Source organism: Phymastichus coffea, unplaced genomic scaffold (genome assembly GCF_024137745.1).
Source record: "Phymastichus coffea isolate CEN01 unplaced genomic scaffold, Cenicafe_Pcof_1.1 PCOF00050, whole genome shotgun sequence".
In the NCBI taxonomy this organism is placed as follows: Eukaryota; Metazoa; Arthropoda; class Insecta; order Hymenoptera; family Eulophidae; genus Phymastichus; species Phymastichus coffea.
In genome coordinates, this window is record NW_026706861.1 from 300,868 (window position 1) to 372,956 (window position 72,089).

Here is a 72,089-nt window from a genome sequence, read left to right on the forward strand (position 1 = left end):
TTCTGCATCCGGTGCCGATATGCGCGGCGCCCACCTTTGTAATTAGAATATAGTCGATATATGTACGACAGCTACAAAACTACGGGGAGGTTCGGCTTTTGTTTGGTGAAGTAAGAAATTCGGCGGGTAAGTATAAGATTAAGTCATTTATCATACTACTATACCAGACTTTGTATAATGTTCCTCGCGACTAGAGTTGTGTTACTCGTACGTGAGATATTATATCTATTTGTAAATTAATTAGTTAGATGTTTTCAACTTGAATGAGATTAGATAAATAAATACAAACATTCTTATAAAAAATTATTAAAGTATGTTACATGATTCAGCCGGAGTAGAAATATCATTAAAGAAATAAGAAATTTAGACAAATTACTGACTCTATATCATCCTGAAAATTATTTAACCCGACGTGCGTCAATGAAAAATGTCAGCACGTGCACGTGTAAATTATTAACATGTGGCAATTTTCCTGCACAATGTCGTAACCTACAAAATCCTCCGCTGTAATTGAATAATTTTGAAGTGCACACAGCACAGCAAAAAGTACAAGTTACGATAGCTCGAGAAAGAAAACAACACAAGCAAATAAATATAGTCTAATCGTGCATGCCGTCATATCTTTTTCTTATATGCTGCGGTTCCCACACGTGCTGGCGCAAAACCCGGCAGCACAAAACTCAAGTGATCATTGGTCAAATAAATCGAACTGACCAATTGCATGCGCACTAAACTTTTCGTCTTCGCTCCGTACGCGCGCGCATAAAAACGCCTCCGTATACCCGTGGAATGAACGGTTACGCGCGTAAATACTCGAAAATTATGAGCTCGCGGTATAAGAGGCGGGAGTAATTACGCGCAAAAGGAAAAAAAACGACGGACAACCAACAATGTTGTTCAACTATTAAAAACCGAAAGAACGTTCATTAGACAGAGAGAAAGTTAACGATTGATGTTTTCTGTATGAGTTTATTTACATAGTCGGTCTCGGGAAAAATTAATTTTTATCTTTTAACTTGTGCTTTCCTCGATGATATTATTAGTCGAATATTATTGCATAACAGATTGATATTTGGTAGAAACTTAAAAGAAAATAGAAAACCAATTAAATTTGCGTATAGAGCAAAGCTACATGATTTCGAAAATTTTGCGACGTCTTAACATGTATTAATGAGCTCTGTTGGAAGTGCACGGTGCGGGCGCGCGCACGCACATTAATAGGAACACGCTTGAGAAACGCGCGCTCGTAATAGGTAATTTCCCTTTCGTGTTTTTGAATTACAGCGTAATTACACATCTGCCACCGGGTCGCGCTCTCTCTCTCTCTCTCTCTCTCTCTCTCTCTCTCTCTCTCGCTCACACCGGGTCTTACTGTTAGGAGACGGAAGCGATAGTTGGTAAAAAAATGGCAGAAATATTTTTGCATCAAATGATTAGCGTGAAATGAATGTATTTTTAATCAATTATTTATACAATTTTTGTTAGTTATGAAAACATATCTCTGGTGGAAGTTAAAACGACCGTTGATGCTTTAGGAACATATATTTTCTTCATTTGTACAACTTGACCACTTTCCAAGTCAGAGTTCATACTCGCCACGTAAACTAACATTTTCTTGGAATGATTACCTATAGATAATGTTCCATCTATTTCCAAATCTTCATCGGTGAAATTGATCAAGATGACAATGGGATCATAATTTGATAATCTGCGAACCACAACTAATACCTTATCGAGCACATTATACACTCGAGTATCTCCTTTTATCAAAACTGGAGATTTTCTCTTCAAATCTGATAAGGCCTTTACGATCTTATAATGTGACACTTGTAACTTTTTCTGCTGAGCCAAATTCAATGTTTTATAATTGTCATTGACCGGGAGCCAGGTTTTCGAATTTGTAGAAAAACCTGCACTAACCGAATCATCCCATTGATATGGAGTTCTTTGAGGATCTCTTGATTTCAGTTGATATCTGTCAGGTCCAGCATTACAACCAGCTGGATCGATTGTCTCCTCGTAAGTAAAGACACTATTGATCATGCCTATTTCGTCTCCATTGTACAAAACTGTCATCCCAGGTAAAATAGCAGATAGCATTGAAAATTGATCAGGTCTATTGCCATTAGAACCAAACCTTGATGCAACTCTCGCAACATCATGGTTACCTACGATCCAGTTAGCGATTTTATTCAAAGGCATTGAGCTCATCCATCTGTCGATGATCTTTTTAAAATCGGCAACTGTTGAATCGTTTTTCAAATCTGTAATAAACGCAAAATTCATAGGGTCAACTCCAACTGAGTAGAATTTCATAGTTTTAGAAAAATCGTTTCCGCCGACTTCCATAAATCCAAGCTTTTCAATCCTGTCATGATACTTCGAGTACTCGTCCATTAATTCTTTCCATGTGTTTACAATGCTATAAGTTTCATCCAAATCTCTGGTATGGTTATGAACAAGATATAGGTAATCATCAGGTGGTACAGATTCTTTAGATCTTGGTTCATCTTTCAGTAAAGGATCTTCGTAGAGGTGAGAAACCGCATCAACACGAAATCCATCAACTCCCCTTTTTAGCCAAAAGTTTATGACTTTTTCCATTTCTATTTGAAGCTTGGGATTGTTGTAGTTCAAATCTGGTTGAGATTTCAAAAATTGGTGGTAATAGTACTGACCTCGCTCCTCGTTCCATTCCCACGCTGAACCACCAAACATCGATAACCAGTTGTTGGGTGGTACTCTAGTACCATTAGGTAATTTTTTACCATCTTGCCATACGTAATATTTGGTGTAAGGGTTAATACGTTTAATACTCTTTTTAAACCACTCGTGTTGATCAGAACTATGATTTGGTACAAAGTCAAGTAAAACTTTCAAATCCAATGATTTGGCTTTCAACACAAGCTCATCGAAATCTTTCAAAGTACCATACTCATAATGTACATCCATGAAATCGGATATGTCGTAACCAAAATCGTTCTGAGGACTTGGATATATCGGGGAAAGCCAAATTGCATCGGCAAATTCTTTGATATACTGGAGTTTGCTGGTTATACCATTTAAGTCACCGATTCCATCACCATTGCTGTCTTTAAAACTACGCGGGAAAATTTGATAGAGAACGATATTATTCCACCACGATCCGGATTTTTTCGTAGAAATCTTGTACGATGAAGCGAATGCAGTCGTCACGAGGTAGAGTAAAATTACTTTCCACATTTTTGCCGATACTAACTTTGCCGCATCGTGTGCGAGTATTATATACATTGACTTTTTATATAAGATATGAGAGTTAATGGAAAAGTTTCTTATTAATTTGGTAATTGGATCAAGCGAATTGATAATATTTTCTAACGTAAATGTCATCATATATTATGAAACGAGCAAGATACAAGTCGAAAAGTTATCTAACATAAGTATCTCTGATAGGATTGCAACAGTTTATCGGTGGTAACCATGATCGACAAACTTCGCGACTCTGATATATGTTGAATAAATATACGGCAATGCGAATAACGTACGTCAACGTCAGTAAACTGACAACTTTGGTCTCTTTTTTTCATCTTTAAGCATGATGCGAGTACACCGACACTTATTAGTCGCGGTAAATTAAAATTTTTACGTATTTTGACAAAAATTTGTGTTAATGATCAACGATGCAACACTTTTATTTTTGCTACGAGTGATTAATAAATTTTGCATAACATTAGTCGACAGCGAATATGCTGTCTAGACGTGTAAGTCGGAATAGACAAGATTAATATTGAACTCGTTCACCTGCTTCTTCCTTCGCTTAATGCCAAATTTGCAAATTTGTGGCCAAATGACACAAAAAAGCTTTTTTTTGTGAAAACAGGCCTCAGCAAGAATTATAAAGATAATGGAAAAGTACTGACGATTTTGACGTATAAGAAACAATAAAAATTTCACGAAATATATCATAACTAATCTTATCATTATCATCGCACATTAACTATCTAACATGTGAATGGAGAATTAATCGCAGGTAAACGTATTAATAAAAATATTTTCACACTCTCAAAAACAAGCTCGTCAAAATAGCAGCAATATCTTCGAATCGCATATTATATACGACAAAACATCGCTACGAGATAAGGTAATTGGCTACTACTGGGGGCCAGCGCACCACTTGTCGAATAACGCTTACAGTAATAGTAGTCACGCGAGTATGGCATATAGGTATATACCCTCGCGTTCTCTGTTTGAATAGCATTAAGGATGATAATACGCAGAACTGCTGTATAGCGGAAAGTGTGCCAATTACGCACTCACTTGGCCCTACCGTCGTGCGCGCGCGAATTACTTGTGGTGTGAAATCAACATCCTCTTTTATTTGTTTTCTAATTTACGATTTTCATTTTGCATGGATTTCATAGTGACACTAGTGTCGTAAGCGTAACAAGACGCCTGATGACTTCGATAAAACGTTCATTTTCTACAATTAAATTTAAAAAAATGATAATTATCAGCGGAAAAAGTGCGATTAGTTAAATTACATAGCGTCGCACTGATTGATTGTCTTTGCACTGTCGCGTGTTCCGCAAGTGTTAAGGAATTTTTTGATAGAAGCATATGATTTCGTAATGCCAACGATTTACAAACGACGCAGTCGCGCGGCCTGATAATTTATAATTTTGCAAATTAGTTAATTAAAAGAACTAGTCGATGAAGTTACACGGCTACGCGATAAAATTTAATTTATGTAATATGCAAAAAAAACGCGATTACTTACTTGGGGACTCGAGTAGTGATTTAAAAAAATTTGTCCTTTCCGGTTTTCAATCTATAACATGCAAAATATGATCGCCTGAAGTTGATAGAGACTAAGAATTTAATAAATTTTTTTGTTGGTCATTTCGTCATAGCGTTACAATATAATGAACTAGCAGTTGTTATCAATTAAAATGGCCACAGGATGGCACTTTCAAAAAATTGTTATTACGACTCTCTCTTGTTTTATATTTTTTCTTTCTAGCCTGAGATTCTTCAACTATTAGAGAATATCAAGCGAGCGAGGAAAAAGCACTCGAGCGCGCAATCACTTAATCGATACTGAACTTCCGATAACGAGATAAATTCCTGCGCGAGTAACTGTATTACCGAGAGAGAATGAGAGGGAGTGAGCAGTTATAGAATAACACCCTCGTTTTCCAACGAAGGCGACGACTTTCTTGTGCCTCCTCCCCTTTTAATCGGCAGTGTGTTTCTTGCATTGCGAGGGCTTTGCATGATCGCGCGCGCATATTTCTATAATTATTGCCGGTGGCTCTTTGATGTGTCCGCGCGCTTCGACTTGTTCCGCCACTGTACGATTGTACCTTTTTTTCGCGCAACTATGCGATACCATACTGATTATCGAACATTTTATTCTTTATTTTTTTTCTTTGCTCTATTAACTTGTCGTTGTATAAATAATCCGTAGTAATCGCATGAAGACGTTAGACACGTTCGAAAAAGAAAGAGAACTCGCGGCGAATCGATAGTTAATGAGAATGTCTTTGGCGTGCATCCGGCATTCCTGATTCTATACGGTAGTGAACTTTCTAGTTTAACGTGCATTTGTCTATAAACGAGGTAGTTTTCAGTTTTTTTTTTTAATATAAATATATTATTTTAACGATAATATAAGATATTAAAGATATCAGATTTTTTTCGGCTTACAAAAAAAAAAATATTCGCTTAGCTCAAGGGCAATGAAATCTTGCCGAACCAAAAGACCCGCTTGAAATCCTTAAATGCAAAGACATTCCAGAATTAAATCTAATAGAGCTTAAATTATTTTTAATATTCGTCTTTATTTACATATTTCACTAAATAGACTTTTTTAGCCACTTATAAATCAGCTTAGATTAGTGTGATAATATGTCGACTCTCGTTTTCAATGATTATCCTCGCAATTCCTCGTTGAGTTAATCTATAAAATTATTGAAATTTCAAATTTAATGCGACAAAATAATAGTCAAATAAGCGAAAATTTGACGGCGAAAGCACTCGAATACAGAAAATCCTCGTGAGTTTCTAAAATTTCATCCAAGTCAAGCGGTGATTTATAATTCTACGATGAGTTCGCGATTAACTGCGCTTCCCCATCAGTAGCCCGAGTAAGTATGTCACGCGAATTATCCGAATCCGGAAAGTCCTAGTGCGTATACCCTCTCGACTGAGAGCAGCTGCCGTTTGGCGACGACGACGGCGACGTCTTAATAGCGAATTCATGCTAATGCATCGCGCGCTCGCGCAAGTTTTAGTCGGTTTTCTAGTCGGCAGCTCAAAGGTTATACTATTCGTTATCGCTAAAGTAAATGAGACATAAATTCCTGAACGAATGCGGTCTTTTTCTTCAAGTGGCAGCGAGCAAACGCGTGTTGCTTCGGGAGATATCGAGAGATATGAAAGTTGATTTGATATCCTTATTAAAGTGTCAATTTGAAAATACTTTTGGAAAAGGATTAATAAATTTGGCTGCACGATATTCCTAGATGTAGTTTGCAACGCAAGACTAAGCCAATCGTGGTTTCTATATCACAGTCGATTGCAACCGGAGTCACTTAAATAGCACCAATACGCAGCGACTATAATGTTTGACCGAAGTGAAACTTCAACTGTTACGCGATAAAAGAATGGTAAATGGTCGGCCGAGTCACATTAACATATAAATTCAGGCAGCGGCAAGATGTCTGCTGAAAAAATAACTTATCGATCGGCGGAAACACATACACGCTCCTTCTCTAACACCCTTTTAATGGCAAAGGCGTCTTATCGACAATCGGTGACGACGCGATTCACAAAAAAACAGTTGCTCACTCCGTATATAAATAAGGAGAGCACACAGGCGCGCGCGCGCCACACAGCCAATTAAGCGAGTATTTTTCGGGCGCTGCACATTATGTATGTATATCTATATACGTACGCGGGCGGAGTTCGGTGGCTTCTTGTCACCTGCCGCCCGCGGCAAACCTCTTCGCGAGCGGGCAGCTGCAGGCGATATGGCCTCGAGAAAAACTTTATGCGCCCGCGAGCTCCGACCTTTATACATATTTCTTGGCTTGATGCGTTTCGTGCTTGCCGATCGTATTTATGCAAACGGTTATTAATTCGCGTCGGTTGTGATCGCGAGCTTCATCGATCAGCGCGTCGATCGGATAAATATTGAAGTCGGGGCTCAATTAAGTTTGTGTACTACGCAATTTTTCTCGAGCGCATCGCCAGTGAAGTTTCGTTTCGCGAGCTGTCGGTACGTAGGCTTGACTCTCGGAGAAAATCCTATGTCGTGCGCCTAAGGAGGCACAGCACAAACAATTCAATAAAAGAAACAAGCTAAGAGGGAAAAAGTAAAACGATGAGTGTATTCAACGTAAAGTTTTTTTATCCACTCTATATAAGAGAGCCTTGGAATTCTAATGCGCGTTACGCGTGGACGCGTGCCAACGGCTCGCGTTATGGATATTTACTGTGCGCGAGCACGTACTCCGACGAGATCGGCGGCTTTATCGGGCGGCTAATGAGCGCTCCGAGTGAATCGAGCAGAGCGAGAGAGAGAGAGAGAGAGAGAGAGAGAGAGAGAGAGAGAGAGAGCGCAGGCAGGCGGCAAGTGCATTGTGATGCCTCGAGGATATAGAAAGAGCTGGAATCATTGCCCACTTTGCACTTATATATACCGTGATGCACGCACTGTTATGAATATATGTGTGCACTCGTTTATGATGGCTTATTCGCTTGTTCTTGGCGCGTCATTTAATTGATATGAACTGTGATACATACTACTGATGTATTATTAAACAGATCTAGATAAATCGCGTTGAAGCTTAGAAATTCAGCGACATTTGTGGTAAAATGCATGCATTATGAAACAGAGCTCTGCTATACATTGTTCTTTAGAAAAATAGTTCTAACATGCAAATGAACACATCAACAATATGAAATAACCAGTTAATTAGATTGATTGTGAGTAATATATAGATTCACCGTGCATTTTATAGTCAAAACGAGTAAAAGCAAACATATCTTACGACTTGCTTAGAGACATTGCGTGTAATCGCAACTTTTAGATTTAATATTTATTCAATGATTGTCATTGATAAGTTTGACCTAGCAGATGACATAAGGTAATGTTATTTATCACTCCATAGCGTACAGAAATGACGTAGCATTTTATACTATTCTAATTGAGAAAGTCACTACCTACTACAATATGACGTAGCTTTCTTTCTCTCTCTCTCTCTCTCTCTCTCTTACTCTGTCTTTATATAAAGTTCAAATTACACATATGTCACGCAGTTTTAGCATTGACAATTTTTATTTCAAACTTTTAGTAATAATAAGACTATAATGTAATTCACTTTGATTTGTACATTGATTTTCTATTACTATAAGGTAATGAATTCGTAGTATCTCTTCTGTTTACATACTATAGTTTATAAATATCATCTGTAACTATTCTTCAAATATCTTGATAACGCTGACTATCAGGATATTACTGACACAACAGTCTTCTCAGCTGAACAACAATGATAAGCGTTTTTTTCTTTAAAAAAGTCAGACAAGCGGTAATTACTAAGAAAAATCCCAAGTCACTGTGACGGGAGGAATTGATATCGATAAAAGGTAAAGCTGATTTCTATTGAACATCAGTTCAGTGTGTGAATCCTTACAGTTTCGACATGTATTTTTCCTCTTTATTAGAAAAATTTGTCGTAGTTTACTGTGTTTATTAGATTTTACAAATTGTATACAATTGTCAACTTTGTATTTGTTCTATAAGGTAAAATACTGCTATTCAAAAATATATTAATTCTATGGGATATTCATTTTCATCAATTATTACATTCCAAATATAAGTTTACTTGTATTAATTAACAATCATTTTCTATTAATACTTATTTATCAATTTAAAAAATTTACAGTTACTTCTTATTTTTCAGTTCACGCGTTAAAACATATAACGAATTAATACAATGGAGCTTGGAATTTTCGAATTATTAATATCAATAGGAATTATCTTTTTGGGTCTCTATTATTATACGTATTCAAAATTTGATTATTGGATAAAAAGAAAAATAGAAGGCCCGAAACCAATACCATTTTTCGGAAATTTTAAAGACGTAATACTTGGAAAAAAACATGATGCTATGCTTATTCAAGAATTTTACGAACAATTTAAAAATGAACCTCTCGTTGGGATTTATTCGCTAAGCAGTCCAAAACTGATTGTAAAAGACCTTGATTTGATAAAGGACGTATTAATAAAAGACTTCAATGTGTTTGCTGATAGAGGAATCAAAATTCATGAAAAGGTGGAACCATTTAGTTTACATATTTTTAATTTAGAATATAAACGTTGGAAACCAGTAAGAGCAAAATTGACACCAATCTTCACTTCTGGCAAACTCAGAGATATGTTTTACTTAATCGCTGATTGTGGTACACATTTTCAAAATTACGTGGAACGTTTGGCTGAAAAAAGTGATGCGGTCGATTGTCGTGAATTGACAGCTAAGTTTACGACTGACTCCATAGGTGTTTGTGCTTTTGGGTTGAATATGAATTCTATTGCCGAAGAAGACAGTGAATTTCGTAAATTTGGTAGGAGTCTATTTGAACCTTCTTTCAGAAATAAAGCAAAACGCTTACTGAGACAGTTTGCGCCTGCAATCTACGATGTAATCGGAAGATACATGCAGCCAGCCGCTGATAAGTTTTTCGAAAAATGTGTCAAAGAAACTATGACCTTTAGAAAAGACAATAATGTAAGAAGGAATGATTTCCTTGATCTACTTATAGATTTGAAAAATAATCCTGAAAAAATTCAAACATTTGGTAAGTGTTGTGATACAGATAAATATTATTTTTAATTGTTAGACTGTTTGATACTCAAATTTGTTCAAATAATTGCAGAATTAACAGACCAGCTACTCATTTCTCAAGCTTTTGTATTTTTTGCTGCTGGGTTTGAAACTTCGTCGACCACAATGGCCAATGCATTACATGAATTGGCCCTTAATCAAGATATACAAGATAAACTACGAAAAGAAATAAATGAAGAACTTGAGAAGTGTAATGGAAAATTGACGTATGATAGCGTAAAAAATATGAGATATTTAGATCAAATTATCAAAGGTAAAGTCTTCTATAAAATATTTTAAGCGTATACTTCGGTTCAATTCAGTGTAGAAACTATATTTACAAAACAATTTGCAGAAACATTGAGAAAATATCCACCCGTTACAATGTTAGTGAGAAAAACATTAACATCTTACACATTTAATGACACGAAATGTACGATACCTAAAAATATGTCAGTTTTTATACCAATATGGTCAATTCATAGAGACCCCGAAATTTATCGCAATCCGGAAGTATACGATCCAGAGAGGTTTAGTGAAGAAAATGAAAAATCAAGGCACCCTATGACTTTTCTACCATTCGGAGATGGTCCGCATAATTGCATAGGTAATTTAATACTGCTCGTGTTATCAATAATGTTTAATATATTTTTATACTTACAAATCTTTCAATTAATTAAGGTTCCCGTTTTGCTAATTATCAATCCAAGGTTGGAATTATTTCCGTTATTCAGAAATATAAAGTTGAAATTTGCGACAAAACTTGTAAAGACTATCGACTGATTCCACAAGCCATTATTGCTATGCCTAAAGGTGGTCTGCACGTCAAGTTAACAAAAGTATGAGTTGAAGCTTTAGTATTTTTCTCTTTCAAGAGTGACTGAAGAGGTTAAAAATTATTATCGTCTTTTATGTGTAAATTGTTTATATTAGATAGAAAGTATGCTTTTATTTATTTTCTGATGCGTATTTTATTTAAAAATGTTATTTTATCATCACTGCCATAAATCAGGTTTCTAATGAAAAATACTTTCTTTCTTGTGAATCACAAAAATATGTTTCATTATTTCCGATTGATTTTTTAGTTATATTTTATATTTATTGAGCAGTCTTTTTGATTTTTTTATTATATATGTAATTGGCTCTTTATGATGTTAAAATCTTGTGATATTTTCAAAATATTTAATAAGGAGATGTAAATAATCATATTGTTTTAATGTTTGAAAGAATAAATTGTAACCATTTACTTTTTTCAAAGTACCACGTGTATGTTTGATTTTGAAACAATTTGTCATAAATTAATCTTTAAATTAGCATTATATCGATAACGACACTTAAATGTTTTGTATAGATTCAGGCAAATAATTTTTTATTTTTCATGTGTAATATTTTATGAGATTTTTTAAATAACTGCATGATACGAATGCTGGAAGTGAAAGTAGTAACAAAATCCTGTGAAATGTAAAATATTTATTTAAGAGATATGATAATGATGTACCATATTTATACTTCAATATGTACATAGAATCAGTTATAATAAGGTATTGTTAAACAATTATTTAATATAGTTATATATAGTTTTTCTATACTCCATATTTTCATGTTTTTGTACTAGCAAAAAAATTAGTTTACAGTTAATTGAATGTGCGTCATTGAGTAAAAATAAATGTGAAATTTTATTTTTAACCGAGTTGCTCTTATGAATCGTGAATAAAAAGTCCAGTGTCAAGTTCCGCGTTAATAAAAATAGTAGCAATTATTATAAAAGACAGAACTGCATTGTAAAAAGAAAAAAATGTATGAACACAGAAGTGTCCAGTACAACATTCGTGTGGTCGACCATGCGTGTATTGTACATTTCAGTAAGTAGTGTAAATAAATAAGCGCACAAACATCCTGGCAGGGGCATAATAACGCACATACGTGATACCTATATTTTTCTTTTAATCATAAATATCACGGAAATTCTTATTATTTATTTAAGAATACGAAAACTTTTAAATTTATTTATTTTTAATATATAAAACGATGTACTATGAAGAATAAAAGGATACTAGTCTTGTCTTTCGGTTATTCGTTTTTTTCTTTGCCTTCTTTACCCCTTTTTGTGTTCTTAAAGATTTTATTTGTTTTTGAAATAAAGAAATTAAAGAAATTTTTTGTTTGATCGATAAGAAATGTTATAATTATAGTCATTTGATTCAATATACAGTAATCGATAGAATACATTATTCCACATTATATTATCAAATATTATAATACAATTTAAAGATTTTATCAAAATACAATTTGCAGTTCCTTTCACGCTCGTATACATTCGACTGAATATCTTTTATAAATAGTTTCCAGAATCTAATTAATTCTTCCTTCGAAATGCCTAACATATAAAATTCGATAATCACTCGCCCCCGCAAAATATCACGCCTAAAGGCACAGAAATTCATTTTTGGGTGCGTTTATAGCAGTTCGCAGCACTCGGCCTCTCGCTGGAAACAAAAAAAATCTTTATATCCAACTTGATCTCTCCCGGATAATTCTGATCTTTTTCTTTTCCTCATCATCCGTGTACTTTGACTTTTATCGATGGTCGATTTCTCAATTGCTGACACGGCCATTGCCGCTGCGCCGACCCGAATTTTATTGCCCTGTACGTCATTGCACATTTCCGATTTATATTTATCGACCTGCAACTTAATTTACCTTTTACTCGTCTTGCTGTCGTTCTGTGATGTATTGCATATTAATTCTAACCGTATACGACGTATTGCTCCAGATAAAAAGAAAATACAAAAAGCTTGTAACGTGAATTACACTTGTTTACGCGACAACCAATCAGATAACAGTATTTTAAGGAAATATACGTATTTACGTTAGAGTTACTATAAAATACTACAGCGAACTCTATTTGTTTTTTGTTTGGAATTTTCGCGGAAACTATGATGAAAAGAAAAAAAAAATAAGAAGAAACGTGAATCATGCATAAGTAGAAATTAATAACAGTATACTAACGGAATGTTATCAAAATCGTATGCACGCCTGGAGATTTATCGAGGTTATTAAAAAGCTGTTCTATAAATATCTCTAGAGAAGTGGTTTTTTGTTTCAGGTTCCATTACTTAACGTATTAAGCAGATACTTAAAACGAGAAAGAGCCTCGAGGCAACGTACAATCCGTTTTGCCCAACGAACTAATTTGCTCCGGCTGGCGGCGAGAGAATTTCGGATATCCAATGGCGAGGGAAAAACAGTTGCTCGGAGAATTTTTTGTTTATAATCATTGTACGGGTATTTACGCAACGTTGTTGCAAAAGACTCGAGCTATCGCCAGGGAGGAATGCGGCTTTTCGGAAATTTTTTTTTTTTCGAGAGTTGGGAAATCGAATATTCACTATACGAGTTTTAAAGCCGCCCACGCAACTGCTATTATGTTACCCATCGAGTTTGCCCTCGATTATTAAGAGCATTAAGGCACGATATTGAATTCCATTAGCTTCGCTAACGCCGCATCGCCCTTTCTTTTTACGAAATTCCATTTCACGGGACGAGAGAACGAACCGCGATGATGATTAAGCGCTCTGCTATACACACGCACGTGAGATTTTTTAATCGACTGCGCGCTGACCTTTACTTATTGTTTTTTTTTCGCAAGAACAATTTTCCTCTCGGCCGATGCTATCGCGTCGATGGATGATTGATTCTTTTGTCATATTACGTATTCGAATTGAATTGTACGTTGAGGCTTCCATTTCCACTGATGCATCTGACTTTCAGAAAAAAATTTCGCCAAGAAACAGCATTTTAATTTCGGCCAAGACTCGAAGCGCATCATCTCCAACTGATTTTACAAGCATCACACGCATAGACAGCCAATAAGACGATTTCTGATTATAAAGTTCGACAATCGTGTCAGGTGTTGGGCTTGAAGCTCGAAGAGCATGAAAATTATCGAGGGCACAGCGCAGGCCCCGCGGCATAGCTTCGCGTGATGCTCGCTCGCGAATCCCGAATTCTTTTTGTTTCTTTTTTTCTTCTTCCCGCAGGCACGTGGGCGTGCGCGTGCGGCGTTGCATATTTCTCTCTTTTTCATTTTCCTCTCGAAAGCGTCAAGAGCGTACTTTGAACTTGCGGCTTTTGACACGGCTTCAGGCGTTGTTGTTATTCTGCGCTTCAACTTTCTATGTATACAGGTCATTGATGCATTTCATGGCAGTATCGGGAAAAATCGACAATTTACTCAAGTAATTTTTCACGTAAGTGGCTTAGTTCTTTGAGAGATCGTCATTATTTTTTATTATTATTAGCACACATTCCAATCTATTTGCTAATCAGTGACAAATACATCTTTATTGATTCCCCATTTAATATATGCAGCTCAGAAAACCATAAACAGCTCATCAAGTTCAAGTATTCAAACCATAACAGTATCATGATTAAAACTGTGAAATTGTTCGCTCAATCGAAACCTATTTACATTACTAACAAGGTCAGTGAAGATTACACATCGAAAAAAAAACACTGGTCCCTTCAACGCATTTATGCGAAGCCGACTTCACATCTCACAGACTTCATCTTCATTCCCCGCATGACTTCAGTAAAAACGGAATTCATCCAAGCAAGAAAACGTCATTAAGAAAGAAAAAAGAAAACTGTCTCATTCACACTTTTATTCAGATTGCAAGATGAGTGGTAGTTGAAAGAAGAATCCTTTCTTGACGAGCGTGGACTCGTAAAAGCAATTAAAAGCAGGTCGTGCGAGTGTGTATGATGTCTCAATCGTGACTGCCCGCTGTTTTATCGTTATATTCGTTTGCATCGATCGAGAGAGAGAGAGAGAGAGAGAGAGAGAGAGAGAGAGAGAGAGAGAGAGAGAGAGAGAGAGAGAGAGAGAGAGAATTAAGCGGGTGGATCCGTTAATGACACGCCGCGTAAAGGGGGCCCCCCGGCTGTGAAACCACCAATAAATTCACTAATTCCATCACGCGCGTGTGCACGTGACTGCATATACTTCCTTTTTACACCCACACGATTTCTTCGCATCTTTCCACTCGTTTTATGGTGTTCTTAGCGAGAGGGTTTCGTGTAGTTTTGTTGTATCCGGATGGTCCGCTTTTTTAACGTTGGAGGAGCAATCGAGTGAGGTATGGGAATTTCGGTTGTATGATTTGTACTTGTGGGATAATTGTGAGGTGTTGTAAAATGTTGACGGTACTTTTTATCAATTTATTGACTCGATTATTGTACGTTTAATCGAAATAATACGCACGTCGTCGTTAAAACTTTTTCTTTTACATATTTTTTTTTTAAATTCTTAATTTACAAAATCAGACTCCCATAAATATAATTATACAATAAATCCTACAAATACTTTCACCAACTACTCGATTCGATCACACCTAAAAATATCATCATTCTCATTTAGTATATTATAATCCCGGAAACTGGCGCGAATTGGTCAGAGAAGACTCCCTGCCGAGATTTTTTATTTGATATAGCTCTCTCTCTCTCTCTCTCTCTGTCGCGTTTTTATTCCGCACGTCAGGCGTCCTCATTTTTTTTTCATCTTCCTTCGACTTTCGTATACGCGCGTCTCTTTAATGTTGACCGCGCTCGCGCGCGAGATATTGCTTTTACGCCTGATAAATGATGAAGATATATTGCTCGGTACAACTTCATTGTTCCGTGACTGTTAATATATAATTGATGCGCTTGATGTATTGATTCATCGAGAGCGCCATGTAGATTTTTAATTAGTACCTCATTATGTGGCATTTTCTTTTTGGCGGTTCATTGTTGATGAGAATCGGAACGATTGCATTGTGTGTATGTACCTTATCTTGATTTTTGATACGAATCTTTTGCAACATGACTGATGCGAAAAAATTTAAATCTCTACATGGAGGTTTCATTAATAAATAATTGTTTTTTCAATAATTCGTGTCTGACCAATCGCGACTATTACTTAATATTACTGATAAATTTATTTGCATTCAAAGTAAAGATATTCGATTTATTTCTTCATCCAATCATAAATCAATGTGCTACGTATACAAAAGTTAGTAACGGGCGCCACAGATATAGCCGCATCAAATAGCCTCTTTACTCGGATAATTCGATATGTATGTACGTATTTATTTAGTCTCAAGACAAGTATGATAATAAATTATTTATAACAATCATTTTGAGAACCTGCCATTTCGAATTCATAATTAGTATGTCATAAAAGAACTTTTTTAGATGAAAAAAGCGCATTGCAAGAAAAAAAGCAGGAGCTGAAAACGAAGGGCGTATATATTTTGCATCGAGCATGTGCCCAAGGCGACGCACCGCACGTCGATTCCATTACTAGTCAAGCACGAATGTTCGATGATTAGCTTCCAACTGAAGTGTGCGTATGCCTCGCAGGGTCGCGATTTGTTTTGCCGTGTTATATGCACCTGGATAATGAGATCTTTAAGCTAATTTGTTTTCGCACGTGCGCGTGTGCGATTTTCATTTATCGTTTAAAATGTGCATTCCTTTTCTTCCTCTCGAAGCAGAAGACGAAGAACACGCGACTCGGTAAATCCTTCTCAAAGAGGGGTCCATTATTCTGCGCGAGGGGGCACAAAGAAACCATCAATATCCTCTCTCGCAGCGAAATGTGCTCTGGGTCGTTCATCAAACGGCAGCGACGATAATTCGCGCGTTCGCAACGCTGATACAACTTCATTCTGTGTGCACCAGGTGGTCGGCCTCTCTTACATATTTATACATATATATACATATATATGTGTGTGTGTGTACTTTTTTTGTTCGTTGAGAGCTTTAGTCTCCTTCTCAATCGACGTATGTACGTACCAGTGGATAATCAATTTAATCGTGAAACTCGTCTTCGATTTATGACTCGGTAGCGGTCCGTGAGCTCGCGCACGACGACCGATGAAAGGTTACTAAAGTGATTTCTGAATCGCGGGATGAGTCTGCGCGAAAAGGGTTGCGTATTGTTGTACGTTTGTAGGGATCGTCATATTGAAATCGTTCGATGTATATGCATTAACTGGAGTGTCATTATACGGATTTTAATGATTGCGGTTATTGTCCGATTGACGTGAGAGATCTGATAATTTGTCAGAATTTTGCGTTAGTAGTAAAGTTGACAATTTATTAACGCGTGCACTACTATTTCCTGTCCCAGATTCTTGAAAAATTTTGAAATCCGCTAATCAAATCTATCATTCGTATTTTTTAATGATAATCCTTAGCTGCCGAAAATACAAAGTCATATTTTCTAATTACGAATGATGAACCAGCGAAACAAAATTGAACAGCCCATAAATATCACCTTTAATTAAAAATTGCAGGAAATCCAATTACTTTCTCTGAAATAAAACAACAAAATCAAGCTTCTACGCAATATTCGCAAAAATAATCATTGTACTGGCATCAAAATATAGATGATCCCCCATCAGCACCGCACAAAACTTTTCAATAAAGCAGCAGGTGCACACAACCAGGGTAATCCCGTATGTCTTCAAAAAAGAAGACGAAGAAGAAGAAGAAGAAGTAGAAGAAGAAGAAGAAAAGAAAGTTCTCGGCAACGTCACCTGCATGCACCGCGTTCCGTATACGAGCAGCACGTTTGGCATATATCGCGTGCAGATAGCGTAATTAACGTGCACGAGCATCTCGCTAATCCGTCACTGCTGCTGTTGCGTCCCCTCTTGGGATTATTCAAATGAAGGGGCGACACGGGCGTCTAATGAGAGATGCACGATCGGCCAAAAAAGCGAAAAACGAAAAAAAAAAGAAACCACGCGGTAAGAAGTTTCGTAACGAGCCTAAGATTTTCGAGAACCAAAAGCGATTGGCGTTTTTGCTGCGTGCGAGGACGGTGTCAACGCACACTTGCACTTGATTCTCGGACAGAGTTGTACAGCCAATGGGAATTTTTGCGGGTATACGCCATCTCGCGCGTGTACCATGGGCAGACCACCCTTGCGCCTTCACCGGCGAGTGTTGCAATGCTGCGCTGGAAAATAATTGCGAGACGAGGCGGCAAAAATACGAGTACAACTCATTTCGCGTGCCCGAAGCGCACCTGAGGCCGATTAATAACGACGCGCATAACTTTTCGCTTCTCTTTACCATTTGCGGCCGATAGAGCATTGAATTTCGCAGGCGCTTTCTCTAATTGAATCTAATGCTTTGTTTCGGCGCTGTATATCGCGTTTCCTTTTCGTTATGCAACGCTCACATCGGCGATGCTCACGACGTTCTCCAGTGTCGGGCTCTGCTACTTTGCGACATCCGTGTAATGGGAAATTCAAGCCGCGCGATGCGTAAACAATCGCGTGCAAGCTCGTATCTGGCGTGAGACGGAAGCGATTTCGGATGGATCGCGTAAGCTTTTGAATTGCAAACGCGTAGCTCGACAAAGAAAGGCGAAAATTCCCGGCGCGGCTCCGCTCAGCCGCGACAAACGCCAGATATACGCGCAGAACAGGAAAGAGTCAGCTGGACTAACTGCGTGCCTCGGGATGATGCATCGCGTCGGCTTGTGGCCCGACGTGCAAGTTGAGGTGCGCATTAGTTCGGCATTGCCTGCGCTGCCCGCTGCGCGCAAATTGGAGCCGCGCAATCACGAGAAAGAGGTGGACGACTCGAACTCGCGAAACCTTGCGCACCCCCGCTTTCGCCTACAGCCCACCGCGGGAGGCCGCGCCGCAACGTAGCGCGGCTTAAGCCTTGTGGTAATAATTATAGCGACGTGGGTGATTTCAGCTGAAGTTGGCGCGAGGCGATTGTTGGCATTTTTTAATTGCGATTGAATCATCTTTTCAAAGGAGTGCAAATTATTATTGCAGTAGAGCACGTTGCCGCGCTATTAGATTAATTGCGACTTGGACTTTTTTACGTTTAACTGACATACATGAGTATGTGTCATTTTTCAGACATAGAGAATAGTTTGAATATTCTCCAGCTAAAAATTGCACTCTGGCATAGGCAGTTGTCATTGCGGATTTCTCGCATTTATCGTTTCGTAGAAAACGCATATAGCTTTGACACGGTAAAGCCAGTCAGTCACTTGAGTATAGGGCAATTTTGCGTTTACGACGAAGGCGCGAGGCCAAAGAGGCTCGCGGGCGCGCGCGAACCTTAAATACAGTCGTGAAGTTGGCTCCAGTCGTCGGGCACCCGCGGCTACTCATCGCCACCCTTCCCTTCTCTCTCTCTCTCTCGCTCTTTCGGTGGATTTATAAAAACGACGACTGAGTAAATGCGAAAGAGCGAAAAGTGAAAGGAAAGATGATGAGGGGGCTCTCGAGGTGGTTTATAAGCGATGTGTGTTTAGATGGAAGCTTCTATCTTGCGCGCTTACTGCCGCGATGAAAGTGCTTATATTTTTGCTTAATTTCGAATGAAATAAAACTTTGATTTTCCATCGAAGGCAATCTTTATATTAATAGCGACGAACATGGAGTACTAAATAGTGTCACTGAAAAATTGTCGAAGTGATATCTCTTGAAAATACGGGAGCATCGGTATCTTAAAAATTATGCGTCCATTAAATCTGAGCGATATTGGTCATTAGTCGAGAACGAGAAAAAGGAGCGTTTATAGCGTGCCAGATTATTTGGAAAGAAAAATAAATCACGAATGATCGTGTTCGAGCCACAGCCTCCCTCGTGCAACATCTGAAAGCGAGCGGTATTAGTAGTACAGTAGAAGCGTATAAACGCGAGTTTTGAAATTGCAGCTCGAAAAAGTTGAACGAGCAACGAAAAAAAGAAAGAAAACAGAGGTCGAAAAAAATACGGCTCGAGGCTGCAGCGGGCACAAGCATTGGTCTCTCGCGTCTAGGTTGCGCGCGTGCGCCCTTTTTGAATTCGGCTGACTCCTTCTCCGGAGAAAAGACGCCTGCACCTGACCGTCAGCAGCAGCAACTCCGAGGGCCCTTCTCTCTCTCTCTCTCTGCAATCAAGCGCACGCGAGCCCTCGAGTGCATTGTCGATGGCCTTCAATTCTGCAGCAGCAGCAGCAACGAATAATACTTCCGATGAGCGAGCGCGCGCGCGTCGGCGTTGTCGATTATGGTGATGATGATGGCCTCGAACCGTCTGTAGGCGCGCGCGCACACATGCGCGCCTGCACGAGTTCGTTGCGCTCCCTCGAGGAAAGGGCAACAACGAAGAAAGGCTTACATTCGATCCGGCTGTTACCCTTTTCCCTTTTTACCCTACCGATCAATGCCTGCGCACCGTTTTACTAATCATATGAGGTTAAACTTTGGCTGCTGCACTACTTGTTTGCGGTGTGTTATTCTGGCCTGTGCCTCCGAAGCCAACACTTTTTTCGGTGATGCTGGTTTTCTGCATACGTGAATTGATCGATTCGACTATGCCTCGCGGTGCCAGCTTGTGCGCGCTATATTTTTTCAATAGTTTCAAGTAAGTGATAATCGTCCGTGCATCCCAATGCTCTTGGCTACACTTGAGATAGAGTATGCAGAATAACGCCAATTTTCTCGCGCTAATTATCCCTGAAATTTTGTAAATTATTCGACGATTCGGAATCAACGTTCGATTTGAAAATTGATTCTAAACAAGGGCTCATCGCCATTATAACAATTCCAAAAGACACGTGCAAAATCCATCTAATTCGCCTAATCTACATATGATCTATATGCGCCCGATGACGAAGAAGAAAGAAGCACATATAAGGCAGAGCGAGCGAGCGAGCGAGGGGTGGCCTGGCGTTTCGTGACCGCCCGGAGTTGCGAAAAAGGCACTTATCGGTGAAACGGCCCATGCAGCTTGCAGATGATAGCCGGCATATGGTTGTGCACTTTCTTTTTGACGCGCGCGCGAGCCTCTTTCTTTTTCTCGGCGCCTCCCTTTTCAAATCTAAAAATTGTTTGCCATTAACTTTGGAAGCGTGTCGATTTCTGCGCGCGCGCGCGCACGAGTGTGTTTCGCCTACGGTCTGTTACACTTACCTTTGTTCTCGCTCTTTCTTCTGCGCGTTGTTCAGGCGGTTTTTTTCGTCGCGAGTTATAGACGCGCGCATAATGCCGTGAGGGAGAAAGACACTTGCTTCTAATTGGATAATTGAGTTAATTAAGTCAATCAAGGCGAAGCGCTCTTTCGTTGACGATGGAAATGCGACGTCTATACGCAGCGCGCATTGCATAAAAATAAATTCGCTTGCATACGAAAACTTGAAGATCTTCATGACATTGGATCGAGTGTGCATGGCGCGTCTTTTAAAGTGCGTCACGAGCGATGCGCAGTTGGAGATGACGCGCACCTGTAATACAAGCCTGCGAGCTCGAGCCGAGCTAATTAATACGTGAAAGTCACATGATCATGAAAGCTACGATGCCGCACGAGACCGATTGAGATTTCGTATCATCGTTAAACGTACTGACTAACTTGAGAGAGTGAGGGATTTCGACGATTTAGCGCTCGGAATTTATGAGGATTTTCTATCTCTTATCGTGGATTCGATCGGATAGTGTTTCTATGAAAATGGCGGAATGATATATTGTAAGGTAAACGCCAAGTGGAAATTATTGTGAAACTGGCTTTTGATTACGACTGTTATGAATTTTAGCTTTTAACATTGCATTTATTGACGCGAACTTCCGTAGCATTTGATCAACATTTATTATTTTCCAACGAAAATAATAAAACCCCTTCGATGTAAAAACTCAAACCATGTTTACTTATTTTGAATATTATAATGTATAATTATATTATATTACATTATAATGTAATATCACGAGCTACTAATTAGAAAATCGCGTAAATTAAAAACCCCAATTGACAAAAGCAGCACCCAAATAAAAAATCCAGCTAAATTTTCCATCGCGCACGGGCACTCTCCTCCAATCTCGTCAACGATTAACCACGAAAGACACGAGCGTTTTTCCCGAGATATCTTCAAAAAGTAGGCGGAATATTAATGTGACGCCAGCGTTAAGCAGCCAATGCTCAGCCGCTCGCCGAGAGTAGTAGTAGTAGAGATGTTTATCTGAATGACGCAGTGCGGGCGCACCTGATATCCATGCTGCCGCTCGTTTTAGACGGCGACGACGATGAAAGAGCCGCTCGTTGATTTTTATGCGCACGTGCTCCATGAAATGCCACGGCGACTTATCGCTTGGAATTATTAACGGTCGACACGGACTTTACCGCCTCACCTGGATGTGACTTATTTATCATTGCGGATTGTTTACTCCGGTCGGCTCTTTTTTTACACTTTGGCGAAGGATTCGAGGAGCTGCTCGGAGTGCGCTCACGTTTATATCGCTGCCTTTAAAATTCAATGGCGTTATCGTTTTAACATCGTCGTATCCAAACTTTTTCTGAACGGACGCATTTGTGCAAGCGCTCATAGCATTCGAACAACTTAACGCAAATTGTTTTATTTTAATAGTTACATACTCCGTAACGTTGCCAGATGAATCTTAAATTCACGTTCGTTACGCGTATTTTATATGGCTATAATATTCGTATAAATAGGCCTTTATCGACGTATTAAATTTAACGTTCATTCTACGATAGCGCTGATGTTCTAATGACGGTATCGAAAGTTCTCGGGATATTCATCCGAAAATATCCCTTTATAGCCTCAACGTGTTCACTCCAATCACGTAAAAATTAACGTACCAACCGCGTCAAAGTTTCAATTGGAAAGAGCGTACATTGAAGTCGTGTGGTGTATTATCAGTTCCTCGGCATCCCGAAAGTTAACTGTTTACCGTCCACGCCACGACATCCGCAAGTTTTCTTTTCCACGAAGCTCGAAAGTATAATGAAATTCTCGCGCGTTTAAGTATACACGCAGTGCGACGCCGATCGTTATTACTCGTCATCCCCTTCCCCTCCTTCGTAAATAAAAAAAAAAAACACCACAGCAATTTTTCAAGGCGCGCATGCATCTGAAACAATCAATAACACACACATACGAGCTGCGCGAATTATATGAACCCATAACCCTTAATTTATGTATATACGGTAAAAAAGGAAAACAGGTGACCGTGAAGACGAAGAAGACGAAGCAGAAGAAGGAGAAGAAGAAGAAGCCGCACGCGCGTACGTTCGCAATTATATCTCCTTACCTTTGCGGTTTTAAACGTTTGCTGCTGCTGCTGCTGCTGCTGTTGCTGCTGCTACTCGATCGCAACGCCCAGATAAGCTAATGCTTATCGTGGGCAGTTGCGTGCCAAGAGCGCGCGGCGGCGAAAGACAGGTCTGCGCGGACGAATTGCACTTCGCCTCGTTGTCGCTGTACGGGTGTCTGCGCGCGCGTGTTTACGGGCTATTACAGGGGTGACTTTGACTTCTGTACACGTGCCCCGTGGGTTGCGCGCGTGCACCGTGATAATTGATCGTTTCCCTTAATTGCTTCTTCGCTCCGCGGTCGGAAGTGCGTTTCACGTGATACGAGACTGTCTGGCCAGTTTTGGACCTGGTCGTTTCGAAGCCGAGTCGCCGCTAATGAGATGCAGAGGCGCGCTCAAGTTAGCGATCTGCAGTCGATCTGTTTCGCAGTCCGATTCTATCTGAATATCGGTATTAGGATTTGCAATCTTCAAAGTGAGCGCTGCAGCTGGCGCTTTCTCAAAGTAGCTCTAACTTGGCGAACCGAGTCTTCTTTTATTTTCGTCAGTTCGATCGCGTTAATACACCTATATACGCCCGTCAATTTAGACGGCTGAGTGAGACAGTACGATTTTTCGCAACGTAACGTAATAGCCGCACGCATAAAAAGAGAAAACATTAATTAGCAAAAGACGATTGATCGACTTATGGCCGTAGCGGCTCCTAATTGCCAAAGCCCCGACAGACCGCACGCGCGCGTACAATGCACTAATTATCAATCGACCAGAGAGAGAAAGGGAGAGAGAGAGAGACGGAGAGAAAAGATGGGCCGATCTCGATAATACATCGTGCGATTTCTTCGGAGCGATAAAACTGCTGGCCTGGCAATCGTTCATTTTCGCGCGGCCTGATGTGTTCCACAAGCAAGCAAGCCTTTAATAATCCGAGAGCGTATGTCGATATTCTTTTTTTCTTTTCTTTCACTCTCGGCTTGTTCTGCACTGCCGGTACTATAACGTATCGATTGAGTTCTGTAATATTGACCTGATTGGTTTTCGGCATTGGTCAAATTCATGAAATCGACTTTCGATTTATTGAAAGTTGTTCTGATTATAATAGTACTATTGAAATTTTGATTCTCGATGAATCTATCGCTTTGGTCGAGTACGAGAATAACGAACAAATTATCGTCAAAAATTGACGGCGCGGTACTCACGAAATAGAAAGTACGTCAATGCGACACATTAGATAAATGCATGACAAATCACACGCTAATGTTCAGCACAGAAAGGCATAAACCAGCACTCGTTCATTACAGCGTGTGCAGTCATCCACCATAACTCACCGAGCAAACTTCTTCCAAATAAATCACACATCGTTGCAATACGCGTAAAAACGACAAATGAATTCACACGAGCGACGCATATTAGCACTGGTATCCTCGGTCAATATCGCCTACACTGTGTTTGAAAAAGTGAATACGTACAACGTCCAAGGTGGAAAGTATACTCGAGGCATCGTCTACGCAGACAGATGTTGCGCACGTACACGCGTCGTGTATGTGCTTTGGCTCGCTCTCGGTTGGTGGTAAATTCCTTAGGTTGAGGGAGCTGCTCGCACTCCACGGCAATACCTCCCACATGGCGCAAAAGTGCGCGAGCGCCGGTGATGGATAACCAAGGTCGAGCACTGTTTGCTCCTCGTGTATCCTACACTTGTACCGCTGCTCCTCGCGCTCGCGCCGGTTAGGCCCGAGTTGAAATTCGGGCGCGCGAACGTGACAACGGCGGCCCGGCAGCGAGAGCGCAAAGCCTCGCGACACTCGCGCGCATCGTGCGGCGAGTGGTGCAGCGGGAATACCGTCCTCTTCCGACCTTGCTCGTTCCTCTCTCATGGCCGCGCGCGCGCACCGCGTGTCTTATGGAAATATAACGATTAACTCGCGCTTGTTCGCTTTTATTACATGCGCACCGTGTAACTATTATATACAAAGACAACGCGCCAAAGGTAGATTGTGTAACCGATAAAACGCTCGCGTCGAGCGATCACAGTATATCATATTATCATATATCGCAATTCGTTTTAATCGTCGTTATAATGCTCGCGGGGTAGCTCGCTTGTATGATGAGTTTATAGAATGTTTTGTCTGCATCGCCAGTGAGTTATCAGCTGTTGCTTCGTTGTTGCTCAACGGATGCGATTGCGTTCATTTTTCTTCGCCCGGTGGCCCGGAAGTATAGCATTTCCCGACTGCCGCTCGGTCGGTAACATTCTTTTTTCGGCCTCGTTAGTACACGGCCCATGGCCGCGATATTAGCAAGCCCGTGGCGCACGTTTGTCAATTTACACGCGCTATGGACTTGCCAATACTTTCGCAGCCTTGGCTTGTAATCTACTATTTTGCTTTCCGTACGATTTATTGTGTTAGTACAAGGTAAAGATTTACCTAACGTCAAGCCATATCATTACTTTTCACTGTTTACACTTTTCTAGATAAGACTTTGAAATTTTTATGTTTTACTTTTCAAGTAAACGCACGTGTTCACATTAGCGGCTCATCGAGTGCAACGCATTGTCCATTAAGTGCGTTAAGTTAATCCACCAAAACGCTTATTTACGATAACTTTACAAGTATATCGGCGATACTTACGATTCGATAGGAAGTCACGTACCCAAATGAAAGATTTGTAGGATTAAAAGCTTGAAAACAATCATAACAAAGTCCGTACAACCTACTTGGATAAAAAGAAACGTTAAGGTTTTTCTCCTCAGCGGCATAGTTTTAATTGAGTTTTATACGGTATTCCTCGTCGACGGACATAAATTGAAAATCAGCGTCCCTGTGATAACAATTCAAACAGGCGCGGAATTAGCGCTATCAGCAAACCCGATCAGCTGCGGGCAAACGAGCTTCGGAAAAAAAGGAAAAAAAAAGGAACGCTGTTAATTTTTGTCCGATTCCAAGCACAACTCTCATCGTAGATATCAATCGTTCGGTCTGCGCGATAGTGCGCCTATGTTGTTCACGCAGACAGACACACATCGGCCTAACGGTTCCCGATCGATTTATCGTCGCGTACCGTGGCAAATTGAAAGAGCTCGCTCGCCCGATATTAATAATGCATGCGCTTGGCGTTTGATCCTCCCACTATCATTCGTATCTATTATTTCGAGTCACGACGAGAGCCAATTAAAGCGCAGTGATTGTGCGTTCGGGAATTCTCGCTTCGGCCGTCTGGCCATCGATGGGATTCGACGTCGCCATACGTTCGAGCGAATGCTCACTTGGCCGCGTGAGCAATTGCCCAGCAGGCGCTCAACCGCATTAGGTGCGATTCGATGCGACCAATTAATCGAGCACGGCTCTGGCTACCTGCACTCGCGCAGCCTCTTTCATCAAAGATTCCTCAGAAAAGTAAGGAAAAAATTACATTGCCAACTGAAAAACCATGCGTGCCGTTTCCTAATCAACGCGCAAATAGCCGCGCACGCGTCAAAAGGTCGGAATGGGTCCGGCCACGCGATCGCAATTATCCGGCCGTCGATTCGCGGTCATCGGACAGGCAATTCCCCTTGTAAGCTCGTATCGTCGATATATATAAAAAGTTTGCATGCCGCTGCTGCTGGAAGGTAAGTACAGCTCTCGCTCTTTCTCTCCCGACTGGCTTTTGGTTTTGTAGTTTTGTATGTGTGTGCGTGCGTGTGTGTGTATGCCGGTAGCCTTTTCGTATTACTTGATATAGCCTTGTACCTGCGCGGCTGACTAGAAAATTACGTGAAATAATGTTTTTATACTTATGCTGTAAAGTTTACAGGAATAAACAACGACTTGGGTGGTGCAGCTGCGATGGATTTTATTACGAACTACGAACTACACTTCAGGTTTATAGGAGAGAAGCTGGAATGGACAGGGAGCGACATGGAGATTTGTGTACGCGCGTAGATTGCTGCGATAATAATTCGGTCAGCAATTAAAGCCAATTATGAACTATGTCAGGCAATTTGCCTGGCGCGCGATCTCTGGCTTCTGAAATTTCGAAGCGTTTCAACGTTTACTAATAATCACAGTTTAGCATCTTGAATAAGTTAATTATTTACATGTAATTTATACGAATTTAATGAGCACTTGGTGCACGCAACGTAACTTCAATGAACAGCTAGGCCCTAAATTTCTATGCAACAATAACGCATAAGAATATCACACGGAATCATAAGGCTTGTTTCTTACGTCAGCTCGCAATCGACATGCGTCGCGCGGTCAAACAGCAACGAGCAATTTTCACTTTAAACTTTCGCAACGCATACACACGACATTACCCGCACCGCGAACGCGGCGGCGCTCGCGGATAAATCGCGGTGATTGACGTGGCGCGCACGCGCCACGTGAAACGCGAGCGATCTCTCTCCGCGTGCACGCAAACGCTGCTTTCTCTCTCTCTCTCTCTCTCTCTCGCTTCAAACACTTTGCGCAACTTATAACACCCACGCAACAAACAGTCGTGACACTTGCGTTTAATTGCCAAAGGATTTACAGCTCGTAAAGAGCCGACGTATACACATACAACTCGAAAGCCTAACGTTTCTGTCGTGGCGCGCAACAGGTTGGACGCTTTTCGTGATTTGTTGCGGCGCCGCGAGACTGCTTGATGGGTTATCTTATTTTCCAGGGCTTTTCAAAGAAACGTATTTTCGAGGATTAGGCGCGTTATTAATGCTTTTGTTACGTTGCTGAATTTCATTGGCAATAAACGCGCTCGCACGAGCGATGGAGTGCGGCGTGTCTAACGACAACAAATATCTGACGCAATGGTGAAATGACATTGATTGTAGTAGAAGAGACAAAGAATGCTCGAGCTATCTTGCACGAGTTTTAGTTAAATTGCTCTGTCCTTCGATACAGTATCTGCGGGCTCCTGACGCTTGGAAACATACGCAAAATATACTTTGAGCAAACGTTAACATTAATTACTGAGATTCATTGACCGTTGTCATTTGAAAGACAACCTTACAAGTAAATCTATCTTACGAAAGTAATACGCCGTTATTCTAGGTTATCTCTGAAAATTTCTTTAATCATAAATTACTAAAATTACGTCCTCTGCATCGCTGCGCTATGATTCGGCACTGGTTTTGCACGATAATTTTCTTTTCGTATGATCCATGATTTCTTTCACTTCCTTTTTTGCTTCCGGGCCGATAACTACAGAAACATTTTATGACGAATATGGTATATTTTAGCTTCACTTTAATTAAATTAAACTTACAGCAGTAAGGCTGCGTCTTTCCAGTAATCGTCAAAAATGTACCATTGAAAATGTAATTCTCAGCGTTTATTCCCATCTCGACACATTTTTTGTCCTTACAATCAACTTCAAAAAGTACATCATATCTTTCGTAATTTAAGTCCCACTCTTGAGCCCAAAATCTACAACTACGTCTAACTTCTGACATGATCGAGTCGATAAAATACATGTAAGATCTGCCATGACTACAGATTGTTTTTGCAATTTCTGTAAGAGTAAAAAAATTATACTACAAAAGCCAACATTATTTTATCATGTTAATAGTTAAATAACAATCATCTTACTTTCAATTGGTAATGGTAGATAAGTCCATATAGAGGTAGCCGACAAACCACAACCAGGTTGGACTTTTCCACCATTTGGGTAAAAGTCAACATCGCCTATAACACAAGACAAGGAAAAATTAAATAATGTTCTCCACTGTTGTCGAGAGAAATAAAAAAAGGTATCCGTACCTAAAGGATGTGGCATACCAAGCCCAAGTTTAGCCAATACACGTCCATTAGTATGAATGATATCAACGAACGGCGCGTCATCCTGATTCAAACGCAACGACGGATCGGAATTGATAAAGCACGGCTGAGCTGGATCAAGTCCAGTGATTCGCTGGACGAGCCATTTATTCTGTCGCTTCTTCATTTCTTTAGCAGCATAGCCACAAATATGAGCGCCCAAACTGTGACCAATGAGATGCAACGAGCCAAACGTATCAGAAATTGTGTTTACTTCGTTATACTCGATGACTGAATCGACAAGTTGTCCGAAAAATCTGTGGATATCGAAAGAAGATTATAGATCTTGTTTGTTTTGATGGATTTTGACAGTGTGCCACTTATACTTACGTAGCGATTTGATCTCCGACCGTGCGAGTATTTACCGCTGCTTTGTAGTAATTCCACGTGTTACTGCCATCACTCCAGTCGACAACAAAAATATTCACATCGTCCTAAAAAAATGAATTCATTATTTTTTTAATCATAAGTATTCAATTAAAATTATTTTAGAAAAACAAAAGAAAACGTACGAATAACTTTTATAACAAAATAATGTTTCAAAACGTACCCATTTCAGAAAAGCCTTCTTCATATCTTCAATCCATTTTTCATCTCCGTTGGCGAGAAATCCATGGACAATCATTATGGTCCTTCGTGTGATATTAAAATCAACACCAGTCAAATCGAATGCTGTCAAATGCGACATGGCCACCCTTTCTGGCATATTTCTCGAAGACGCATAAAATTTGACTTTCTGCGTAAACATTGAAGTTCCATTAGCATTGTTCTTCAAAAAGAAATCCAAAGCTCTAGCAAAATGTCTTCCAAGTCCAAAACAATCTAATGCCTTTTTTGATAGCGATCTTCTTCCTTTATATATATTTTGATCGAGTTTAAATAAATCCTCCCGGCAAGTTGCATTGTTTTCCACATCTCTAACTTGAATGTTTTCGCGACCAGCTTTGGATTCTTGTAACAGTAAGAGAGTCAAACAGCAGAAAACTGCCGAGGAAGCCAGGAAACGTGGTTTCATTTTTGACGCAGCGTCCACGACGATAAGATTTCAACTAAATCCGAAGAAACTGGAACTAGCGATATGTACGTGTGCACGCGCACGTGTGTGTGTATAATATATATAAATATATATAACAGTATGAATGTACACACGGTTGACATACAATACTGTCAGAAGACGCTTTAATTGGAAATTGGAATTTCATGTATTAATATGTACGCGACACTGGCATGAAATCTAATACAAGACGATTCTGGCTCATGACTCGTATTGTAGACTTTGTTTTATTGAAATTTTCCGATATTCTCCAAACCGCGAATAATATTTAACTTACAATTGGATTTTCACTTGTCACTATACTATTTACTATACGCTACATACAACATGAAATTTGATTTTCTTAATATCATAAATATAACACTTAAAACTCGCAACAACACGAGCCTTTGTTTGCACTTAATTACTCATTTGATCCCGCATACTTATATATATATGATACTAGACTTATTAAGAATATAACATAACATATTGAATTCTATTCACGTTGACATTCTTAGTAAACATGAAGAAGCTATGTCATTCCTTTAAACGGCAGGGTTCATTTCACATCGGGTGTAAACTAATTTTTTCATTTTATTTATTTGATATAATGCTTTTTTATTGTATACAAAAAATAAAAAACTATTTTCTTAAAAAATGATATATTATCTGATATTATTTATTTCTATGGAAAAATTAATAAAAGATTAATTGGCATATAATATTGCGTAAGATATAGTCACATATTTTATCATTTTTTAATAATAAGCAAAATCTTAAACTTATGTTTCTCTCAAATATCTAATTATTACTTCAATAAAATTTTATGTGAAATACTTTACCATTTTTTTAATAAATACTATTTTATATTTCTTGTTCAATTAAAAAAAATTAAAGTATGTTAGTAGTTACGTTAAATAAACAAAGATAAAAAATTCGTGTAGAATCAAATCCTCGAGAATCGTTATCTATACGAAACGAACACGGTTGTTTAAACTATCAAATATTGATAACATTCAATGTCACATTGTTTCAATGTCATGTCTTGTAATCAAATGGCATATTTGATGTAGTATAATAAAATAGTATGTTTTTTATATTTATTCATTGCTTTTATTAAAAAATTTAATTCTTACAAAAACTTTTATTTTGTTCCAAAGTATAGTTAATATCTAACTTATTTGATGAATATAATCATCTGTTGTAGTAATCTTCCTTTCAATGTTTTCCACCACTTCATCAATTGCATATTTGCTCACATCTAAAAAATAATAAAATTTGTTAACATCTGAAACTATTATTTTCTGATTGATTAAAAAAAGCGTTGAAATTTACTGCAAAATGGCGATGAACTTGTAGTCACAGTAAAAAACGTGCCATTGTGATGATACTTTTCCGCGTTTATTCCCATTTCAATGCACTCGTGATGCATTTTATCCACGTTACATTCACGTAATGATAAGTTCTGAAGACCCACAAATGACATATCCCATTCGCGCGCCCAAAACGTACAATTATTCTCAACTGCTATATATATCGATTCGATAAAGTATATTTGGGATCTCCCATGACTACATACAGTTTTCTTAATTTCTGGAATTAATATCATTCGAATAATTATCTATGTTGTTCTGTCTCGCAAAAATTATTGAATGAACTTGATTACCGTACCCTTGATAACTGCTGGTAAAAAATTCCAAAAAGATGATTCAGCGAGAATACATCCAGGTTGAACTCTCCCACCGTTCGGATAAAAATCAACATGACCTAAATGTGAATCAATAAATCAATTAAACAAGTCATTAAGCTAATTATTAAAATGAAGTGCATGTCTTTTTTGTAAAATTTAATAAGAAGATATCTCGCAAATATTTACAAAATTTTAATAAATAAATTGTTGACAAATAAGTACATTGTCGTTATTCAACAAAAGACACTGCGTGCCTACAGAACGGTATGAAATTGTAGATATCAAAAGTACGAAATTCATTGAAAATCCGTAGATGTCGAAACTTTATCAATAAAGCTTTTACAAAATATGGAAATTTTAAACTTCGTTTACTCAGACAGAAAGTAAACTTGCGACATAGCACTTGATTAAGTATAGAACAGTTTATACATCATAGTAATGTGCTAATAATGACTTAACTAATTTATGTACGTGACCGTGTTTTATTGAATCAATAAAAGCAGCGCACACGTATCTAGATTGTTTTACAACATAAAGATATTATACCTAGAGGATAAGGTAGACCAAGACCCATTTTTCTTAAAATTCTTCCATTCGTGTGAATTACGTCGACGAAGTAAGCATCTGATTTGTCGAGACGTAGCGACAGATCTGAGTAACGAAAGCATGGCTGTGCTGGATCCAACCCTGTGATCCGATAAACTGGCCATTGATTTCCCCGGAGTTTTAACTCATGAGATGTGTAGCCACAAATGTGGGCACCTAAACTATGACCGATTAGGTGAAGTGGACCCCATTCACTTGCTTCTACGTTTTCAATAACGTCGTCTATTATCTGGTTTATGAAACTGAAAAAATAAACAATGTATGCATATTTATAACTTCATATAAAAAAGTAAGTTGATAAATTCGTAAAAAAATTAAAATTCAGATATCAAGAAACTGACGTTGCAATTTGATCTCCGACAGTTTTTGTGTTTACGGCTGCTTTTAAATAATTCCATGTACTGGCACCGTCGCTCCAATCGACAACGAAAACATTTAAATCACCCTGTGGTCATCGAGTTGTAAAATTAATTTTTTTTATAAAATGGATTTTTAAATGATATTTTTAAATAAAAGTGTGTAAAAATAATAATCATCGTTAATTACCCAAGACAATAATGCTTGTTCCATATCTATAACCCATTGTTCATCTGCGTCGGCAAAAAATCCATGAACGATGAAAACCGTTCTTTTAGTAATATCAAAATCGGTTTCTTCTATTGAAAAAGTTTGTCCGCATTGTATAAGTTTTCTTTCTGGCCGACTTCTCGTACGTGAATAAAACAACACTTTCATAGCTTCTGTACCATTCGACTCATTTCTCAAAAATGAGTCCATCCAATTCGCTAATTTACGACCCAATCCAAAACAATTCAACGATATTTTTTGTTTACTCATTATCTCAGTATCGTTTATTTTCTCAAGTTTAGTAAAAAATTGATTACTATCGTACGCATCTTCAAATTTATCATCACTTTCGCAATGTCTACATTCAGAACCAGTTTCCGCATCTTCGAACACTTCTGATTCTTCTCTGTCGTAGCACTTTACGCTTGAATAAGAAGCCAAACACAATAATATTATTATGAATTTCATCCTCATAAAGACCACTTCACTTACATGTATCTCAAACTGTCAATACATAAAAAAATACATTCATTTTTACTTATATATAGACTTTGAATTTGATATGATGACATAATTTGATAAATAATTAATGTCAAGATCGCGTTGTTCTATTTGCTTTTGTACTTTAACAAAACGATATGAGAACGTCATTTAAAAATCATCATGATAAGTAATATGATTGAATGTCAGGTAATGACAAACTTGACATGTTCCAATAAAGCTAAGCAAGGAATTAACTATACTACTATGGATATTACATATATGTATTGTTTGATCAAAAATAGAAACAAATACCAATAGTTTGCATCTGAAATCCATCTCTTAAATCTTTTTTAACTGAAAATACAATGAAATTATATGAGAAATAAAAATAAAGTAATGATATATGATTTCATGCGGGTTAATATACGTAAATGTACAGCATAAATATCTCTATAAGCAGTTTTACAAACTAAAAATGTATAACTGTTTATAATATCAGCATTGTTAAATTGAAATACACAGGCTTCCAAGAAATTATTTATTTTGAACATTTATGTTATAGGAATTGAATCGTAAGCACATAATTTTTTAGTGAAATCATTGATCATCGATGAAAAGAAAAACAAAAGAACAAAAAAACCAGTTTCGAAATTTGTCTAAACTATAAAGTGTTTCACTTCCTTACTTTTACAGTCTTGATGCGTAATATTGCACACGTGTTTCGCATTAACCTGTCCTCAAGAACGCCCAATTATGACAGTACACCTGTGCAACTAACAGTATAAACATTTTTTACGTTTACATCTTGTCCCAGTTGAATAAATAATCATTTCTTTCTTGTATTGTAAACGATGACGTAATAGATTGAGAGTCTCAAAAATAAAGCAGTTACATCATTATGAAAACAGAAACAACAACAATGACAACAACAAAAAGAATGACATCGATAAAAAATCTATGATTTTCCTTAAAGACGCGAAGTCGGTGGATAAAGACGGTAGCTGTTGCTATCGCTGGGTGAGTTCAAAGCGAAGCGTATAGGGGGCATCTGTTAATCAAGAAGGCGTAATTATGGAATTCGATGCACCTGCGCGGGAGTGATGTAGCACAGACGTATGCGAGGAGTTTTGAAAGATTCTTATCATACGAGAGAAGAGTCAATCAATTTATGAAAGTAATTAAATTTGTAATTCATACGTATGAATAATTTAACATATAATTTCTTTTTTCGTATTTTAATCATCAAATCGTTCAGGCCAACCAATTGGTCAGTTTCTCGTTCATCAACTATAACATTTCGTTATTGTCAATTCATCCAATCGCTATTATAGATAAGTCAATCCGGACGTTCGATTCGTCAAGCGATTATCTTGAAAAATGGGCATACACGTAAGTCCAGCAGTGCAGCCTGCGCACAACACTTTAAAATTGATTGAAAATCGAATGAAACATCTGCCACGGATGAAACACGAAAAAGGTGTTCGGAATCTTTTTACGGTTGCGAAAATAGTGTGGCAGGTAAAAGAGCTTCAACGCTATAAATGCTCTGGCTCTAATTAAGTCTTGTTTGCATATAACGGTCCTTTTTTCACAAGCACACCCATGTCGAAAAGGAGGCTGTTTATCGCGGACGACGTTGATAAGCGAATTTTTATTTTTGGCATAAAACGGTTTTGACGGCTTGTTGTAAATAAGGAGAAATCATTGAGAAGATTAAGATAAACCCGCGAAGGAGAATTTGAAATTGGTTTGATTAATGTGAATTTGCACCCTTGGAGTGCGATAGTGTGCAGATAATTCCCCGAAAAATTCTCTTTTTAAAGATCGAATTTATTTCGTTTCCATGCACCAACTTCCAAAATGATCAATAACTGAATCATTGGCCAACTACCGAAAAGCAAAAAAGTCACGTCCTGTAATTGGACGATACAGGAAAAAAAACGTATCATGTACAGCAACGTGATTGTTTCCAAAATCGCGACTTTATGGAAGAATTTTTTGCCGAAAAGCGCGTTTAAAGTAAAATACAACTGTTTTCGAAAGCCGCTGCAATGATACACACAAGAACAAAATTACACCCACACGCGAGGAGTTCGCACGCGCGCGCCCTGCGTTAGTTTTTATCTTCTTCTTTCACCATTATCGGTAAACGTCTTTCGCTTCGGAATTCCAGAAGCGAAAGATCGCGGCTGGGACAAGAAACGCTGCGCGCCGGGCAATTACGCGTCGTCGATCATCGTCGGCGACGACCAAAGGAAATCATAAAGATCGCCTACTCGTTGACATCATTGGCATTACCGTTGTTTTGCCGCGTGTGCTCTCGTATATGTGCCCCGCGTTATTGATTCTTTATTGACTCTCTCCTTTGCCGATCGCTCATTTTCATGTGATATCGCGTGGCGGCGGCATCCGACTTTTGGCCCCAAACACAAGCTGCTGTGCACGCGGGTAATTAATGTGGGGACACGATATTTTTTTCGTACAGTTATGCCATTTATTGTAAAGCCGAGCAACCGATTGATAATAAGGTATTACAAATTGCCGTCGAGTTAACGTTGATGTTTATCGACGCGCATTTACGCTAATGACATTCAAAAGAAATCCCCGCGCGAAAGTATCATCGAGGAAGAAAGTCGTGCGCTGACATCGCGCAACTGTACTGCCGCTGATGAAACTGCATTAATATTTACGACGGTCATTTTTCGCGGGATATGACGATCGGCACTAACCATTCGGATTTTTGTCATTTCCGCGCAAAAGTATCGCTTTTATTTAATGTTCAGATGGGTAGGCAGAGGTGTTTCCTCTCATAAGAATTTCACTCGAATCGCCAAAAGACACGTTGTTTTCTCGGTGCTGTCGCTTCGAATGCCCATTGATGAAAATTAAAACAAAAGTCTTTCTCTTCCGAAACTGCAAATCAAACTGCACACAAAACGCCTCTGGCATCGATCATAGTCAAAGGTCTTGCGTTTTTCTTTCTCTCCCCACCCTCGTGCCAATCTCTCGAAAGATTCTTTTTGCGCCCCTCGCGTGTAACTTCTTAGCTCTCCGTCTCGTCTCTCTCGCTGAAGAAAGGAATCACGTGTAACCAGCTGCAACGTTAACCTATTGAATGGACGAGCTCATGCGGGGGCGCGAACAATGCCCGGCAGCGCGGACACGCCTGCCCGTGAACGACTGCAAGCGATCGTGTTGTCTCTCTCTCTTTTTCTCATTTCGCGCCATGGTCAAGCAAACTACTGCCGCTGCTGTGGCTTATGTCCAAATATTGAGGGTGGTCAATTGTCAAGCCTACTTCTTGTTGCGTTGTGTCCAGTTTATATTGGCCATTTATCTTGCTGCTCGATTTGTTTGTGGGGGAGTTCGAAAGCCGGACCGCTCGCGAGATTTATTTGACGGTCACACTAACGTTATGTCGCCGTTTTACGAGTATAGCATGTTTACACGCACGGTCTACACCGTAGCTCTCCTTTTGTTGGCGCTAACGAGCGGGAATTGACTTTGATATGTCGTTTGTTAGAGGTAATGAGCCGCGCGTTTTCATTTCTACTCTCCGTCTGACGCATTCATCGTACTTTTACTATGTATAACTATTTTTGCGGTGTATTTCGTTAAACACTATAGATGGCACCTCTAAGAGAAAATTACTTACTCTAAACGGAATATCACTCTGACGTTTTGAAACGTTTAATATTGTACTTTAGTTGTGTTTTGATCAAGCGTAGAAAACAGTATTACGTTAAGGTGCAATTTTCCGAAGTGGCGAATATTATAAATATATATCTATATATTTGTTAATTATACGAATTTTGGTAAATTAGCTAGCTGCCAAGCTTAAAAATGTAGAAGAAGAAAATCCGGAAGAAAGTAGAAATGAAGAACGAGTCCAAGTCAACATTTTGGCGGGTCAGCCATGTGGCCTTTTTGGCGTAACGTAGCGGAGCAGGGGGGAGAGAGGGGGGGGGGGGGATAATACGAAGAAAAAGCGCGTTTTTATACTACATAGCCGCGCTCGGTGCTGTCAGGCTCGTCCACAAGCATGACGGGACGATGGCGATAGAGAGACAGAGATAGGAAGTGTGCGCGCGCTGTATGGGGAACCGGAGATGCGAATAACGCTCGCGCCGGTAAGAAGTTGCAGTTGGAATTTAATGAGACCGCTTTTTGAAAGGTGGACTTATGAATTTTTAATGCTTTTTTCGACACTAATGATTGATTTTGTATAATTGATCGTTCGGTTTTTGCGCGCACGCGCGCGCGACTGATGAAGAATCTCCTCTCCGCGCCGACCAATGAGATATAACGTACGTTGGCGCACCGATATAATTAATTGCAATTATATGTACTTATAAAAACCGGACATGAAATACATTTTTTAGCTGTGCTGCTGCTGTGGCTGTACTCAACTCTTTGAAATGCATCATGCGCGAGATGGATTTTTAATTGCAAGTCTTCAACTTCACTGACTTGTTCATTGTTTTGTAACAACTTATTGTTAATTAGGCATATTAATTATCATATTATATCAAAATGACCAATGATAGATGTAAGTATATTCTTGGAAACTTTTTAGTTTGAAACAGTTAACGATGTTAAATTTTTGAATGTCAGGAAAAGTCATCATCTCTAAAATTGTATAAATCAAATTATATTTTTCATGTTTATATAGAAGATCACTCGATTGGATCGAAAATGGATAAATTTTTTTTAAGAATAATAAGTTTTTAGAAGAATAATAAGTAAATTTGAAAACTAACCGGTGAGCCTAGATATATATTGATCTTTGCATTTGCATTGTGATCCACAGTTTATATTCCTCATTTTTATTTCAAAAGTTTTTAATTGAACGCAAAATCGTTTGAAAATTTTTTATAAAATCAACGCAAAAGAAGAAATAAACACAATCGTTATTTACGAGATTTCATGAAAAAGAATATCTTCTTCCAGTATATCCGAAATCACAATAACCCACTAGCATAAACTCGAGGATCGTTCCATCTCTGACTCAGCGAAAGTTGAACTATTCATCGCAGCCAAGTGCAATATAGCAAAGCAAGATGAAGAGAGAGAGAGAGAGAGAGAGAGAGAGAGAGAGAGAGAGAGAGAGAGAAGGAGAAACGCAAAAGAAAGATCAAACGGAAAAGGAGCCCCTGAGACAGATCGGGTCAAGAATCGCAGCTGCAGCCGAACCTGTCTCTCTTCCTCACTCTCTCTCTCTCTCTCTCTTTCTCTCTTCTCGGCGCGTGCCACTGCTGCCTATAGCTTGCTCCCCTATACCCTCCATCGCGATTGCGCAACGTACGTTTTATTCCGTCAATGGATTTATACCTGCGCGCGAGCCACTTTTTGACGCGGGAAGCTTCGCTTCTCTCTCTCACTCTCTCTTCTCCCTATGGACATCATCGCAGAAATTATGACTGATTTCCGTGCCGAGTGGAGGATAAAAGCGAAGCTGTCGCGTGACTTCTTTTATTTTTCTTCTTTTTTCTTTGAAGGACTTTTGGAGTTCGTTAGTCTTTCAGCGAGGGTGAACTTTCAGTCCCATTGCTTAATATGTAATAAGCATTTAACTTATAGTTTAAAATAATATAATATTTTTATAACATAAGGGTTGGGTTATCAAGAATGAATAAAGGTTAATTCGAAAATTTCAGATATTAGTTACCCGATTCTTCAATGCAAAGGATTCATTTTGATAAATGTTATTTTCGAGGGCTTCTTTGAACCGAAAGTTACGCAAGTAAAAACGCGTTGCCTATGCTTTAAATGAAATATAAAATGAAAGCTAGAAAAATAACTGAAACATCCACATTTAAAATGAAGAAATTAGCAACAGCACGAACCTCAAAATATCCACACTTCATAACCCATTGTCGTCCTCCCGGAGTTTTGTATAAAAACGGGCATACTTCTCCTTGGACCACCACCGTCAAATAAATCCGCGCGATCAAAAGAGCCTAATTCACCCTCCAGAATCCCATTATCTGCCGCTCGCTCGCTAGCTCGCGCGACTGAAGACGAACAGCTGAGTCTTCGTTGTCTCCCCTTGGCAAGGTGTGCAAGCAAACGGCTCAAGGTTTAAAGTCCCTTCCTTCCTTCCTTCCTTCCTCCGTGCGAGTATACTAGCGCGCCAGCCACGCTTATTATGCGGCTAAGTTAAAGTTTCGTCGGTTGCGCAAGCGCAAGCGAGGGGTGCACGTCTTGATGGGGTCGCTGGACCTTTCGCCTGCGTGACTCAGTGCGCGCATGCAAATCGTAGATATATATATATATATATATATATATATATATATATATATATATATATATATGTATATATATGTATATATATTTTTTTTTGTAATAGACATACGAGTGCCTGTTATCTTTAATTTGGCTTCTTTTTGGATATTTTCGGAAGCTGTGATTTGCCGGATGTCACAAATTGCCTATATTATAAATCGCCTCTCGATAAATGATTGGCAAGTACAATTTTATCAAGAATGGTGCAATATTTTTGCGGGCTTATTTAACACAACTCTCGTATGCCGAGCCTACACTATCTAATGATAGAACAGCTCATTTGGCATGTTTCCTTGATTTTCAGGTGTCTTCTTGGCAATTATCACCTGCTTCGTTAGCCGCGAGGCCGGTTGATCGAAGTACTCCAAGATTGTTTTGTCAAGCAACGTAAAATTCGATATATGATTTATCCCCGATTTACTACCGTGAAACTGTTCATTTGTCTTCCAAGAATACATCAACGTTAAGCGAAAAACGGCGTGTGACGGTCGCGCAGGCAAAATTCGTCTTTGGCATTCGCCTGCACTCTCGCGGGTAGCCACGCGCCAAGCAGCAGAGCAGCAGTCGGCGAGGAAAGAAAAAGGGGCGCTCTCGCGTTAAACTGCGCTAATTAATAGGAATGCAGCGACGCCGCCGCCGCCGCCGCCGCCGCCGCCGCCGCCGTCGCTACGCGCGATCAGATTTATTGCGCCGGACGATCGCTAACGAGTCGAGCGTTACACAGACGAGCGCGAAATCTGGGATAGAAATCTTCGTGGCTGTATATATGTATAAGTCTCGGCAGAGACCTTATAGATGGCATTGCCCAAAATCGTCGGCTGAGTTATGGCGATGATTTCGCTGAGGAACATTTTGTTGTTAATTAGTTTTCCTTTGATTTATTCGTTCGAGCAAACGGTGGATCGATGTTTTCGATTGTAAATTACATCCTCTTCTAGTAGGTCAGGCTACTTTCCGTTAAGCCCGATTAGGTATATATTTGGAATTAAAATTATCATGATCGACGAAGGTTCTTTGTACCAAGTGTACATTTTCGTAGAAAATTAATTTTTATAGATTCTCTGGTAGTTGAAATTGTGATTATTGAATGATTTCACTTTTTTCCAAAGCAAGTTTTTCGATATACCATTTGAGCACTCGAAAAGTTCCATCGATCAACAAATCCTTTGTTATTAAAAGTTTATTCAAGTTGCTATTACAGGTATATACGATCAAAAGAACTATTTTCTAAGTTTAGAATAGGATATTTTTAACGTATACACGAACTAGAAATGTATAGTTGTCATTAATTGTCTTGACATTTTTGGCGGAGATCGTACATTACTTTCAAGAATTTATCACCACTGAAAAAAAGTAGCCGATCGTACGAACTCGATCGAACTGTTCACCGTAGACAAAGTGGAAAGATACACGCGGAACATCTCCATATCAGAAGGCAGCCGAATCCCTTCTCTCTCGTACAGCTTGACTATCTCAATCTCTAACCTTCCGCAGCGCGCGATGTTACCTTCAAAGGCCATCTGCCCTCGAAATCGTCTGGCAATCAGTGGCGGTCGAAAAATCTACCTCAAAGGCTGTTATACCGATAGGTGAGAGACTGAAATTGCCGATAAGCCTCTCTACGTATAAAGTTGTTAATACCGCGCCGACCGAAGCTGATTTTGGGATTAAAGAAAAAAGAGATGCCGCCGCGCGGACGCTCATACTGCGCGTGGTTTTTGAATGCCACTCGAATTCCGGCCGATGCGCATACACTTCCGTATTCTTCCAACCGAACCGAATGTAAAAGGGTAGTTTCCGATTCGTAAAATCACGGCACATCCTTCGTCCTTGAATTCGGGCGCTCGCCTCATTTGCATACGACAATAGCACGCCGTGGATCATTACGCTCTCGCGCATGAATATATCGTTGAAGGATATCCGGACGTTGTGTGCAGGTACACGAAGCAGATGTGCATTTTTTGTCGCTGCCGCGCAAACGTACCCTCTTCTTTTAAAACTGGTTTCAGGTAGCTAGCTGAGGTCACGCCGTACACTCGCATTGTCTTGCACGAAAATCGATTGGCCGTGCTCGTAGATAACGCACTGCGGCTGGAATCCCTTCGTTTGCGTTACCAAATTGCAATACGTCTTTCGCCTTTCGTTTGTTGCATAACAGACTTTAGTTTCACGACCATCACCCTTGCGCCATAGATACGCCGAATTTGCAATTCAGATCGGAGAAAGCCTCTTTGTATTTCTTGTAGTTGCGACAAGTCCTGTGCCATCTCGCGGATCTATCAGCAAGTTTTCTTCGATTAATGTTAACACTTCTGAAATGTCGTGCACAAAGTATTCCTGTTCATTAGTTGAAAACACTTGCAGTTACCTCACCTACAATCACTTCTAACTGCGCATTGCCTCGAGAAATCGTAGCTCCCTCATTTGCATATCCTATCATAAGCGCCTAATAGTAAACTCTGCGAAAAATCGAGCAGTTAACGTTAACGTTTCTCCACCGCCTTCAGCCGTTACACACTCGCGAATCAACCGGAATCAGTAGACCACACCGATACGGCGATTATGGCTGTCATTATTTGCGTTTTACGGCGCTTAGGCGTGTTAAAATGTGTTAACCAAGCTCATCTATATGGACTTTACGTTTAATCGAATTTATTCTACTGAATACACGATCTTGTATTCGACATTGATTAATTTGTTGGCAAATGATTGTGAACGCTCAATCGAGTTGATTAGGGTGGAATTAGGATAATTATCATGTCTAATTGAAATTTTATCAAGATGATTTTCACCTAAATGATGCTCACTTTTATCCGTCATCGTTTAATGTCAACGTTATATATTTTCATGAAGTTAACCAGTCAGTTTTTTATCGATCACTTTCCTAATTATAATGTATAGATTTATTTCATGTCAACTTAAATCAATGTGTTTAATTTCGAATTTTTATTGGTTCTGAAATTTCAAATCGCGTATCTGTCAAAGGATAAACACAAAAGTTTTTGTGAGAACTTGGTCCAATAAATTGCTGAAATTTCAATAAAAAGTGCAAACATTATAAAAGAAATATGATACTTTTAGAGATTCATTAGTTACAATTGATGTAAGTTTTTAATGGGTACTGAATACTTAAAAGGTCGATACTATGGAGAGAACCGTTAGGCAATATTTTGATTAAAAACTCCTATGTATACACACCAGGTGAAATATGAAACGACAATTATAAATACACCTGTAAGAGTCGTTACATTTATACGAATATGTAAAAGCTACAAATGAATAATTAACATTTAATTTCTGGCCGTTCTCGCAACGATAACTGATCGAGTTCTTCTGGCATTGTATACTCAAGAATGACTTGAAATATATACAGCGCAGCGATCGCATTGAATGGAAATTGGTAAAATCATGGTAGCTCAAATCAATATTTCGAAAGTAATAGTTATCATCGTCCACGAAGCAAATCCTCTGAAGTTATATTAATTCAGCGCGTCGTCGTCTGAGAATGTTCTCCATGCGCGAATATACGCGGGACGGACACATAATAGGGATACCGCCACTGAGCTGCTGCTGCTGCTGCTGCTGCACTGCAGACTCCGCCTGGGTCGTAATTTATGCGTCCATTATGAAAATCTACGCTCGCATTCTAAGTTTACTATTCCGGCATCGTTATATTGTGTCCCTTGGCCTGAGCCAACGCGAGCGATTTATATCCTTATCACGAGTTCTACAGAACCGTTTTCTTCCTTCGTGCTTCACTGTAGTATTTTCCAAGATCACTGCTTCGGCGCTGGATGTACGATGCTCGAGTGTTACATTTTTCTTATTTTTTGAATTTAAACAATCCTAATGTCGTAGATGGATGCTTCGGAAAAGAATATATATTTTAAAATTATTAAGCTTGTATATCGATTGGAAAATTCGGCGTCTTATAATGCTTTCTCGTTTTCTTTCAATTCGTTAACTCGTACTCATGTAGTAAGTTATGAGCTGCTCTCTACTGTGGTCTCAGATGTGATTGTAATAATAAACAGTTGATTTGTATGAAACGTTAAAACCTCCATTTATATACGATTGATACAATGACGATTAAAGTACGGCCAAGTACGCAGTGCAATTAGAAGTTTAATTATTGCCAATCGTCAAGTATGGTTACGGGCCATTCGCAAAATTAAGCAAGCGAATAACGAGTCTTGTGTATATAAAAAACGAGCCTCATCAATTAAGCACTCGCGGTAGTGTAAGCTCGACGACAGGTCGGGGATTTTCGTGGGAAGAGTAAAAAAACGAAAAAAACAGGCACTTGAATGAGTCGGTGCTCCTAACTCGCAGAATCGTGTCGTCTGAAAATACGCCTCGAGACAATAATGGAAGGAGTATAAGAGCTCTTCTCGATCCCGCGCACTCGCAATATAGAGAAATATCGGTCCTAATTTTAGAGGACGGCCCCGCGCAAACGAAGAAAAGGGAGAGAGAGAGGGAGAGAGAGAGAGAGAGAGAGAGAGAGAGAGAGAGAGAGAGAGGAAGAGAGAGAGAGACGGTATCGGCATCGCTCAACGTCCTCAGCTACAAGACCCGATGGGCTATATACGCTTCTTTTTCTCGCGCGCGCAAAGCAAGAGACGAATAAAGGGTGTAGACAGAAGCGTTGCGTAATGCCGTGATTGAAGCTGATTGCAACTATACATATCCTCGCGCGAAGCTGCGAATTCGAATTTAACTTTGAGCTTGCGATGTCGCCTGCTGCTCGGCAACTCGCGAGCAAAAATCGCCACGTAGGTACATCCAACGCCACCGAAGAACAGCGCGCGCGCGTCCTGTATTTTCTTACACGCGCGATGCATCATTGCAGGCTAATAATATTCAGCAATCGTATAGAGATCTGCGCGAGATATCGAATGATCTGCGCGCGAAATGCTCCCACAAGGCTGTCGGAAGAAAAACAAGCTGTAGCGTCCGATGGGAACGAATAAAAAAAACCGAGTCGCATAATAATGCGAACTATTAAGGTCCGATCTGGCCGCTGTTTAACACGACCGCATCGCGAAAAACATTATCTTCGATCGTGCGCTGCGGCGCGCGTCCTTTCCTATACGACTCGCAGTGGAATTTCAAAGAGTGCGCGAGCGCGTGAATTTTTTTTTCTTCTCCGCTAACGATTTATGGACGAGCTATATTTGATTCGACCAAAGCCGACTGATAAGGTGAGCTGCAAACAGGTGCGCGAATAGACACGAGGATAATTGAGTTGAACTGATTTTTAGGTATTCCCATGCTGATTAATTATCGCTTGGAGGTTTGTTGTTCGCTATTGATTCTATACACCTGTATTTGATTTTCCTTTCCTTCTATTTTTCTTCAACGTAAGATGAATATTAGTTCATGATTAAGCAAGCTTGGAAAAGGAAAGTTGATCGATTGAAAACAAATTTTTAATATAGTTCACATTCAAAATAAAAGTCTAGCCAACAAGCTACAATTACATTTAGCGATCTGAATTTAGTGCGAATTGAGAAAATTCTTTATACATACGCAACTTGTACACATTGCATCAAATGAAAAACTAGAAAAAAATTCATTGATTGTATCGACTCAAGCTTCTGCGAACATTTGTAAAAGAGCTTTACAAGAAGTCTAAATAAGGTAATGCAACGTATATCATCCATCAGTCTCCGGCAGCGAAAAGCCCAGAAGTCAAAAGAATAATTCACACACAACACTCACCACAGGCGCGCGCGCGCACACACACACGAGCGAACAAAAATCACAAGAACGTAAATCAATCGATTGTACGATAAATCAAATAGCACGTGCGTGCGACTTTATCAACAACAAAAAATTGATACATAGAGAAAAGAAACTTAGCGCGCACGGCGATTACTGCCCTAGCTATATATGTCCTGGGGAGTATGCGTGTCTGAAAATGGTGTTTTCGCATACAGCAGCGCAGCAACAGCGGAGAAAAGCGATTCCTCGAAACGAACAGACGCTAGGTTGCAAAAAAAAAAAAATAAATAAACAAACAAACAAACACAGAACTGATTGACGGAACGAAAAACGAGGACTGGATCCGGTTAAGTTAATCGAATGCTAATCAAGTGTATAGAGTGTGGTGTGGTCTGTGTGTGTGTGTGTGTGTGTGTGCGCGCGCGCGTGTGTGTAAATTGCCAAGTTGCCGGTATGCGACGACTCGCGTGCGACGATTAGCGATCGTTTGTAAGCTGCGCAAAGTGTCGCGGTATCTTCATTATCACCGATCATCGACAATTGCAACGGTCTTTTTTTTGGTGTTGTCGCGGAGATGATAATGAATTTTTTATTGGTTATGGCTCGGGTGGTTGGCTTTTTGCGACGCCCGACGGTGATTGTTAGGAGGGACACAGATCGCTTGCATCAGTTCTTCACGCCAATGCATATGGATGCTGGATGATACATGTGCCGAGGTAAAAAAGTACTTTTTTTCTTGAAATATCAATGACGTTTTAATTCATGAACTTGTAGCGCGAATAGTGGCGCAGAGAAAAGATTAATTACGATTTTATTCTAAACAATTTTTTCTTTGCTTGTAATTCACTGCAAAATTAAAGTTCTATATTTGCTAAAGCTTGATCAACCTCTTTAAGATGATCAAGAAAACTCGTAACTTTCGGCGCCAGAGAAATTCTTAAGACCCTTATGTCATTTACGTTATTTTAAATTCTAAAATTTCTCTTTTCTTCGTATAAGATGACTTTATTAGTATAATGAATTGAAAACGCGCATCCCGTAATAAATAGATCGATCGTTTTTCGTCTTCTTACTAAGTGGTTTTTACGTCTACGACGTTTTCTGATTTTCATCGAATTGCCATCGAAGCGTAATTGGAAAAAGAAAAATCAATCATAATCGTACAAGAGACACTGCAAAGTCTGGGTCAGAAACTTGTGCAAGCACTACACGGCCTCGCCTACATCATAACCACACGCCTCGATACGAATCTGCATGTTACTTACTTGCCAGGAGGAAGCGACATCCATCATCCTTATATTTTAAGCAAGAGGCTCTCGCTCACGCTCCGCACACGCGCGAGAGCTTATCGAGAGCTTAAGATCTGCGCTAATAACCCTCTCTCGTGTCGTGATGCAATTCGGAGGTGGCGAGTTTGTTGTTGAGCTAAGCGTATAGCACCAGGCCTCATGATTGAGAACTTGCAAAGCTATTTATATAGGAACATTTTCGTGGACCGAATCGGAGGTAACAAGTTTTTCCAAATTTATATTCAATCGTTGATCGTAATAATTCAAATTTTTGCTGAGCTTCAGTAACACGACTGTTTATATTTTTTTAGGTCAAATTTTTCTCATTATATATTATAGTTATACGTAGTGAAGAGATCACTTTACAGTTGTGTCTTTATTAAAATTATTCAAAGTTTTAATATGTAATATTTTTTAATATAAAAATAATTTACTTTTTGAATAACGAGTTTTCTAACAATTTTTCATTTTTCATAATTTGTCTAATAATTTAATACAATGCTTATAGAAATTCAGCGTCTAACTTTTGTCAACTTATTATTTATAGCTGTCCTTGTTGAGAAATTATCAGTTTGAAGTCATAAAAAATTAATCTACGTGAACATACTACATTCTAAAACGTGCCATTACAGAAACCGTTGCATGCCTTCGCACCCGATGCATGACTAGCATGCACGGATGCACCACTAGCATTTTAATATTTGCAAATCGAAATCGATATTGTGCAACAGATTTGCATATTAATAAAAAGTCATCAATTCAAAGTTGTTGAAAAGCAATTTATCGAAAAATATTAAGTTGTAGAAATATCAACAGCAAAGCATATGAAAAATCGTCTCATAATCACTGTCTGTCGGCTTGACAAATACAAGCCGACAACGAGCGAACACTGCGCATCAACATCAAGCAGCACAGCCAAAACTCGCGTGCGCGCGACAAAGGGCAACGGCGTACAGTATAGAGATTGAAGGCACGAGAAAACGAAAAGACAATGTCGCGCATTCGTTTGCCTGCGCACGCGCGCGCGCGCCAAAAAGTAAGGATCGCGAGAATCCCGTCTGTATCCCTTTGCTCGCGGTGTGTTGCGCGCGTCTCGTTGTTGTCGCGCGGCGGTTAAATTAGTCGGCGCGCGCACACCGCACTAGAAAATCGCGCGATCCATTCTACAGTCACTCTCTCTCTCACTCTCTCTCTCTCTCTCTCTCTCTCTCTCTCTCTCTCTCGCTCTCTCGCCTGCGGAGCTTTTCTTTCTCGCGCGCGCTCGTCCCGAAATAATTAACAAAACAAAATCCCCGACTGTGCACGACAATGTGAATTATTCGAGCCAAGAGGGAGACGTCTACCACTCGACTGCTGTACACTCACTCTGATACTTATACCGCTTCTGCGGAATGATTGATTTGGAGCTCCGGGGAAGGGATTGTCTTTGCTTTTTTTTTCTTCGCTTTATTGCTATGCCATTACGCGTCGCGGGGTTATATAGCATTTGCTAAGAATTGCCGGGTAGATGGGCGGATTTACATTGTGCGCTGAATTATTGTGGCGCACGCGAATTAAATTGGGATAAATGGCATGAGATTGCGGATGCTCGACTGAAGTTGTTAAGACGTTTTGTGCTTTAATACTCAGAATAGTTCTCTGAACGAATACATTTGGTTAAGCCATTTTCGCATTTTTTATACCATTTCAATCGAAGTGTCATTCATGCTTTATATTACTTTCGACATCGGTAAGAATCATGAATGAAAAAATAATACAATTAAGTTACTTGAAAAATCAACTTTGGTTATTATATTATCATAAATGATGCGACAATCTGAAATGTAGAACAACGTTCCTACCAAGATAATTCATTTATCTCTGTGAATCAAATTGGCACGAGTATTGGATTTTCTTTAAAGTAACAATTATGAAAACGAAATACTTAGATCAATCGTCATTCATTGCTGGAAAGTCGAAAAATAGAATAGCAAAGTTTTACAAAAAAATAGAAACGAACACGTTACACATTTTAGTTTATTGAATAGTACACCTTTTTTTAATTAGAAAAGTTGTTTTTTACTCAACAAAATTGAGTTATTTTAATTTTAAGACGAGATTACATTTGAATCTCAGTACGAAAGGTACGATGTGATAATTACAATGTTCATTAATTCTCATCGTATACTTTCAAGTGTAAGTTACATATTACATTAGAATGTGTTATGTCTATTTATCTCTAGAGTACTTTAATAATATTTGTTGTATAAAATTGTTAGTTGATAATTTAAATAAACTAGCTTTTTCAATAATATTATAGACATGTCAAGTGACACATTTTTCTTATTGCATCTAGAGTCTAAAGAACGAAATTTTACGTTAACTTTATTATCATTCCGAATCTTTCAAAGTAATTTAGAATTATTAATTATTTAAAAGTCGGGCAAATTGTTTTCAAGTTATATTTAATGAAAAAAAAGAAAAATAATAATGATTTCATAAGACAAGGACACTACTCGAATAATAATTAAGATTTAAAAAAGTATAACACGAAAAATGATATTTTAAAAAATTGAGAAGAACTTGCCTAACTATTTTACACAAATTATATCAGTTTTATGTATTTACCTAAAGTTGGCTGTTGTACATATGTACCATGACAGAAAATAGACAAATATTGTAAAATAAGCGAGATGTTACAAAATGAAAATCCACAGATAAATACGACTATGAACACCACGCGTATTTGTTATCACGAATTTGATGATACACGCTGCACAGTCGCCGCACGATTTATTTATCTTTTTAGCTGTTATTAAAAATATTTTTTATCGCTATTCGTGCTCATTTGACTTTTGGTTTTAAAACTTTTCGTGATTTCAATTTTGTCATTGCTATCTTCTATGCAACTGTTTAAACCTTTTTGAACAATATGAATACTTTTTGTTTCTAGAATATTCGCCATTCTTTTATAATTTTCTATCATAACATAATCGAGTTAATTATTATTTTCAAATATAATCTTCTACTATCGTTTCTAAATATATGATTTTCATTATAGGATGAAATATAATGTAAATCGAGTAATATTGGATCCTTCTATCTTTTTTCTTTAAAAATGCTTTAACTCTACTGATTCTGTTTTTCTTCCAACCCCTTGATTAACAACCGTTATCGTGTGATATCAATATATATATATATATATATATATATATATATATATATATATATATATATATATATGTGTATATACATACATACATATGAAAATGAGTCTTCAAATTCAGGAGAATTCCAATTTTATAGTTCACTTATCTTTAAACATAAAGTTATTTTACTTGGAACTTTTTCCTCAAAGCCGACAAGTATAAAATATCCGGGCTTTTAGTAAAAAAAATAGTTTTACACGAAGCTTTGAATAGTAAAGTACTTGCTGTGCAATATATAAAAATGAGTCAAATCCTTATTCGACTTCTACTCTTGGTGGCTCTCATCATTTGTTTGGTCGGAACTGCCTTTGGTAAGTTTTTAAGTTGTTCTCTCAATATTGCTGCCTTGCCTATTTAACTTGAAAATTATTGTATCGGTGATAAAATAAGAGTATTATTTTGTTTTTCAATAATTATTATCGGTACACTTTCTAAAATGTTTTTGCAGTCTTATAATATTAGGTAAATAAATTGATACTTTTCTTAAAACTAAGTTAAAAAAACTGTTTAAAATGCGTTTTTCTTCTCTACATAGGACGACCAGGCTGCACTGACGGTTGCGACAGTTGCGATAATTGCTCTAAAGGTACTGCAGAACCCGAGCCTGCAACTGGTAAACTCGCCTAATCTTTCATCATGCTGATTTGCTATTTCCGATTCATTTGATCTTGTTATTGAAATTACGTAATTATTGTAATCAGCATGGGATTGTTAATAAACTAAAATACATCGAGGCTCAGATGTAATTTACATGTTACCTTAAATCACTGCTAATTAATTTGAGCAATGAATTAGTAATAATGATATTCTCCATCGCCACCCGCACACTGCTAAAACAAACACACCTGCCGCATCGAAAGAAAAAGAAAGTAAAGGGCAAGCATGCGCACGAGAATGCAAAATAAAACAGAGGTAGAGAGATTCCCTCGAGCAGCGGACTTACAAGATAACTCACTTTATCCGCGCGCGGCGCATGCACACCGTATAAATTAGCCCGGCGAATAATAGTGTCCGCGAGCGATGCGCGCGAAAAGGGTGCTCCCTGTATACATCGCTCTAATCGTATGTGTTTTGTCTCGCGAGTTGCCGGGCCGCCTGTTATGATTGAGATAATGCCGGGCTGTCGAGTTGGCTAAGTGAGTTTCCAGGGTTGTTTTCGCAGACTGCCGTCGTGTTTGATTTGATTTTGAAGATTAGGGCTCCGCTCGGTGGATCAGACAGCGAGTTCGATCAACTTTTCAACGACAAACACTCGCACTATTCGCCCACGCTTAGGCTGAAAAACATCAATGAGCATGGTGATATTGCGCTTCTTCGCGTATTATTACGACTTACGGTTATGACAAATTCAAAATTTAGTTATAAGAACGAGGGTTTCATCTCCCAATAATTAATCATTATCAAGTTCTTAGATTTCAGATATCAGCTCCTCGAAGAAGCATTACTATAGCCAGATCAGCATTAAAATTGCAAAAATCCACATTTATCGATGTGCCGAAGCGCGGAATGAAAATTCGTTGGAAATAATTTCCATTCGCAATCTCGCGACGTAGTATTATCATTAAAAGAATGTTACAATATTAGCGATGAAACGAGCTTTCCGAGTCGTTTGATATACTCACACCGCCATTGACATGGTCGTCGTAGCAACGAGTTTGTCCGCCAGCCAGAGTAGTAGTAGAGCCTCGGGATCGATTTGCGCACTCGACTCGAGTCGACATCTAAAATAGATTCTCGTCTCTTTGGATTCTTACTCGTGGCTCAGCTCTTAGGAGAAAAGCGATGTGGGATCCTTTAAGTCGTTCGGAGCACTTATCTAAAGTGGGCGTCCAACAAGGTAGATCGCCAATACTGATATGGTTATAGTGGGATGCTTGACCGAGATCTGCACCTGTCTCTACTTCCAAGTTTTATAGACCCAGCCATTCGTGCGCTCCTATAGTTTTGACAGTTTCATTATTATCACAACTTTGTCTAGAATTTCGCCTCTACATATTTGTATATTTTAAAGGTTAAAAATAAAGTGGAATTCACATGCAGTAAAATCGTAGGTGAATTTTCTTGCTGAAAGTATATGAGTGACTTTGTTCAATGCGATATATTATCATTATTGCATGAATTCATTGTGATAAATAAATGTAATTTAAAAGTACATTAGTGACCTAACTACTTCCTAATTATACCTCAGAAGATTTGTCTTTTGAATACAGATCATTACGAAAAAAAGAAAGTGCCAATCGCAATAAAACGGTGCGACGCGCAAATGGAGCATCACTGCAGGTAGAGTCGGATTAGAAATACAAAATACATTTGTGATCTTTCGCGGCAGGCATAAGAAAGTGTAAACCGACAGAGTTTATGTGACAGTCAGTGTCATTAGTATAACGACGAATCTATTTTTCAGCTTTCTCGCCGATTCGCAACTCCCTTGCGAAGTAATTCGCATTCATAAAGACACTTTTCCACGCGGGCAGCTGTTGGCTATTGTTATCGTCAGCCAGCGCGAAACGATAGATAATAAAGATAAAAATCCCCATAAATATACAAAAACAGGAGAGAGAGAGGGAGAGAGAGAGGGAGAGAGAGAGAGAGAGAGAGAGAGAGAGAGAGAGAGAGAGAGAGAGAGAGAGAGAGAAGGAAAGAGTGTGACACAAGGCAAAGTCGGGCGGACAGTCAACAGACTAAACAATGATCTCTCTTTCTTACTTTCACTCCGACGCCCGTGTAACCCACGCCACCGCGCTTTTCCGCAACCCTGATATTTGCAATTTATATTCGATCTACGTACACTTATCGCTGTGATTTATTAGCCGCGCGCTTTTCAATAATTCAAACATCGCGCTCTTGTAATTGAGTTTACGTCTTAGAAAGAAACACAAAAAAAGTGCACAACGTGCGCGCGCTATCCGTGGGTTACGTTCGCGCAGTTTTTCGATAAACCTCTTGCTGGCTATTTTTTTTCCTTTCCTCGTTTGTCATAAAACTTTGAGGAATTTGTACGCCTGTCACGGGCAAGAGAGAGAGAGAGAGAGAGAGAGAGAGAGAGAGTGTGTGTGTCTGTGCGCGCGCGTGCGCGTTTTTTTTTCATATTATCGGCTATAAATTGTGGGAAATATATCGAGAAAATTTAAATACGAGATTCATTTTCAAGTGAGTTTTCCTCGGCTCACGTTTCACTTGCTCAATATTATATACGCGTTTACGTTAACTTGCTGGAATTCAACTTGCTAATTTGCTTGCACAATTACTCAAGAAAAATGTCGCTGATAACTTTTTTTTCGTCTCTCTCTCTCTCTCTCTCTCTCTCTGATGTATCTGAAAAACATACATTGAGCGTGTTATTTTTAACGTTATTCCATTTTCATGTATAGTTGAACGAGTTTTGTAAATGATTATTGTTTGAAAATAGCTCACAAGCCTCGAACAAATCTTACGAAATAATCCAGCCAGATTGGGCTTATCCAAAACAGTATTTTCCATTATCCCCTTTTCACGCTGCATCGCAACGCACTTCTCTGCAGCCTAACAATACTCTCGAGTGAAAAAAGGAAGATCAGAGAGAAGAGCAATAGCAGCAGCGAAGGCAGTCGCGTGACATAACTCGTGCTGCGTAGCGCCGCAAGTGCAAAGGCAATTTCGCGTTCTCCGCGCTCCATTAGTCCATTCGGCGGACAATGCAATCGCGGGAGTAGCGCTTATTATGACTACACGCTTAATTAATGCCAGGGGATTATGTGCCGAGAGCAAGAGAGAGCAGGCGACGAACAATTATAATCGTCGCGGCTCGTAAGCGTTTCGTAAAGAGATATTCCTTTGTGAGGCGTCGAGGGCGGCTTCAACTAGGATTTTTGACCTTTTCGTTTTTTGTTTTCTAGTGTTTTGATGCGAAAATGCGCGACTATGAATCGCGTTTATTAGACCTTCCCTTTGACGATATTTATTGAGATTGAAGATGACATTTGCGTTATTGCTTACAGCTATTATTTTCAATGATAACTCAATATACACTTCAAGGTGATTGATTTTTGTCATTATTTCATTATTCACAATAAGATTCAAATCTATATCAGTCAAGATACCATGTTATTGTATGAGTGAACAATGTTGTCGGCAGAGGGATTCTCGTATAAATTAGCTTGTATCTAGAATTTTATTTCGTTGAGCATGCATTGGTATGATACATCAAGACATGTGTTGAGAATTAAGTAGTATGCATCGGTATACTCAGATATCTTATAGATAGATACCTGTATTCATATTTAGAAGCAATTGGTAACGCAATTAACTATTTATTTAAAATTTTAAGATAATAAATTTCGAGGAACATTATTTTTGTATTCGAAGATCACGGCGACAATGGGAATATCTTGATGATTGTTTAAATCTGTGAAGTTGAAATACCTTTCCATTCAAAGACCTGCAGGTATAAAGTGCCAGCGGTAGAGGGTTTCTGGTACATATCTACATGCAAAGAAGATGATGTCCTTATGAACATATTTTAACTTATAACATACAATGTTAAATATTCTGAAAATCTTTGATTGATGAAGCAAATTATGTGGAAATGTCGAACAAATCTATCGACAATCAAGATTCAATAATATATTATAAATCTTTTTCGGATTCCACCTCAAGTCCATCAAAAACTCGGAAGATTAATTCAACTTGACATGTAAAGTCGTAATATTCGCGCGCTCCGTGAAATGGAGAAAAAAAAACAAGGCAAATAGAGACAGTCGACAGTTGTCGGTCGATATAATTTTCTGGGGTGATGCGCGCGATCGATTCGGCCAATTTGCGCGTGTCGTCCCGCGCGCTCGAGCTCTCAGAGCTGAGATCTCTAAATTGCGGTGCAGCCGAGACGTGAGCGTCAATGCGGGCGACGCAGCCGAAGCGTGCATAATGCGGCCAAGCGGCTAAATTTACGGCTTTGCCAGCAACACGCGTGGGTGAAGCTGAAAAAGATAGCTGTGCGACGCGACGTGCGTCGTTCATTCACGTGCCGCGGCTCTCAACGCTTTTCAAGCTCGCTCTCGCACTCTCGGAGCTTTTCGCTGATAGTTTTGTTGGGATCTGCGATGCGACTTCTCTGGTCGACGTTCTTTTCTAGGCATGAGTCTATCGTTCGTTCTATCGAGCCTATCGAGGCGTTCTAAAAGAATGAAATCCTTGAAAATTCGAAAATTCGATCGCATGGTTCGCAAATAACGGTGAATCAGTGCTAACCGTAGAGCGAGCTTGAAGGAAGCTGCACACCGAGTGTTGCCACTTGACTGGCAATTTGTTATACGGGCCAGCCGTAAGATATGAGTAATGAGTCCGCGGAAACGGAATCTTTCACTCCCACGCTTGCCTGCGTATAAGCTTGCGCGAGATTTTCCAGAGCACATTGCACGCGCGCTCGGCTATATAACTCACTTATGAAACGCGATAGTCTTTTGCATTTGAGGAATGCGCACTTGTGCCCTATGAAATTTTCGAAATGAATATGTGCTCTCTGCGGTGGGTTAATTATGAGGACGACATGTTACCGGAGAGGTTGGTGCTTCACTGTGTTTTATTGAAGCTACGGATTTTGTTATAGTCATTTTAATTAAATGCAAGTTGACTTGTCTTTTAACATTTCATTAGCTTTAGTTTTTAATGAGGTAAAAGTTAGATAGTAAGGTTTATTAGTAATAAAGTTGAGATTATAATTGGTAAGTGCACCTTAAAGAAAATATGGCACGTATGAATGTCAAGTTATTGGGAACTTCTTATATAGGGCATGGATAGAGATTAAAATTTCATTTGTACAGCTGAAATGCAATGATACGGTTTTTATTGAAAGTGGGACGAAAGTCGCGTCTAAGTATTTTTAGCCAGTATAGAAGTGCTGAAATCTTTATAATTTAAATCATTGAATAAAGTTTATAAGGTTTTTAAAACCAAATTAAATTTAGTCATTACGGTTATTACTTTCAATTCAATTAACAGTGAGCAAGACAAGATAAAATATACACGTGAATTTAATATAGAACTTCGGATTTAAATTTTTCATGGTAAAACAGTGGAAACAAGCATACCAGTTACACTGTAGGATTTGAAAGGAGAAAAGGAATGGATCTTTCTCGGCTAATGATCATTGTTAATTATCTTGCATTTTTTTTAATCTTTGTTTATTTTTAGATCGACGAACGATGACTGAAAACTTCTAATGCAACTCCATACACAAATGGAAACTACAAGTTGAGATATTTTGTAAAATAACACTTCGATTCATTGAATGTCAAAAAACTTTATATTTTTACGTGGATTCGCTTTTGAAGATGAGATTACCGAAGAAGAGAGTTTGTTTCCAGTGTCACTAGATGCCTTCGGCAATACAATTTATTGTGGCTTTCCATCTCAATTATAAATGCATAATAATGCAAATAGACGTAGTATTAAAATCAGCATATGGACAATCACTTGTTAATTTTAAATTATAATTTTTACCAATGAAATAAATGATTGTTGAAAAAGTTAAAAATGACTCTTCTTTGCTTTTATAACTGGGAGTATCTGTAGTAAATTTAAATCAAGCAATACATTTAAATACTGTTCAAATATTCATCATAAGTATTAGCACAACAGTCAATCGAATGAACTTACTCGCGATAGTTACAGTTCAAACTATATGGTCTTGTGAGCTAAGATACCAAAGAGTAATTTAGTATAGCAGTATCCCCCGAATTCGGCACTGCCCAGTCGCGTAAAATCCTCCAAGAATTTAGTAGTGAACTCGGCACGTAAATAAAAAAAGCAGATCATAAAAAACGTTATACGGGCGCGCGAGGGCGCAAAAAAAAATAAATAAAATAAAATAAAATAAAATAAAATAAAATAAAATAAAAGAAAGAAAACGTATCGAATCGCACACACGTCCGAAGCACGCTATCCCGTTTCATTGCTCACTCGCGAGATCTCGCGGAGCCGATAATAAATTAGCCGGGTACATCTAAATGAGCATTATAATAACCCAATGCTCGCGCGAGGATACCTTGAATTCCTGCGCCTCGTTCGGACGATTAACTCGTCCCGATAAAACTTATTTCGTACAGTAGCCTTCGTTGTTGTCCGTAGATTTTGATTGTATGACATGTAGCTCGCGCCTGCTAATTATCAGCCGTGAGGATCGCGTTTTAAATGGGCATGACGATCTGTTCTTGAAAATCTCGCCTGGGTGGGCTACACGACCACGATGACCCACTCATTACCGCGACAGGTATTATGTTGCGGAAATGTGCTTTCTTTTTGTTTATCCGGGCCCCCCGGGTGAAACATCTCTCGCTAATTTGGACGCACGCGTCGGGCGTTTTTGCGTATTTTGGGAAATCGAGGACATAATGCCGAGTATGAAATTTGACCGTTGCGCGTGCTCGCGCACGCGCGCACAATCGATACATTGATATTTGAGCTTTTTGGTGATTGACGCAAATCCCTTCGAAACTCATGCATTCGAATCGCGCGCATAAACATCGAAGAACACGCCTTCGAACATCTTCATTTTTTTTAGCGGGATTGCGTTTCTCGACATTGTCACGGGATTTTCGCAGCAGAGATCGAAGATCGTTTGTTATCGAGCTCTTGCAAAACATTCCGAGGGTATTGCTCGGAACGCACTCGCAAAATTGGCTGCACGCTCGGCCGGCGCTGTCAATCATCCGCCTTTGAAAAGAAAACGGGCGCCGCGTAACGAACGATAACACAATAACGACAGGTGGACGACGATACCGCGTTCTGTTTTATTTTATTTTACGTCTTTTTTTTTCGTCGTAGATGGCCGGAAGTTTCATCGGCAAATTTCGCGGTCGGCACCCTCGCTTTTTCTTATTTGCTCAGTTTTTGGTCGTGTCGCGGGCAACACGCGCGCGCTCGGACGTGCCGCTGCTGACAGGTTTGCGGTTGTCCTATAATAGTCCGCGCCGATAGAACTTTCTATTTATACGGGTGCAAGACGCGCGACTAACCACCAACATCTGCAAGCTTTGCGCTCCCACTGTTTGTTTTTCGAGGATTCGCCCGATGGAAATGCGCGCTGCCGCTACTCTATGTGCTTCGTTTTCATAGGTAAGGTCGGGTCATTAATACGATCGTTCTTCTTTTCTTTCATTCGCATCGTGCACGAGTACAATCGGTTAATGGTCGAAATATTCCACAACGTTATCAGATGGCGTGCAAGCATCCAAAGTATCGTCGAAAATAAACTATGCTTTGTTTGTGAATTGTAATAAGTTTTATCTAAAGCAAGCTCTAAGTATTAACTGAATAGCCTTAGAGATGAGCCTAGAAAATATATCGCAACATTGACAGCTGTTCACCCATACCAAGTAATCTATACGTATTTTCATGCCTTATACTTCGTCAATAAATTTAATGCATCAAAAATTTTCAAGATAACTTGAAGTCACTCCGAACTACATCCATTCTCAACTTGCCAAATTATCGATCTTCATCAATCCCAAGCAGAAGTTACACTTCGCCAAAATGCAAGCAAATCTAAACTTAAACGGTGAAGATACTTATCCAATATCTCACTCGTCTCTTGTACATAGTCCCTCTCAAGCTTCAACTAACTACAGAGCTTAAAACCGGCTCGTCGCGCCGCCAACCCGGTGACAGTATTATCGCACTGGGACGCATTTGTTCAACTGTCAATGTACAAATTTCGAGGGATATGACAAGAATGTGATGATCCCTTTGTTTTCGCATGTCGCTCGAAATACCACCAGCTTAATTTAACATCTCACTTAACGTCAGCCACTTACAAGTAGCGCCGAAAGTACATTACAACTTTTTTCTTAACTACCGAGCTTGCAACCGTTGAATTTCTTCTTGATGATCCAAAATATCACTATTTTGACAATCTACATTTTTCGCCCGTCGATCGCTAATCTCTTTATAATATCCGTGCTTCAATTCATGACGTAAAGCTGATTTCCGTGCGCGACGACATAAGTGAACGGAGAAAAAACCTAGAGCCTAGCCCTAAATTAACTCCTTCGCTTCCGTAGATCATTTGCCGTAATTGGTCCAAGTTAAATGGGAAGCGATCACGATATCCATCTGGAGGCCAGTTTCCGGCCACGCACGCGCCTACTGTACTACTCTCACTCGACGAAACGTGGTATATTCTTCGTTTTAGCATTGATGATTAACCTAATACTGAGGTACGACTTGGATCATTTCCGAGAATTATAGGATTATACACCTGCCGCGTACCGCGCGCACTTTTGCTCTTTTGTCAACTTTCATCCGTTCGTTCGTTTGTTTGATTTTTGGTAGCTGTAGATGGAAATGTAGTGTACTTATCGCGAGGGAAATGATTATTTTATTTTACTTTGGCAGTGCGAGAATAAAAATAGATTTGTTCTGTTAGATTGTTGGGTGCATATCATTAGAGAACCTGTTGGTAGTATGTGGCACACATTTATGTTTATTATCGCTACGACAATGTTGATCTTAATCAAAAATGAAAAATTTTCGGCATTAGAAATGCAATAGTTAAAATAAGCGTAACTGTTACTGCAATAAGTGGATATGTTAAGTATGTTCATCGTATAAAATATTATTCGAGCGTGGAAAACGTCGAGATGAACTCATTTACCGCGGCAAATGAATCAAATTCATTAATAATAATATTCAACTGCAAGCATAATAAAACATGATACCGTACAACGGTCAGAACAGCGCCGCGCCTCTGAAAAATTAAGTGAATTCCAAAAGCAAGGTTTCTTTCGAATTCCGCAGCACGGCTAATTAAAAGTTATTAAGCGTTTCGGTCGCCATGAAAATACCTGAACTTTTCTCGAGTAACAAAACTTAATCAGGGCGTATCGAAGTATCGAATCTACGTCTTTTTCTTACAATCTCATCGCGCCTCCCTCTTATCCCATTTCTACCCGCCGTGCATATTTGTATAATCCATCCATGGATTATACAGCCACGCCAGCTAATAACTACCGTTACTTTACCAACCTGGTTTATCGACAATTGCTGCTGCTGCTGCTGCTTGCTAATTCATACGCGCCTCAAAGGAAACTTTCCATCTACGCGCCGATTTTTAGTATAATGATCACATAAACCTAACGAGTTCAAGACCGACAAAAGGTGTGATTTTCGATAGGAAATTTCATGACCCATTGGTTTTCATGCGTATTTTTAGTAGGTTGATTGATTCTTTCCACGTATTTTGTGCAACGTCGGTTGGCAAGTTAGGGCTATGGGAAATCTACAGGTGGAAAACGATTTTACCGCATACCTGTTTAGAATTTGATCAAGAACTATAAAATTGACTTTGGTTTTTCTTGGTAAATTATAAGACAGTCATGAATGAATTTACATATCTTTCAATAGGTTGATCGATTCATATTTTGATCAGTAATATCAAATGAAATTAAGCAACATGCCAGAGCCAGTGACGACACGAATTTTGCGTTGAAATTATTTGGATACGATTAATCCACAGCATAATTTGAAAGAAGATACGTACAATATGGAATTGAAAAAAAATAATCACAACGAATTTTCATCAAGTTCATCACTATTTAGTTTTAGGCATATTAACGAAATATATAATTTCTGATTAGAATTGTTAGTGTCGTCGACTATATAATAACGCATAACGACAAACGAGATCGATTTTAAGAGTAAGAATAAGTATCAAAAATCTTGTTTTCAATCTGCATGTTGCAGATGAAAAAAAAGAGTGTTGAAATAATCTTATTAATAGTTAATATTTTTAACGATCACTTTTTATCTATGAGCCTTTATACTTTCATTGAAAATTATTGATCTTCAAACATCGAATTTTCATACTTTCAATACAGAAATTTCTTCGGCGTACAACACACACGTGATTCCACTTTCCTCATCTTCTCAAGCTGTCAAGTTCCCTGAGAAAGAAGAAAAAAGTTGGAAGATTGGCCCGTCTGGCCACCCACACCTCCCACGCGGCCGATACATCGTCGAGGCGTCTGCCAAGCTTCGTGGCGCGCATATAATTGTCGCGATGATGGATTACCGGTAGGAGCGGTTCTTGGTTTTTTCTTTTCGCTGTTGCCCACGCGGCGTCCGGTTTTCTTTTCTCGATTATATACAGAAGGGTTATACAATTTTTTGGACCAACGCTTGAGATTCTTATCTTCGTTGTCAGTGTTTATTTACGTTTTTTTTTTGTGCGCGTCAGCTCTTGCTCGTAGTTTTTGAGTTAACGGTTATTTCTTTTTCAATCCTGGAGGAAATTTTTATTGTGACCGTATGCACGTTACGTATAATTTAATTAAAATATTTTTCTATACGCTCGAAATAGACTAAAGTGATAGGATTATTTGAACATAGAGTTTTGATTTGGTACAGGATGTTCTTGTTATCTTAAGGGGACCAGCCGGTGTTTAATAGTAAAAATTGAACGTTATTTTCGTTTGCGTATGAAAGACGTCGTAATAAAGATATCATCATGAAGGCATCAGTATGAACTCTCATTTTCTTGCTTGTCAGTATTAAAATTTTATTTAGCGGCCCTAGTAAGTTACTTCAATCGTAACATCTTATTTTGGGAAGACTCGTTGTCTTCGTTACGACCTATATTATAGGATGAGTGGAGCTGATTTCAAAAAAATTATTTTTATGTTTTTTGGCTGGTTCTTCGATATATTAAGAAAAAGCAATTCATAATTTTAGGAAAACCGGTTAACAAATATGAAAGTTTAATTGTTTTGAAAATCGGCTCCATTCGCTCCATATTACAGATCCTGACGAAGACAACGAGACTGCCTAAAATAATTTCCGTTCATTTTAATGTTCAAAATGGCGTGGTAGAGTCAATTTTTTTAAACAAAGAATATGTTGCGATCAAGGAAATTTTTTAGGGTCTCTAAATAAGATTTTGGTATTCATATATAATAAAATAAAAGCTCTCACTGAGCCCCTCAAGTTAAAAAAGTTTTCGTAAAAAAGATTCGTGCCGATATCTTTATTAGGCCAATTTTTATATACCAATAAAGAAAACTTTCAATATACACTATTCAACACCGGCTTGCCCCTTTAAACAAATCGTTGATTTATTTTTTATTAACGATACATCACCCGTTTGAGTTTATTTTCATAATTGTACTCATTTAACTTGTTTGAAGATTGACAGTAACATGCACTATTGTGGAAGCTTCGATAAAATATAGAAAGATTTTGCAAGAAAATGAATCATGCTGTTTAAACAATTTACAGGCATCCTTAATGCTAGATAGAAATTGGTCCGTCATTGATCAGAAGAAAAATAAATAAAAGAATCTATATGCAACTTAACTAAGTCTTATAAAATGGATAAAAATTGTGTAGATAGAAATTGTGATCAATACAATCAATTAATCAAAACTTGATCTGCGTTGAAAGATAAAATGTCTCCAGGCATTACTCCTATATACTGATTCAACCTGTTAATTACAGCGTGAAATGGGAACATAACAGACAAAGTACACATCTCCCATACCATTTTCAACGTAGATGAGCTAATCCGTCGCAGTCTGTCCGAATAACTCCTCCCTATGAGTGTATATTAAATTAGCGTTCGGAGAGAGACATAATACAATCAAAATTCGTCGCAGAGATGAGCAGAGAGAATAACTGAATTCCATGCATCCGCGATTCCTAGAATCACCTACGCACTGCACCACGGCCAAAAATAACAATTGTGACAATATAATCTAATCTCACGGAAAGCCAAAGAAGCTCTATGAAAACACAAGCACGCTCGATGAAGATATCAAGGTACTGTAGTGTGCGCATGCACTGCTTCAAAAAACAAGCGTAAAACACGCCACGTGCTGTGCGCAATGATGATTTATTAATGCTAACTTGTTATCTTGCATCCGCCCACGCGATCAGCTACCACATGCTCTCTTCTCTCGGCAGCGTCGGCAATTGTCATTTATCGAAGGATTTACGGTACGCTTGGTCGAGAGACGATTCATCAAAAACGTCTATCGCACGACTACCATATATTTTGCCAATCGCTGAACAAGAAACTGTTGCTACTCCTTGCTGTTCCTTGATGCTTTATGCACTGCTGATATACGTTATGATGTTATAATACATGGAGCATTGCCATTTCGTTGTTGGATTCTGTAGATTTGCTTTATTGTTGCAGATTAATTAAATAGATATTTCAATTTTTTAAATATTTTTAAAATAAGCATTCATTTTTAAAGCTAGCACATTTTAAGTAAATCAAAATTCTAAAGCTTTCTGTTTATTAGTTGCGTAAGACACCAGATATTTTCAAATAACGAGAAATAATTTCAAATTGAGCGTGACATAATTCAGTGACGTGATTCGAGGCTAAATAATATCATAATTTCAATCTGGAATCGTGCTACTATTGTTTAATTGAGCAATATAATTATTCAAGCTAATTTATAACATTAGAATACAGTATTGTCATCAGCATAGCTCCTTATAATTTTCAAATGTATTAATTTTATATGACTATTTTTAAGTTATCATTCCATATAGATTTTCTTCCTATTTCATCTCTTAACTAATAACGTTGATATAAATAGTTTCTATTTAAAACAAAGTACAAATATATCTTTATTGACAAACGTAATTACGTTGATCGTATTGATGAAGGCTCATAGAAACAGCTAACGAATAAACAAGAAAATTAACAGTTTTTCAATGACGGTGATTTTTGTTATAATAATGCAATAAAATAAGTGTTAATTTCCATTTTACAATATGTTTGAATTAAAATTATCATTTGTTTGAATTATTACATATGCGATATATAATATAATCACTACAATCATGTAAAACATATATCTTTCTGGTACGTTTGCCAAATTATGAAGACAAATAAAAGAAACCGTTTACGAGTTTCTTATATATTTCAACGTGTAAAACATTATCTCGAATCGTCCGATCGCATGCGATAAGAAAAAATAAAGCTTTAAATTAGTATACTGTCGGTATTTATAGACATTTTCATATGAAACTTAAAATAGCATACGACCATTGTAAGTCGTTTTCCAATATTTGACTTAAAAATGTTAAACAAGTGGTACTTCGTCGTATTTCTTATTAGAGTTTTTGTAAATATTGTACGTGCTAATGTTGAATTTTTGCACATTCCATATCACTTTCAATATACACAAGGTATATGAGCAAAAACATATGTCATCATGGACCTTTTAAATATTATTTTATTAATTATACCAGTTCACAAATATCTATCCAGATAGAAACGTTACCATAAGTAGATTTCTAATCTAAAAAGAAATACCAAAACGTTATGAAGATTACCGGTATAGACATGAAAATAATCAAAGACACTCCAGTACTTGTATGAGGTGGTGCCGTAATTGCACGTTGGCACGCAGCTCATTGCATAAATAAGCTTCAACGTCAAGATTTTATCATAATACATGGCGTTGTTGGTCCATCTAATTTTAACAATGAACACGAGACTATTTGAACTTTTCATGGAGTTACTGAAAATTGATCTATTTCAAAATATAATCTAGTTCACTCTCTAGAAAGCATCATGCTGATATAATCGTTATAAAGGTATCATATATCTATATATTTGCCGAAAAGATGTATAAAAATTTGATATAAAACTAATTTCTAGATTAATCGACCTTTTGACTATAAAAAAGGAAAATACCAAAGCAAAGGTAACCAGTCATGGACCAGATTGAAGTCCTAGACTCAATAAAGTATTCTCGATATAGATGAAACTTTGAAATCTGCCTCGGTAATACGAGCAATGCCTACAGTTGTAATTTCTAAAAAGAACTGTAAAGATAAAGTACATGAAATCTTAACTGAGACTAACATCTGCGCTACACCAATTTATCCTACATCTTGCTCGTGCTTCGTAAGTTATTTTTCATATAACCTAATAATACTTTTCCGTTTTTATTTGACTGTTGAATTCCGTTGATCAAGGAGGACAAGGGTGGTATATTATAGTATTGTAATACTCCAAAGTTTTTTACGGTATCGTCAGATTTGCATTTTATTAAAACAGTACTGGAAGACCAAATTGCTAGTGATGTTGTGGTTTAGTAAAAAATTTATGATTAAGGAATTGTTAAATAATGAATGGCATGGATATAAATAAAGAATGTAAATTAGACCTTTGAAAGGATAAAATCACGGCTTTGAACCTAAAAAAATGTGACGGTTCAACGTATTAACTTTATTTTGATACCCTCAACCATGACATTGACTTATGAGACACACCAAAAATTTCGAAATCAAGAAACTGCCTATATTTATGATATTCATAGTCCGCCAACACGAAATATTTCTTCGAGGCATGATTTACCTATACGCATAAATTGGCACTTATTCAATAAAAATGTAAATTTAAAATTCGGGACAATAGAGAAGAAGAAAAAAATGAAGAATGCTAATATTTTCAGCCGTGCGAGAATATGTTAATAGATCGGTTCTTCGCACCTTGCAAACTTATATCATCGCAAGCGATCCAAGAAAGTGACGTCGTTTTGATTGGTCGTTTTCACCTGCGCGTAGCTCACGGAAGGCTAACGAGCAGTAACGAGACTCGTATCCTTTATAGACGCGTGAAACAGTGAAATCGCTACAAAAAAATTTTTTTTAAGAAGGAATTTCCGATTTCCACCACCGTGTGCATTTAATGCGTATGCGAGAATACTCTTCTTTTTCCTTCATTTACTTCAAGTGAACACAAGATTGAGAATAATAAAAACACAAGCTGCAAGAAAATTCTAAACTTAAAAAAACCTTTTCATAATTCTCTTTAATGAAGAAACTAATCCTTAAGAAAATAATATTTAAAGTAGCAGTCACTTTCATATAAAAAGTTATTTTTGGACTAAAAAGAATCTTCCTGAAAAAAGTGCAATCAAGCCGGAGCAAAAAAACAAAATAATAAAGAAAAAAAATGTTAACTTCTTCGTTACCCTCAGGTCTAATCTCCGGAGATCTTACGCGAAAACGAGGTAGAGTATAGTGTGCGCAACAACACCCTGCAATGTGAATCAAACAATTATAGTCGACGCCGCGTATAACGATCCTCGCGCCGCTCTGACGAAATAGCACTTCCAAGAAAAGTGCGCGCGACACACACCGACGCGCGAAGCTCAGCTCTTTCGTGCCGCTGCGACTTTTATTGCGTGAGAAAATGGACTTTGAGCGAGCACTTTACGAAGAAAAATGAAGCTTTTGTGAAAAGTGCACGCGCTCCTCCAGATCTCTGTGAGGCTTCTGTTATACCAACGGTCCGTTTTTCGAAATTAATTAAAAAATGGTGGGTATATTTAATTTGAAACAGTTCTGTTAAAAAAGTTTCTCTGAGTAATGGATTTTAACGTGCGAGTTTTGTGTTTATTGCGAGAATTAAATGATCGTTACAAGCTTGTAATTATTATTTGAACTGTAATGTTGAGTGTTTTGTAATTTTGATCAGAGATGTTTCACGGTGATATACAACAATTTCGAGTGGTAATAATGATAATAGTACGATTAACCATTATAGCACTTGTACAGTTTTGTGCGATACATCGAAAATATATTCGTTAACGGTTACTTTTACATGCGAGCGGTCACGACTCCCACGCCTCCACCCCGAAAAAGAGTCTTTTCGTTCCTAACTCGAAAAAAGCTCATCTATCAAAAAAAGAAGAAAAAAACTCTTGCAACCCACATCACGCGAATACGCTCTCTTATCTCGATGAAACTCTAAGGCGCTCGTTCTCGTCACCCCGTGAACGCGTACAACACGCTGACCGATGCGAATCGGTCTCTCGTGAGTTTATATAATGTGAAAAGAGATGAGCTCGACATCGCGTCGCTCCGAGGCGCGCCGAAAAATGTTTGACTCTCTCGCGCGCGTTCGAGAAAGAGCAACAGGTTGACGCGAGCGGCTCACGTGTGTGCGTACTCGGACACTTTGGTTGCGTAAGCTCCACGGGAGCCTTCTGCTTTCTCCTACGAGTTGTTTGCTTTTTTATTCTTTCCTTCGTCTGCTTCTTTTTTCTGCCTTTGAGTGTTTAGAAAGCGGTTCTGTCACAGGCCTATTGTTTACGAAAAAAACTTTTATTTTGTGCAGTGTGTATCGAGTGTTATTGCGGCTTATGATGTTTGCGATAAGTTATTGATCGCCTGGTGCCTGCCTGAAAATTACAGTAGCAAGAAGCGTCAATGAAACTGACAAGAGTGTTTTATATATAGTTTTATAAGGGGAGAGATTTTTTTTGACGGGGTTGCGACGTTAATTGATGGTCTTTCAAAGTAGCAAAATACCTATTGGACGCCGATAAAATTTAACCGAACAATACTTGGTCGCTTCAAAACTCATACTCGTACATTTTTTTACGTCGATGCACTACTTTTACATTGTACCTTTCATGCACATATATAGATATATAATAAATTAGTTTTGGAAAAGCTTCACAGCTTTCTATAAACATTTAACCGCGTGGTATATATCAGTTTGCATAATAGGCTTTTTGAAGATACACTAAAATCAATTTCTATCTCAGCTTAATTAAATGTATTAATTATGAAACGAACACATAAACAATACATGCACGACTTGTAGCAGCATAGAAAGCGAATGGTTATTACAGAAACATTAGAAATCGTAATTGCATTTGACTGGGTATATCTGAGCTTCATCGTAATTAATGTAATGCCTGTTATTACGCAAAAGAAATTACGACTTGGCGATCTCGATTTGATCCGCGCGCAGGTGCCAGCGCAGAGTTCAGGGTTCGAGTGAAAGAGCGAATCATCCAAAACACCTATCTCGTTCCTTTCTTTCCTTCTTGCCTAACATAACATGGAGAAATAATAATCGATGATATTAGTGCGCACGTCGATCAATTTTTCAGATAATGCTTATTCACAGGTGATTGATTTCTTTCACATTTTTAATTTCTTACTGATAGATGTTACGTTCAGGCGTTGCATAACTAACTTTCGGTTTGGTCATTCTCACGGTTATTGTCTTATGTAGAAGAGAGATTGTGTCGCGAGATGATTTTGAATGAAACTCAGTAATGTACAGAGATTTGAATGACACTTGGGAACCGACTGAGCGTTTGGTTCTTTTCGAGCACGAGGTGATATCTAGTTATCTGCAAGTGAATTGTCGCGTCGAGGGGATATCATTTGATCGAGTGATATAATTTCACAATATAATTGATCATTTTTTGAAAAATAATTATAAGCAATACTGAAAATCCATTGCTTCACGCATGACTGTTCAACACTGGAGTAAAGTAATTTCGGCTATATCCCTGTAAAATTGCATGCAAATAATAGTTTTTTCTATTTTTCCAATTGAACCATTAATCACGTACAGTAATGATAGATCGCACGTGGTATTCGAAATTAGAGTGCCGTGAGCATTACGACGCAACATCAAATCTACAACGACGCAGCACGAGAGTCAACCTATCCGCTAATCAACGCGCGGCCGTGCGAGAAGCATCCATCAGAAAGCCAATCAAAACGCGAACAGCCGCAAGTTCTCCCGCGGCAGGTGTCTTATCTGTTGGCGATGCGGCCGTGGAAAATCGCCGCAGCTACCGGTTCTCTCGTTTATCTCTCTCTCTCTCTCTCTCTCTCTCTCTCTCTCTCTCTCTCTCTCTCTCTCCCTCGTCGGCACGCAAAGTTTATCGCGAGCGCTCGCCGCTGATATCGGCACCCGCATGCAAAACCGCGCGCGGGAATTCATTAATTAAATGATCGCGGCGCCTCGCACTCGATAGAGAGAAACGGCGGCGGCTCGTTAAGCCTCCCCGCGCGAAACTCGGTAATTTTTTGCAAATTGATAGCGAGCCACGCAGAACTGGTTTCTCCGTCGCGCGCGCGCCCAAGGAGCAGAAGAAAGAGATACAGAACGATGTCGTTGGCGCAAAAGTCACTTCAAGGATTTTGACGGAATAAGCGAGGCGAATTTACAAGCTGCGCCCGCGCGTTGGTCGCGAGATGCTGCGACGACGCTTTCGGCAGTGCTTTCCGGATGAGCCAAATCGACGAGCGCTGTTGTTTATTCGGGATAGGAATCCCATTGATATTCGAGTGATTTCACGTCAGCATAGCGAAGCTAACCACGTGGGAATCTCCTCCGCTCGCGATAAATCACTTGTGACTAAATCATTGTCGAACGAAAGAGCTTGAGCCCGATAATCCGGCGTGCGAGAGGAGGAAAAAAATAAAACACTCGCACACACGCAAACAGGCAAAGGCCAAAAGTAAGACGCGCTTATCGACGCGTAAAAAATATCGTCGTCGACATAGAGGCGCGGCACTTGCGAAGAGGGAATCTGCTCACGTAGCCTTATATATATATATATATATATATAAAATGCAGCTGCGTTATATAGATAAAAGGTGCGGGAGAGAAAGAAGCCTCCGGCAATTTATTTATGGTCGGCTACATCTCTCACTCGATATTATAAACCGTGGGATACCCTGCGACAAGAGTAATGAGCGTGAAAATATACACCTGACGGCGCGAATCGCGTGCGACGTCAATAACATTTCCGTAAAAAAAAGAAGGCTTTGCAGTTGGCACTCGCATTGGTAAACTAGATTGCGCAATTATTCGAAGGCGAAAATGATAAGCGTGAGTGAGATCTTATATAGAAATGAGATCAGTTCGGATAATATGGTTGTTTAATAAGATCGCTCAAACTGGTTTTATCAATACAGTGAATACGCGCGAACGGGTGGGTTATTTAAATTGAGACATTTGCATGAAATATTCTAAATATGTCACGCTCTCTTCTTTAACAAACTCGCGTTAATATACATATGTCGGCGTTTTCGCCGAGTCGTGTGCCTATTACGCGTCATTAATTTCAGTTTCATGCGCAAAATTGGAAAGTTCATGGGTAATTAGCTGTTATGTCTCTTTTTTTGCTCCTTCAATTATAAGTCTCCTCCTATCATGCATTCGCTTTTATATAAAAAAAAAAAAAAACAAACAAATTGAAGTAGGTACATGAACATACACACACTCAATTGTTAGTAATGCAAATGCACCTTATCGTGTCGAGAGAGAGAGAGAGAGAGAGAGCAACAAAAGCCATTATCATCAAAGTGAATTTCCGGTTATAGCGGTATCCATCGGGAAGGTTGCTTCGAATGGCAAACTCTCCGAAAAATCGTTTTGTGGCTTCGAGTACACGTAGCGATAATTCACGCGTCGAACACGAGGTTCGAGCAGCACGCGCAGGTGGTGAGATTTTCATAGAGCATCGGCTATAATTCGCGTACTCGTGCGTATAATGCTGTATTCATGCAAATCTCATCCGATACTTTGTTGCGGCGACAATACGACATTGCAAGTTCCGCGATAAGCTAACATCATTTACGAGGGTAAGGCCATGAATGTGGGTTGGCCTAGAGGCGAATAAACGTATACATCGAGTTGTTTTGCATTTTCGTTCGGTGCGCCGGGCATTTTAAAAGAATAAACATTGAACTCAACAAATCGATTGCGCGCTACGATTGCAGTGCGTGTATTCGTGTTCTCATGGTTACAGGCGTGCCTTTTTTCCATGCTTTACTTCGAGGATTTTTACTGCTTTTCAAACGGACTGTGGTTTTGCAAAGACGTCAGCTTGAAAATTGCTCGTTACTAAGTCATCTTTAAATATTTACAAAAGATAAATTACATTATTTTATTTATTTTTTAAATAACAATGCATTGCTTTTTTTGGCAAGGGGCTTTTTGCGACCAGAGAAACTAGAGTAGACTTTTTCAAAGAAAAATTGAAAACTGTTATGTCATTGGCATGTAAATTATCGTCAAAATATTATCTGAGTATGTTGGTCAATACGATAGATGCCAAGTGACGAGATCTAGAAACTAATGAATCTATGTGTATAAGTTACTGCAATATCGACTCATTTTTTTATCAGTGTGTCTTATTTTAGTGAATATCAATAAATATGAGGTGACCTTTTCTTAAAAGAATCCAGTAAATTTACATTATTATTTATCATATATTTTCTATAATCATCATACAATTTTTTGAAAATAAAGATTTTATAAATTACAAAGAAAATATCACCTGAAGACATAGCTACCTATTTTTCTAATCCAATGGATTACTCAATCTACACAAATCATTGCCTTCAATATGAATGTATCTGAAAGTATAAACGTGCCCGAAAAAGAGTATAAACATTTTTCAGAAAAAACAGCTTGATCATAATACCTTTGATTGGCTTACGGTTAAGCGATAAATCTAACGAGATCTAAATAAAAAAAGTCGCCAGAGAGAGAGAGAGAGAGAGAGAGAGAGAGAGAGAGAGAGAGAGAGAGAGAGAGAGAGCTGAAAAGGTGTTCTAAAAGCTGCTGTAAATTCATCACGCACGCACGTGGCTAAAATCGCATTTCTAAATCGACTCTAACTGTCCGTAGCTCGTCAAAGCAAAACCATAACGCGTTCGCTTAATATTCCACCTGCGTATTGCCGTTTCTCTCTCACCGAAAAATAAAACCAACGAAAAATCTCTAACAGTTACCTTCTCTCTTCATGGCGTCGTATCACGTAGGCTTTCTCGACTCGTGTCGTGATTAGCTTTTCGCGTTTTTTCATCGCCTCGGGGGCTTCCTTTTAATAGGCTATTAATTTACGAGGCCTCTCTCTCTCTCTCTCTCTCTCTCTCTCTCGCCTCAGCGATTGAAAAGCCACGACCTTTTTTAAGGGTTGACTGACGTAGCTTCACGACGCGGCAGCGGCAGTTTGATGGATGATTTTACCGATAATTTCTAGATCATAAAATTCGTCTTGATTTCCGCGTACAAACGATCCGTTAGCCTGTTGTTGAAGCAGCAGCTCCTCGACCCAATGCTTGTTTTAGCTTCGCTGCATGCAACGGACGATTTATCGAATATTTTGACGTGCTTGCCTTTTGATGGATTAGGGCAGTGTAAAATTGACGGCTATATGTTACGAGAAATGAGGACGATTATCTTGTTTCGACGATGTAATCGGCTGCATGCGATTCGAATGATTTTCTCTCGGTAAATTACGTTCAATCTTTTTTTATGCAATTGAACAGTAATAATTCGCTCGGGTGCATTGTAAAAAAATGCACAACTAATATATTGATCATTATTTACGACTTGACTCTTAAAAGTCATTATTTCTCTATAAGCTCGCACACCTCTTGATTAGAAAGTATTAAAACGCCATTGCAGTCACGATTGCCGTTGACATAATACACGCCAGCTTCGTATATTTTAAGCAACAAATATGAGAGAATGTGTGCGTCGCGTTTGTAGATAAAAAGGCATACACGTTGAGTAATTTATCGTGCCCATTGTTGAAAATTATAATTACACTAGCGCGCGCAGCTCTTATCTGAAATATGTAATTTGACTTTCAATAGAAATCGATAGTTTGTAATTATCTTCCGCGA

General features: G+C 38.7%; 4 protein-coding genes and 1 long non-coding RNA gene across 5 annotated transcripts; 2 read left to right on the top strand and 3 right to left on the bottom strand.

Annotated features, from left to right (window-relative positions):
- Positions 1–1,485: 1,485 nt before the first annotated feature.
- Positions 1,486–3,222, bottom strand: LOC131665414 (alpha-glucosidase-like). Its single transcript, XM_058937291.1, has one exon. The coding sequence runs from the start codon at positions 3,220–3,222 to the stop codon at positions 1,486–1,488; it is 1,737 nt and encodes a 578-aa protein (XP_058793274.1).
- Positions 3,223–8,663: 5,441 nt separating this feature from the next.
- On the top strand, positions 8,664–11,926 carry LOC131665325 (cytochrome P450 6B1-like). The gene is made up of 5 exons (XM_058937152.1): positions 8,664–8,785; positions 8,946–9,840; positions 9,919–10,140; positions 10,222–10,473; positions 10,548–11,926. Exons 2-5 carry the CDS (start codon positions 8,979–8,981, stop codon positions 10,709–10,711), a joined length of 1,500 nt encoding a protein of 499 aa, XP_058793135.1. The 5' UTR covers positions 8,664–8,785; positions 8,946–8,978; the 3' UTR covers positions 10,712–11,926.
- Positions 11,927–26,788: 14,862 nt separating this feature from the next.
- On the bottom strand, positions 26,789–30,103 carry LOC131665312 (pancreatic lipase-related protein 2-like). The gene is made up of 6 exons (XM_058937135.1): positions 29,317–30,103; positions 29,097–29,200; positions 28,710–29,023; positions 28,539–28,634; positions 28,216–28,461; positions 26,789–28,151 (listed from the first exon to the last, which is right to left on the bottom strand). Exons 1-6 carry the CDS (start codon positions 29,779–29,781, stop codon positions 28,063–28,065), a joined length of 1,314 nt encoding a protein of 437 aa, XP_058793118.1. The 5' UTR covers positions 29,782–30,103; the 3' UTR covers positions 26,789–28,062.
- An 865-nt stretch (positions 30,104–30,968) lies between these two features.
- On the bottom strand, positions 30,969–33,133 carry LOC131665415 (phospholipase A1-like). The gene is made up of 6 exons (XM_058937292.1): positions 32,645–33,133; positions 32,440–32,543; positions 32,039–32,340; positions 31,474–31,569; positions 31,138–31,395; positions 30,969–31,063 (listed from the first exon to the last, which is right to left on the bottom strand). The coding sequence occupies exons 1-6, from the start codon at positions 33,131–33,133 to the stop codon at positions 30,975–30,977; spliced, it is 1,338 nt and encodes a 445-aa protein (XP_058793275.1). The 3' UTR covers positions 30,969–30,974.
- Positions 33,134–49,767: 16,634 nt separating this feature from the next.
- Positions 49,768–50,371, top strand: LOC131665360 (uncharacterized). Its single transcript, XR_009302024.1, has 2 exons — positions 49,768–49,948; positions 50,173–50,371. It is a non-coding gene; the product is annotated as an uncharacterized LOC131665360 (long non-coding RNA).
- The last annotated feature ends 21,718 nt before the right edge of the window (positions 50,372–72,089 follow it).

Coding starts and splice junctions, on each gene's coding strand:
- LOC131665414 (XM_058937291.1), bottom strand. CDS start 3,222: ATGTGGAAAGTAATTTTACTCTACCTCGTGACGACTGCATTCGCTTCA.
- LOC131665325 (XM_058937152.1), top strand. CDS start 8,979: ATGGAGCTTGGAATTTTCGAATTATTAATATCAATAGGAATTATCTTT. Junction 9,841..9,918: donor TGAAAAAATTCAAACATTTG/GTAAGTGTTGTG, acceptor AAATAATTGCAG/AATTAACAGACCAGCTACTC. Junction 10,474..10,547: donor TGGTCCGCATAATTGCATAG/GTAATTTAATAC, acceptor CAATTAATTAAG/GTTCCCGTTTTGCTAATTAT.
- LOC131665312 (XM_058937135.1), bottom strand. CDS start 29,781: ATGAAACCACGTTTCCTGGCTTCCTCGGCAGTTTTCTGCTGTTTGACT. Junction 29,201..29,316: donor AGAAGGCTTTTCTGAAATGG/GTACGTTTTGAA, acceptor TCATTTTTTTAG/GACGATGTGAATATTTTTGT. Junction 29,024..29,096: donor GTCGGAGATCAAATCGCTAC/GTAAGTATAAGT, acceptor CGATATCCACAG/ATTTTTCGGACAACTTGTCG.
- LOC131665415 (XM_058937292.1), bottom strand. CDS start 33,133: ATGAAATTCATAATAATATTATTGTGTTTGGCTTCTTATTCAAGCGTA. Junction 31,570..32,038: donor TGGTCTACCTTATCCTCTAG/GTATAATATCTT, acceptor ATTCACATTTAG/GTCATGTTGATTTTTATCCG. Junction 31,064..31,137: donor AAGTTCATCGCCATTTTGCA/GTAAATTTCAAC, acceptor ATTATTTTTTAG/ATGTGAGCAAATATGCAATT.